At 52.5% G+C, this 69571-nt stretch overlaps 1 protein-coding gene and 2 long non-coding RNA genes across 27 annotated transcripts; 1 reads left to right on the top strand and 2 right to left on the bottom strand.

Annotated features, from left to right (window-relative positions):
- The first annotated feature begins 12288 nt into the window (after nt 1–12288).
- LOC147376693 (uncharacterized) lies at nt 12289–36166 on the top strand. Of its 24 annotated transcripts, XR_015161139.1 has the most exons (8): nt 12289–12487; nt 14933–15006; nt 26388–26495; nt 31965–32075; nt 33397–33514; nt 35054–35116; nt 35310–35517; nt 35837–36166. It is a non-coding gene; the product is annotated as an uncharacterized LOC147376693 (long non-coding RNA). The 24 variants fall into 24 exon arrangements; XR_015161140.1 differs by lacking the exon at nt 26388–26495 and having other exon boundaries at nt 14933–14980; XR_015161150.1 differs by lacking the exon at nt 26388–26495 and having other exon boundaries at nt 35390–35517.
- Nucleotides 36167–42491: 6325 nt separating this feature from the next.
- On the bottom strand, nt 42492–45884 carry LOC147376692 (uncharacterized). The gene is made up of 2 exons (XR_015161136.1): nt 44294–45884; nt 42492–43000 (listed from the first exon to the last, which is right to left on the bottom strand). It is a non-coding gene; the product is annotated as an uncharacterized LOC147376692 (long non-coding RNA).
- Nucleotides 45885–52277: 6393 nt separating this feature from the next.
- On the bottom strand, nt 52278–64935 carry RHBG (Rh family B glycoprotein). Of its 2 annotated transcripts, XM_086393332.1 has the most exons (10): nt 64716–64935; nt 58876–59062; nt 58271–58421; nt 58008–58155; nt 55409–55575; nt 54979–55116; nt 54731–54864; nt 53998–54119; nt 52889–52962; nt 52278–52694 (listed from the first exon to the last, which is right to left on the bottom strand). In XM_086393332.1, the coding sequence occupies exons 1-10, from the start codon at nt 64900–64902 to the stop codon at nt 52635–52637; spliced, it is 1368 nt and encodes a 455-aa protein (XP_086249458.1). In that variant the 5' UTR covers nt 64903–64935; the 3' UTR covers nt 52278–52634. The 2 variants fall into 2 exon arrangements, with proteins under 2 accessions (XP_086249458.1, XP_086249459.1); XM_086393333.1 differs by lacking the exon at nt 53998–54119.
- Nucleotides 64936–69571: the final 4636 nt, after the last annotated feature.

The raw sequence follows: 69571 nt of genomic DNA, 5'->3' as shown, positions 1-69571 counted from the left end.
TATTAAATAAAGACATATTAAGTCTTATATTTTCCATGTGTCAGGCACGTTAGTAGGTGTTTTCATATAATTTCACTGAACCCTCACTTTCTGTGTAGTAAATGTCATTCTCACCTTACTTAATAAGAACGAAACTGAAGATGAGACAGGTGAAGGAAGCTGCCCAGAGTCACACCCCTTACATATTACAAAGCCCCCTCACTGTTCTTGGCTTATCCTCTTTTCAGTGCTATCTTATACGTGAGTATCTCACTCCAGATGAAGCCAGTTCAAAGAATAGTAGCATTCTCCATCTTTCCTGATCTGGATGTGATTCTTCCCCTCATAAAGACAAAGACCATAACGTGCTCATGATTACCTAAATGTTCAAATCTTACTGATAACGTATTATCTATTGATATACATTATCATCAAGCATGGTCTCTCCCATTCTCTCCTTTTCCCTACATTCTGCATGTTCAGGTCCTATTAATCCTTCAAGGCCTGCCCAGCTCATGCCATACCCCTTAAGGAAACCTTCCTGATTCCACCTTACCCCGACTGGATTTTCTCTCTCACTCTCCCCTTCAAATTTCTATTTCATTTCCTGAGTGCATATCATGTCCTGCAATGTATGCCAATAATATTTGTCCTTCTCAGTCTTTAACCAAGGTATGTGCATCATTCCGTTTTGTAGCGCTTTGTATGTAGAAATATCCAGCCACATTTGCCAAATGAACCAGTCTTATAACTGAGAAATCAGCATTGTGTCCCTAACTACGCAAATGACTTACACACTGCTGTTAAAACTCTTGAGCCAGCACTTTCTAACTTCTCTGTGGGGTGGGGGCACAGTCCCTGCTCTGTCCTGCACAGTGTTTTGAACAGAGCACCCACCAGGAACTGTGTATTAGCTCACTGATTTTTCACAGCAGTCCTGCGATGTAGGCAGGATCTGTTTTACAAATGAGGAAAACGGAGAGTCAGAGCTGAGGAGCCAGACCCAAGATCCCCTGGCTGGGAAGCAGCAGAGCTGGGATGATTCGAGCTGAGAGCATCCTGACTCCAATGCCTGTGTTGTTCCTGTTACTACGCTGCCTTTCTAAAGTAAGACGTGTGCCCCTTCTGGAAAACAAGTACCTTTGGGCAGTTGCTCCAGACAGGTGGTGAGTTATTTGGCAGAGTTGGGGAGACCTGCCTCTGTAGATTGTCCTGTGGATGACAAGACAGTCTGCTGGGAGGCCCTTTAGGTTCTTGAGCAGGTTAGAAGACAGCTAGAAATAATGACTGAGGGACAGAATGGGTTAGAAGTGGCCACGACACAGGAAACTGTGGGAAGAGACCAGTGATTCTCCGTATGCAGGACTCTCCTGATTTCTTCCTGAATAGTTCTCTCACCACCTGTAAATCTTTGTTCAAACGCCACCTTCTCAGTGAAGCCCCACCCCCTCACTCCCTCACCGTTTTATATTTCATTTATTTTCTATGGCAGTTATCACCTTTTAATATATAACTTGCCTGATCTAATTCCTAGAGCTGATTTGCACATACATATTCTTCCTGGTTCAGCCATAAACTTCCCATGCGGCTCCTCCGGAGCCTCTCCCTCTGCCATTTATGAAGCCTTTTGGCCACAGAGGAATAACACATAAGAGAATAAATGTGAAAAGCCTATAGAAGAAATGATTTTAGGTGGAATCAAATTAGTGTCTATGTGGATTTTCATGTCCGCTTCCCCGGCCATAGTTCTGCCAAGGGTGGGATGCAAGTTCAATTCAATCATTATTTCCCAACAGTCACAGGTGGGAGAAACTTGAAGAGACTAGAGAGAAAGAGAGACCAAAAATGGGCTGGGGGAAGGCGGCCTCAGAGCTGAGACAGCAGGCCAATGGGGCACCGAACAGGCCGTCCCACAGCTCTGCAGGGGGTTGATCCCCAGAGACCCCCAGAGCCCCGGGCCCGCCCCGCTCCCCGATTCCCATCGTCGCAGGCTCCCGAGAAGAATGCAGGTCAGGAGCATAAGTGACCTTTCGCACCTCAGACAAGCTAAGTTTGTTTTCTCCCTTTCTGTCCGGCCCACAGCGGGAGGGAGGGGGAAATGGGATGGGCCTTGTCGAACTTTCTCCCGCTACAATACCCCAGAGGAGCTGAAGTGGAGAGAGTAAAGGGTCTATTTATTTTAGCTCAGGAGGGACAATGTAAGCAGATGGTCTTTGATGGGATTAGCGGCGTAATCTCTAAGACCCTGGTAAATTGGAAAATGATCCATTATATTCCAGGAACCTTTGGAGGCTTCAGCTCCTGGGGAGGGAGGGGCAGGGCCCGGGGGCACCTTGTTAGAAAGGACCCCCCTCTGGGAGCAGCCAAATCTCGCACAGAGAATTTGGGAAGAAGTTCGTTAGCTGAGCGACGGAAGCCCCTCTCCTCCTGAGAGAGCGCAGAAATACGAATACTCCCAGTGTCCTCTCAGAGCCTCTTTTTTCCTTCTTTGCCCTCCTCCCTCTCCTGGACGTGCTGGGGTGCCTCCAACCCTTTCCATTCCCAAGAACTCTTCTTTGGGGAGAGACTGATAAGGGGTGTCCAGCCTTGGGAGAAAATTCTTAGAATCCAAATGCTGTCCCTCCCAGTGTAATCTCAGTCCACTTCCCACTCCAACGCTAACAGCCTGGGAGGACTCCCTCCACTCTCCATAGACTTGAAAGCCAGGCAAATGAAGAGCCAAGAGGAGGGGGATGGGCAAACTGCAACTGGGGGCAGGGACTGGGGAGAAGGGAGAAACGTGAGTGGGGAGGTAAGGTGATAATGAACCACTCTGCCCAATGAACCACCCTTTTAACTCACCTCAATCCCCCTAGAGCCCAGGTGCCTCCAGGCTTAGGATCCCCTCCATCTGGAGAATCTGGGTTGCTGAGTTGGAGGCATATGGGAGACCCATTCAGTACCAGGTGTGGTGCAGTAGGTCGGGTCATATATATTATTTGCGGTATGGTGTGATATCTTGCATTCATATAACACTTTGCAGTTCATAAAGAAATTTTGATGTGCAGAATGTCAGTTGGATTTCATAACAACCAAGTGAGGGAACTTGAAATAGAAAAATTGGAAAGCAAGGGGGTCAGTGACTAGTCTAAGGTCACCCACTTCAGTTACGTGACAGAGCTAAGACTGAAACGTCATTTCATCATACTAAGACATCTACTCATGTTGATAAATATACGTAAATTTGTATTTTAACTGTACAACATGTTGTTTATTTATTTCAGCATTTTATCACTTCTCGGCCTTTCTGCTATGATCAAGTGTAGTATTAATTTCAACGTTTAAGTAATTTCCAAAGCTTTATTGTTACAACCATTCTTGAACAGATATCTGCCTGAAATTGTAACAAAATTTATAGATTAAACTTGGGGGATTAAAGAACAAAAATACAAATAGTCAAATGTGTATTTTTTCCATACATAGAATCTCCACAATTCTTTGAAAATAAATATGTAAGTAAGAAAAGGGGGGGCAGGGCATATAGAAAGGCAGCACAAATTATTCAGTCACAAAGAGAAATTCCAACACTTTTGAGTATATTAAATTGTAAGGGATGTAGCACTTAACTGGTGGAGGTTCCAGGATGAACTCCACTTGCACAGCATTTTATTTCAGGCTACTTCAATGCATTGAGTGTGTTTTATTTTACTATCATTTTTTTAAAAACGGACACTTTGTTATGTGTGTATTTGTTTGAGATAATTTGAGGCTGACACAAGGATTTGTAGACTGAGTAAAACAAGAAGGCAGAGTAAGAAGCAGCAAGCTACAGCCATTCCCCACTTTCCAAGACCCCCCCTTCCCTCAGAAAATATGAAAGTCAAAAAATTGACATAACAATCCTGGATTGGAAGAAAGTACTATTTCTTGAGTGTCTATGAGGAGCCAAACAGATACACATTGCGTGCATTAATTAATTCACTGAGTTCACAACCAGGGAAGTATGTTTCCTCTCCTCCATGTGACCTGTTCAGGACAGAGGCTCAGAGAGTTCAAGTAACTGGCTTAGAGTCGCACAGCCAGTTAAGTGGCTGGGCTGCCATTGCAGACTGTGCTCTTCCCAACACCTTGCACCCTCCATCAAGCTGTCCTGCCTTTATGTCATCCTCTGCTCAGAGCGCCCAGCCTTGTTATTCACCCTCCTGAGAGGTCCTCTTGCTCTCTGTTCTCCTGGGTTTCTTCCATAGAAGTAGCCTACTCCTCACCTCCCACCCTCACAGCTGGAGGCTTTCTCTCAAGTTGGCCCACGCATTACTGAAAATTAATACACAGTATGTTTACTGATGAAGTCCAAAATGTTCTAGAGTGAGATTGTTTGACCCCCAAACCTGGGTTGGTCACATTTCTTCCTAGCTGTGATCATCTTTCCAGTGGAAGGACTGGTGACTCCCAGCCCCAGACTCTTCTTTTATAAAGGAGGAAATGACTTGGTCAAGGCCACAGAGTTGGTCCTAGCAGCAGGCTCCCCACCAGTCCACAGATGTGGGGCCTGGGGGAGAGACTAGTGTACCTATGTATTCAGGTGTTCTGAGAGTGAAATGGCCTCTGAGTCTGATGACGCTGAAGTCAGCTGGCACTTATGGGTGGGCTGTGAATTCGGCCACCCTCTTGGTGGCTGAAATTCCAGAAATGGCTCTGCACCTTGATCTGGGGGACTTGAGCTTGCCAGCTGCATCTCTTAGGCACTTTCTCTGTGTGCTAAGATATTACAGTTTCCCCACAACCTCACAGCCTCTCTGTCACCTTTCTCTGCTTTTGAGAGCCACAAACATCTTGAACATAGTCTACACGTTCCTAATTCTCTGGAGCCCGTTTCAGGCTACCATGTTATGGCCTCCCCATCAGCTGCGCAAACCCAGGGTCTAAGGGTAGAATTTGGCAGCTTTGGAAGATAAGGGAAACAGCCCCCAGCCATTGGGGAAAAGGGGCTATCAGGGTCTCCCGCCAAACTCCTTGAGCGGCTCGGCTGCCCTTCCACCACCATTCTCCGTCTTCTTTTTCCCTTTATTTATCTCTGTGTTTCCTTCTCTCCCGCATCGCTTGCTTCCTCTTTTACCCGCCCAATTTTTGGCCCCCTCTTTTCTCATCTTCCCTCTCCTTGTCTTGCTAGGCTCCCCTTACACCCTAGCTTCTCCTGGTTATTCATTACCCAGCCCCTCGCCCTGCACCACAGTCCAGGACTTCCCGCCTGGAACTGGGCCCCGAAGTTTCGGGCAGGGAGTGGGCGCGGGCAAGGATCCTCAAGCCCTCAAGCCCCCACGCTCTCAACAGACCTGTTTTCCCCAGGCTCCGCTTGTCGCCACGAACCCAGAGGGACATCTACAAGGGCCTCGCGGCCAAAAACACGAACCTTAGGAAGAACTGACCCTGCCAGTTGGGGGATGGGGGAGAATCGGAGGATCTTTCTTGGTTTTATTTCTCGCGGGGGTGGGTTCAGTAGTGGAGATGGGGGGCAGAGGCGGTCCTCCGTGCCACCGCTGCTGGCGGCGGGCAGTGGTGACCAACAGACTTTCGAGCGGGGCTTTTCGCCGGACCCGGGTCCGGGGAGCGGGCGGGAGAGGCCAGGAGGCCCCGCGGGTTCGGCTCCGGCGGGCTCAGCCGTCTGGATCCCCGAAACTCTCAAATGCCACGTCGCCCCGTCTAGGCCCCCATTCCCCTCGGGGGCCTTGGAGTCTCTTCTTTTCCATTTTGTTTCCCTGCCTTTCTATTATTTAGTTTAATATTTTAAATGCCTTGGGTATGTTTCCTTTTTAAAAAACAAATCATTTAGTGTTATTTTATCTCTTTTAACGTTCTGTTTCTTTTCAGATAGATTTTGTTTTTCCCTTCTATTTCCGATGCTCTATTTTCTCGCGCTCACTTCTGGCCTCGGCTCTTCCCGGGCTTTCGTTTCCTCTCCCGGGCGCCCGCGGCCGTGCGGCTCTCGCGTCGGGAGGCGTCCGCGGTCCCGCCCCGGGGAAGGAGCGAGGGTCCCGCACGTCTCGCCCTTCCCACCCGGAGCCCCCTCCACACCGCCTGGCGAGTCCGCGTCCCGAGCGGCTGCGGAGCTCGGACTTTGTCGGAAGCGGGAGCCGGAACTGCAGCTGCCCGCGAAAGCGCAGAGGAGAGGCAGGGACGCCGGTTGGGGCCGCACCGGCGTGCTCCCGCCGGACTTCTGCCCGGCCCAAGGACCCGCAACTCACACACAGAAGCCACAGGTTCACGCACACTGGGATTCAGGGGCTTGCAGACCATGGTCCGCAAGCCATACGCACGCCGAGCCACAGCCAACTCAAAGGCGTGCGCTGCACATACCAACAAACCCCCAGATCACAAATGTCACACATACAGCCCCGAACTACACACAGCGCTCACAGAGCGTAGTCATATGGACGTATGTGTGATTCCAGTATACATACAGCAACCAGCACCCTGCGAACACACACACAAACCTACTTGTGCACACAAGGCGGCTCAGGGGGATTTCAGTGCTGACTCAACCCATCGCAGTGGCGACCCTGAGGGGAGCACCAGGCAGTCGGGAGGGAGCCTGCCTGGCCTCACCAGCGGGCACAGCCATAGCCGTACACACAGCCACCCGGAGTTCAGTAGCTCTGCCAGGACTAACGTTATCGGGGCTCCTAAGGTGGGGAATACGGGCTGCTTGTTTGGCTGAGGGATCCAGCCCAAACCCAAGAGCCTGAGCCCCAGAAATGAGCATCAGACCTAAAGAACCCTCTGTGAAGCAGACAGAAACGGGCACTGCACCAAGAAAATGGCACCGTGTTAGAGTATAAAGCAGGCATGCAATATGGGTGCCAGGATGTATTCTGTGCCACACATATCCCACACAGAGCGGGTGTTTGGCCAGGTGCCCACATGGAGACCATTATTTTTGTGAAAATGAGCAGAGGAGATGTATACCGTTCTAAGAATAAAAGTAACACATGTATACAGATATAGGTACCAACAGACAACCAGGGAGATGTCAAGGAGAAAATCTCTCTCCAGCTCCTGGGCATTGTTATCAAGCTGGCATGCGAGACCAAGTCTCTGTGGTGAGGTCTGTCTCCTTTCCAGGGCAGCTGTGACTGTTTGGTGCCGTGGGAGTTCTGTGGTGAAAGACTGGTTTGTGAGACAACCAGATGTATCTGACATATTATCAGCCCATCAAAAGGGGAGATTTTGGCAGCTTTAGTGGGGATCTTTGGGGGTAGAAAACGATCTGATTTGTACCTCAGAAGTGCTGGGTTTGGAGGATGCCCTGGGCTGTAGCAGTGGTGGCCAGACATGCCTGGCCGCTGGATGGTGGAGCCTGAGAGCTGGCAGGTGATGGTACGCATAGACTGTGCTGGATACAAACATAAACCTTTTCATGCCATACACAAATCCACTCCACACACAGCTCCTAACAACCACACCGGGTAATGTGCAAGTATGGATGTCCAATGGGGTTGCCAGAGAGATTAAATTTGTAAAAGAGAAGATAAAAGATATTTAGGTGCACACACAGAGCTCCATAGGTTTGGAGCTCAGTTACTGTACAGGAGAACCAGAGAAGCAGGAAGGTGCCTCTCGTTCAAAAGAGAAACACTGGCAGGCGAGTCCCCGTGGCAGGCAAGTCCCCATCCAAGTCCCCATCGTAGAAATGCCAGGCTGCCAGGAGATGGGCGTCTAAGCGGGCAGCCCTGGGAAGGATTTGATCCGTTGTCCAAACAACTTCAGGAGCATGACAAAGGATGTGCCTGAAGAAGCTACAAATCTACTCACCAATTTTGGGCTGAGCCTGGGGAAGAAACAGGCAGAACTGAGGACCACATCCCCAGATCCCCAGTCTCTAATGGGGGATAGAGAATGGAAAGTGCAGCTCCTGGGCTGGCCAACTGTCACTCTCTGGTCTTCCCTGTTCTTGACTGGCTTTCTGGTGCCTCTTAGCACCTATCTCTTTCCCTCTCGAAGGCTTCTGTCTCTGAGGTGGTCTCTGCCCCTCAGCGCTCTCTCAGTTTCTCTCTCTGCTCCATTTGTCTCGCTTTCTCTCACTGCCTCTTTAGTTCTTTTACTGTTCTGAATCATATGGCCACAGAGAAATGCAGCCAGATCCAGGAGCAGATACAAAAATAAATGCATAGTGTAGATGCAGAGGTCACTGGAGATAAAGCCTATCCATCTTGCGGGTCTAGATATATCTATGTAACAACACATTTTCATTTTGGGGTAAGAATCTAAGTGCAACATTGAGATTTTGTTTCCTTGCAGTCTTTTGGCAGCTGTCTCTCTGGGCGTCTGTCTCTGTGTCTCTCAGAGACCCCTCCTCTTCTTCGTTGTACCACTGGAGAGCAGGTGTTTTGGCTAGTGGACTCTGCCACAGGTTTGGTAATACCCCCTCCCCCACATTGCCTCATTTTAAGTTTTCCTCACCTGGGCAAAGGTTTTTTTTTTTAAAAAAAAAACAGGGACAGCTAGATTGCCACATTGCAAGTGGTACCTGGAGAAAGGCATTTAAAACATGATGGAGATACAGGAATATCTAGGGCTTTGGGACCAAAGATACTCCTCCCTTAATGCACCTGGGGGCTGGAGGCTCCTTCTGAGTGGAGTGGAGGGAAGGATATAGGTGAGGCTCTGAAATCCCAGCCGCTGATCCATTGGCAGCCATGTGCTAGCAGAATCCCATCCAGCAAGGCAGAGGAAGAGGTACCCAGCTCAGCAGGTCAAGCCATGGAGCAATATGAAGGAAAAGCAATGACAACTGTGAAGGTCCCACTTCCCAAGTGTGGATCTGGTAAAAATAGTGTCTTAGTAAAAGAGGTATAGAATGTGAAAAGGGAGGCAGTGGTATGACTGACTCCCTAGAGACCTAGGCAGCCTGTGGAGATCTAGCGGAGAGGGGGGTGGGGGGACCAGAGACTGAACGGGCTGATGGCTGCCCAACCCGGGAGAGGAGAGGAGACAGGAGATGGAGGGCTCCCGGCTCAGCACTGGTGTGAGAAAGGAAGGTGGAGAAGGAAGGAAGGATGTAAGTGAGGCTCTGAAATCCCAGCCGCTCGCTGGTCCGTGGCAGCCATGCACCAGCAGAATCCCACCTAGCAAGGCAGAGGAAGAGGTACCCAGCTCATCAGGGCAAGCCACGGGAACAATATGAAGGAAAAGCAACGACAAAGTTAAGACTGTCGTTGCTTTCTTCATGCCATTTATGCTTACCCCGTGGTGGTTGGAGTAAACGATGCTTCTGCTCAGATCCCTTGCCATTTACTGAGTGATGGAAAGAGGGCAGAGGACTTGGTACTGTCCTTGGGTTGGGCTCTGGAGCCCGCAGACCACTGGGGAAGGCCTGAGCCCTCAGGCTGCCCCAAGCCCAAGCCTGAGTGAACCTAGAGAACTCATCCCTCTAGCTTTCAGATCCTTGTTTTCTCTGAGATCCATATTCTTGGTGACTCTGAGTTCACCCCTCTGTTCCTGGCTTCTTCACTCTCTGGAACTGTGGATCTGCCTCTCTCCATCTCTGTCATTGCTTCATAGCTTTTCTGGCTTCATCTGTCTCTGTTCTCAGGTCTCTGTCTCTCCGTATCCCCTCCCTTTGTTAATTCAAAGTATTCTCAATGAGCCCCTCCCTAGGCTTCACAGAATAACGTTGAGTAAAATGAGATAAAACCCGCCTGCAGGTTTTTTTTTTTCTTGTCCTATTCCCCTCAGCCCCCTCCTCTGGGGCTACAACCCCCTCTTATAATGTCAGATAATTGCTGGTGTGCAGCTCTGAGAAGCCAGAGCTGATACCAGAGAAGGAGAGAGGGGGAGAGAAATAAATAATAATCTGCTTCCATTCAGCGTATATAGGTTACCTGATTTGCATATATGCTAATATTGCTATAATTACCCTGCTGTTCTGGCCTATGATCAAGTTCTATAAATACATAGGATAGCAGAGCTAGGCCTAGCAACACCACCCTGAAAATTATCCAGTATACATACATATGCATCTGTGTGCCTTTCTGTGTACTTTAAATCTATGAGCCTCTCTTAGACACAACACACTCCCTGACAGATCCCCCTAGCTCTTCCAGCTTTTCGTTACCCCTCTCATGTTTAAAGGCCCCTCCAAGGAAGGAGGAAAGAGAAGCCTGAATGAGAAGATATTCTAGGCTATATTTAAATTCTTAGTATCATTATGAATAAGTTATAACTATTTTATTAGGAAAATCAAAGGTTTCCCCAAATTATTGAATTAGTTATTATTACCTGAATGCCCCCACCTCCTACAGGCCCATGCTTTGGGGTACAGGTTGGGGGATAGGAAGAGGATATCTCCACATTCCTAGGCCTCTCACAATATCTGAGAAAGTGCTGTCTATGGGAGAGGAAGTAGAGCCCCCTTCCCCAAATCTGCACCCCCAGCCTCACTCTCTTAGCAAACTCCCCACACTCAGGAAACCAGGGGGAAGATGCTCAGGGAGTTGTGCAGATTTTTGGGTGCTAGTGGCAGAAGTGGGGAGGAAGCTTGGAAGAACATAAAAGACGCAATCCACAGCTGTCTGCTTTTAATTATAATTATCCCCTTTCGCTTCCTTTCTGGCTAATGAGGGGGGGATTACATTTTTTTTTCCTCTCTCTCCCCCTCCCTCTTTTCTCGGGAATTGAGGGGTGGAGTGAGTTCAGGGTCCTCCTCCCCTTCCTCCCCAATCCCCTGGTTACTGGGAGAAAGGCAGACTCCAGAGGGTGGTGACAGTATGAAGAGATTTGTAGGAACAAAGGAAGGACAGGTTTGGATTGCTGGACACGTCCCAGAGTTGGAGAGACCCCCCCCCCCCATTCCACTAGCACCCCCTCCCTTCAACCCCCAGCTCCCTAGACAAGGAACTCAATGTCTTCCAGGCGGTGAGAAAGGAGCTAAAGGGAGCCCTGGTCTAGAGAGAAGGAGGAGGGAAGGGGTGGGGAGCTGGGGGTGGGGGGTGCAAAATTAGTCTCAAAGGATCTTTATTTCTGAGCTAGTGAAGCAGATGTAATCAAGGGGAGAGCAAAATAATCATAATGGGAGGAATGAGGGGCGGGGGAAGCTGAGGCTGGAATGGGGGGACTGGGCCAGGACAGGGCTGAGAACCGGGGCGAGGAGCCTTGAGTGGGGGCTGTCTGGTATCTTCTCCCGCCTCCCCAAAGTCTCCCTACCTTGGAGGGGAAAGGAGGACCGGGTCTATAGACTCTGACCTTTGCCCTCAGAATCCCTCTTTCAGAGCTTAGGGATGGCCGGGCCAGAAGGTGGCTGGGAAGGCACCAGGGAGAAGGGAGCCCCCCGCCCCAGCTGAGGGAGGTGGTGAGGAGAGGGGAGACTGAAAGCAGTGGGGGAGGGTGAGAGAGGGGAGCCAGCAAGACTCAAGTGGCCTCCAGGTCTGTGGGACAAAAGTTGGAGGGAGATTTGTGTATGAGAGAAGAGGGGAGGGGGCCTTGGGGAAGGGGGGGCTTTGACAATGAACTTGAGACAAACTTCATTAGCATGCAGGCCTGCTGTCTGTCACGTCGAGCTCAGACTGAGTTCCCATGCAGGCCAGGAAGAGTGGGAGGGAGGGAAAGGGAGGGGCTGAAGGTGGGGGTGAGAGAGAGAAAAGAGACCCGACCATTGTACCATTCTGGGCCCCAGCTTCCACCAAGTATCGGGACCCCAGCCCTGGAAACCAACCCCCAAATCGCTCTCCTCTTCTTAGAATAAGATAATTTATCTCCCACTTTGAATCTGTGGTCCCACCCCTCCTCTTCTCTTGTCTAGACTTCCAAGTGCTGGCTTTCACCACACTGCCCCACCTTGTTCCCCCCTCAAGCTCTCAGCCTTCATCTTCGGATTGCCACTTTCTCCTTCACAGCTAAGGTCTGGATTTGTGATTCGTTGAGCTGACAAGGACAGGGAGCTGGGGGAGGTTTGGGAAAGGGAGACTGGAATACTTTGACCCTCCAAATGACAAACTGTGTCCTCTTTCTATCACTTCTTATCAACTCCACTCCCCACCCTAGACACACATCATTGATCACGCTCTCAAGTTCGAAGGTAAATTAGAACTGGAAGGAGGCTGGGAATGGGGTATCCCGTCACACCCTTTCTCTTGCTTCCTTTGGGAATGAGGGGTCCTGGAGGAACAATAGCTTTCCTTAGTCCCTTCTTCCTGCCTCAGGTTAGAAAAGACAGGAGGAGGAGATGGGAAAGAGTGGAGACGACAAAGACCCCTTCCCTGACAGGCATGAGATGGGAGAAGGAGGGGCTTAATCAGAGTGGGTTGTTATCCTGAGGGGGGGGTGTCTCCAGACAGGGGCAGCACCCCCTGTTTGCTGCCTTTCCAGGGAGGGCAGCACGAGAAAGAAAGAGGGAGGCAAGCGAAATTCCTGAATGGATAGACAGATGCTACGTCATCGGAGCCGCATCCTCCACTCCACAAGAGGCTAGGAGCCGGAGAAAGAGGCAGGCCAGCGGCAGGGGCCACCGAGCCAGCGCGCCTCCTCCCAGAAGCCGGTAAGTGGCCATTCATCTGGAAGGGTCCTAGCCCCTCAGACATCTGGGCTGGGGGTGGGAAGGGATCCTTTAAAATCAGTTAGGGCGTCCTACCCTCCCACTTTGCCCACTGGCTAATGGAGGCGGGTGCAGGAATCACAGGAAGGCTGGGGAAAGATTGAGGGGGTGGCCAAAAGGGAAGAGGCATGTGTGTGTGTGTGTGTGTGTGTGTGTGTGTGTGTGTGTATAGGAGCAGCTAGCAGAGTGGGATTTCATCTCCCGCTTCCCCATCTATCTATCGAGGTGAGCTGAGGCTGGGCCCTGCCCAGCTGCCCCAGAGCGCCTCTCCGTCTCCCTCCTCCCTGCCAGCCCTGGCCAACCCGGAGACAGCTCACTAAGTTTGTCAATGGGATTCAGGGGGGCTTTAGGGTCACGGTGCTACTGATCCTATTAATCCGCCCCTCCCTTCTCCCCACCAGACAGGGCCAACATCTTAATGCTTGCACAAGAGGAGAGGCAGGAAGGAAGATTGTAGTGGAGATGTGAGGGAAGAGAAAAAACGGTTCTGTATTCAGACTCCTGACCTTCTTTCCTTGCTCTGGCTCTTACTCTTCTCTGCCCCAGAGACTTCAGGTTTTAGGTGCAAAGTCTGAGGGACTGGGGTCACTGGGGGTTGGGGAAGGAGCCATATCTCTAAAAGGGAGGAGACCAGAATTAGGGGAAAAAAAAAAAACACTTGTAGAATTTAGAGTAATTTTATTTCCCCCTCTCCTTGTTTTTCTCATGAGCTGGGAGGTGGGAAAGGGGCTGAGGGGAGCTTAAAGGTAAGTGACGTGTTGGGGCAGATGCTTAGGTTCAAAAAGGGGAGAGAATCCTGCCCCAGCCCTCAGGAGACCCATCTGATGGTGGCTTTTTAATTTCTTGTTTTTTAAGAAGGGTCAGAGGAGACAGAAAAGAGACACTATTCTTATCTCGAGTCCCCACCCGCACGGGGCTTGCTGGGAGGCAGGCTGGGACCCTCGTGGGGTGGCAGAGGCTGGAGGCCAGCAAGTTATTTCTGGTTCCCCAGAGGCCAGCTGTCTGGGAGAGGCTGAGGCTACCAGCCACAGAACAAGCACACATATCCCATGCCTCCAGGGGTGTGGTCCTTGTCACCAGGTCCCCCTGTGCATTGTGTGTGTGTGAGGCAGTAGAGTGGGGTGTGGGGCACAGGTCAGCAAGAAAAGGCACAAGCGTTCCAGGGACCCCATGACTCTTTGTGAATAGGGTGAGGGGAGGAGCCAGAGGCTCCTCAATTGCCCTTGTGCTTAATGTCTAGCAATAAGACAAAGTTGGGGTTGGCCCTCACTTTGGCTTGAAGATAATTTCAGACTGAGATGTCCCTTTATGAAATGGATGGGCTGGCAGAGCTGAAGCTGGGCATTAAGTGGGTATTCATGGATGTTAGAAGAGGGGAGAGAGGTATATTCAAAACACGCCCCCCTAGAAATCAAGATTGGATTTAAGTCCTAAACCTGCCCCCCAGCCTTCCTTTTTTTCTGATTTCCTCTGCATTTAGGTATGTTATCTTCCTGACTTTAAAAAAAAAGAAGAAGAAGAATTAATTGTAAAATTGAGTTTGAGGTAGAAGGATTCACTAATTTATCACAACACACACACACAATACACTTCTCTTAGTATTTTAGGACCTGGGTTACCTATAGTATATGTGTCTAACTTCAAAATCATAATTTAGTCTGAAAGCAAAATACTGAGAAAGTAAGACTATAAAATATTGAGACGGGGTTTCATACCCAACATTAAATTTAAAAAAAACAACTGCTTTGTGTTCACACCTTTTGTATATGTGAGAGAGAGAAGGAGAAGGGAGAAAATTGGTAGCTACAGGATATGTCTTTATGGATCTTTAGTGATATGCATGGATAGATGATAGATAGGTAATGATGAGAAGAGAGAAGAAAGCTGGAGACATAATGTGATTGACAGTGTCTTAAGTACCTAGAACTTTAGAGTTTCCAGTACAGTTACACTTAGATAGACAAAAATATATGCCTGACCCCAGATCCTTCCTTCCATCCTGAGCATGCTTTGTCATGGTATATCGTGAGCAGCGGGAATCTGGGAGGAGATGGTAGCCACTGGGCAGGGGATTATTCCTGTAGGTTCAATCAGAAGGGCCACAACATCTTCACAGGCTCAGTGCAAATCCCTGGTCCCAGTGATTTCGGAGGGAGCTAGAGGGAGGTTGTGAGGATGGGCCCGGCTTAGAGGTATCCAGGCAAGATGGAGCCAGAGAGCTCAGGCAGGGGTCCTGCCTTCCTTGCCTATCCAGGCTTTTCTCTTCCAGCTGCCTCCCTGTGCAGCCCAGAGCCCTGTTGGTGAAAGAGTGTCAGGGAGACAGGGGTGTTAGGGAGAGGATTGGAGCCACAAAAAAGACTTTAACCTTTGCATTCTCCTCCTCGACAGGAGCAGAGCATCGGAGAAGCAGCAGCCTCATTTGCTTCTGGTGTCATCGTAGGTGTCCACCTTTGGCTTTGGGGGTACTTATTTTCTTATTTGTTTGTTTCTGATGGTGGTGTTGCGGGGTGGGGTGGAGAAAGAAGCTGGTTCTGCAGTCACCTGGGTTTTCCCCCGTTCCTTATACCTCTCAACCCCCTGCCTGCTCTCTCCTAGCTTTCAGGCCCTGATTTGGGTCTATTCTAATTGTAGTAAGACCTGGATAGTCATTGATAATGGGAATGGAACACGGTGACTTGAGAATGAAGGCCACCCTGTGAGCCCAGTTCCATGAGAGAGAGGAGAGGCCCTGAGGATTCTGGGGACCCTTTGCCCTTCTCTCAGAGGCTCCTGAGGGCAGAGATGGAGGCCCATCGACCCAGGGCGGGTGGGGGTGGGAGGCAGTTAGTTGTAGAGGAGCAGAGTTATGGATGGAACATGGATGATAGAGGTGAGAAAGGAGAGGGGTGTGGGTGGTGGTGAAGGGGGACTGGAGAGCTTAAACAGCTGTGCGTGGGTGTGTGTGCAGGGTGTGTAAGGACTGGGAGGTGGCGCTGCTGCACATATCTGTAGATATGTCACTGTATTTGTCTTAGTTGATAGGCTTGCGTGTATGCGCGTGCATGTGTGCATACACAGACCCTTACACATTCATGCTTTGCCCCTCGAGGAGACCATTTGCTTATGGCTGACCACCTCTGTCACCTTCCTGGCTCCATAAGGCTCTCAAGCAAGTGAGCAATGTGTTGAGTTGAAGGAGAGAACTGAGAGCCATCGGGGAAGGCAGTGCTTAGACAAACCTGAGGAATTCTCAGGCTGGCCTCGAACAGGAGGAAACACACTTTGTGGGAAGAGAAGGGTGGTATCTCTGGGGAGAAATCATCCAGATTATATCTCCATTCCCTTTAAACTCATCTGCCTATATAGAGGTTGATTTTGTGTTGTTTTTTTTTTGCAGCTTCCCAATTTTTTTTTTTACTGCCAATTCTTGCTTTTATCTGGTGCAATCCCATAGAAAATGCAAATATTCTGTCGCAAAAGAATAATGTATGATAATGTTCACAATAATGAACCACTAAGACAGAAATAAATATCTGAACCCACCCTCTTCCAAATGCAGCTTTCATCTGTATCTTCAAGGCAAATTAACCTGATAATTGAAACAAAGAACAAATATGCTTTTTATTTAATTATCTGAGTATTTTCAAGAGAGTGGCATGATGCCAAAAAATATTTTGGGACCCAAACTAGAAAGATTCATCCAAAAGCTGCATCCAGAGGGCATAATTCAGGCCATGTTTTTCTATACATGGGCCTCTTCAGGGACACAGACAATGGGTGGGCATCGGGGCTGTAGAGGCGGGGGCGGGGACAGGCACTGGCAAAGCATGTAAGCTCCTTGGATAACTGAGACACTGAGAGACTCAGACCAGCACCAGGGGTTTGGTGTGCTCGCTCCTCAGCCCACCAGAATTTCCCTGGAAGGACTTGGGTGGGGTCTGTAGACCATTGCTCTAAAAACACTGCAGCAGAATGTGCTGTCTGCTGGAAGCAGAGAGCTCTGCTCCAACTGAGGCCTTCCTAGAGGGACTGAGGCTGGTGGGCCAAGAGCAAGGGGGACATAATGCGCCCATTCTGCTCCAGCTGTTAGCTTCTCCCAGGTCTGCTGTATCCAGTTCTTCATAGTAGAAGGGTCTCCTCTGGTCAGAGGAGCTGCCAAATAGTCACTAACATACACCTCCCCCATCCCCTCTCAGACCCATACACAGATCCCATAGGACACACATTTTGTCAATACCTTCCTTCTCCACCCACGATGGGCTCAGTCCACAGGAAGGCAAACTCAGACTTGCAGCCTCACCCACAGGGACGCACATTCTTCTATCAATTCATCAGTTATTCATCAGGCACCCACTATCTTTTAGGCATAGTGTTAGATACCATAGAGTTGAATATGTATGAAACCACCTCTGACCTTGACGGACTGTCTCTTTTGCTACCCTCAAAGTAGTGTATTTTTTTGAAACTGGAGCTGCATGGCTTGGTATACAAACCAATCCCAGTTAACATGATGGTGGAGAGTTCTCTCCTTTCACGGCTTGTAGCTCTGTCTCCATTAGAATAAAGGCAGATGCCCCACTCATCATCATTTCTGAGCAGGCACTGTGGGAGATCAGGTTGTCAAGTCCACCCAGACAAAACTAAACAAAACATTACTTCATCAGAAATCTAGGCAGAGAGGGGGATTCCAAGTAGATAGCACCAGGACAATGTAGAATAATCTCTGTTTTCTTTTGTGCCACCCCCCCTCCTTATATTTGGACACTGTTTAGACTGAGGTACTCTGGAGGAGCCAAAACCACAGTAAGATACAAGGGTGGTTAGCTCTTTATCTAGCTATTTGGAGAAAATTAGATATGTACTAATTTCTTTCCTGAACTTGGTTTTTTAGGAAATTCAGTTGAGTTGAATTTGGGCAATAAGTTGGGGGGGGGTTGGTTTCTGTTGGGCAAAAAAAACCCTTTCTGTCCTCCTCTCTGACAAAAATGTGGCTCCTACTGATCCCAACTATTTCTTGCTAGGCTGTCTGGATGGTCCAGCCCTGGGTAAGGAATTGTGGAGCTAAGCTTGGGCCCCATAGAGGCAAGGGACTTGATTGGAAATTAGGGACAGAGAAGAAAGGGGAGAGTGCTAGCTAGCAACACAGCCTCTTTCCTATTTGCTGGCCCAAGCTTCCAGGCAGTGGGTGAGGGGAAGGTGGAGGGGCAGAAAGGGTTTATTTAAAGTGATTTAAGGGATCTTGTGGGAGGGGGAGTGGGGAAATACTTGTAGGGGAAGTTGGTGGTGTGTTTGAAGAAGTGTAGTCCCTATTTAGGATTGCTAGAATGTCTAGAGGATGTTAGGTATCCTGTAGAGGGTGTGAGGTGGTATACTGGGAAATACTTGCGGAGGTTTGTAGGTACAAAGAGGCCTATTGTTTCTCTGGGGCCTGGCATGGAGGACTCATTTAGGGGATACATTTAGCAGCACATCAGTAGGGTAGGTCAATCTCCGAGAGTGGGGAGGGTTCGCCTTTCTGCAGCTGTACCCCACCATTGACTCGTGTGCTCTCAGTTCTAGGAGGGTGAAGAATTGATACTGTGGCCATTTCTAGAAAGCCTTTCCCTTGGGTAAGGCCCTTGAGACGCTGTGGAGGCAGACAGAGGGGTGAAAGGTGTGCCAAGCACAGCCCCACCGTTAATGTCCTGTAACCTGGGAAATCAGGCCAACACTTCAGCTTCCTACTGTCACTCTGGTGGGGAAACAAAGTCCCTGGCCTTTGTCCTATTCCGAAGTACCCCCCCCCCCTACACACACACACACCCTACCTCACAATCATTCAGCAGTTATTCAGACTTCCCAGTCTTTGAGGGGAGCACCAAATGAAACCCACAACTAACCAAGGCAAATAGCATTCCGGCTGGGCTTTGTCCTAGACTATGCAGAGGCAGGCCCCCCGGCTCGGATAAAACAACCTGGCTGGGTCTGATGGAGAATCCTGGGTCCCCTGGAGGGCACTTCGGTTGTTGTAGGATCCCTGTAGAAAGGAGCCAGCCCAGATTAGGCAGAGGGACTGGCTTCAGGTATCCAAGTATTAGGGTTTGTTGGTTTGTTTTTAGAAAAGGAGCCCAGAGGAGGGTGGTGGAGTGATAGGGTAACTCGCGACCTCTCAGGCGCAGCGGCTCAAAGGGGAGTTCGCAGCTCGATCACAGAGAGCTCCACCGATTTGAGAGAGTCCAGACCCCGCCTGCAGACTGGTGTGTGCCGTTTTCTGATTCTCTCGGCCAGATGGGGATGCAGGTCGGAAAACCTTGTCTGAGAATGATTTTTCTCCCTGTGACTCCGGCTCTCCAGACGCCTGGAGATGGAACCCGGGGTGAGGGTGCCAGGCTCGCGATTGGAGGCGCACAGGATGGGGGGAGGAAGAGAAAGCGCTAGGGAGGGCCTCCAGGGCTGAGTCAAATCTGTGTGTGTTGCCCAGATTAATGTCAGCTATGATTCCCCAGCCTACCCTACCTGGAACTTTGGTGCTGAGAACAAGTTCCTGAGATATTCTCATTTCTGCACGGTGAAAAAGGAGATCGAGGCTCGCCCACACCCTGCATCTCCCAGTAGGAATCCCGAACTTCCAGGATCTTTTCCTCGCTGTTTTGGGTTGAAAACCAATAAGGGAGGTTCCTGTCCATCCTAAAAGATTAAGATTACAGTCTGGAATGGGTCAGAATCTTAGAAGCACAAAGGATATCCTGACGCGAGAAGGCCGGTAGAGGTTGAGTCTCCAGTAATCTGGTTCTTTTTGAGGAGATATCACCTGATCTCTTTTCCCATCTTTGAACCCTGGACCTGGTGCAATATACCTTGGGTCAAAATGGAAAATGTAGAACCTACAGTGAGGTTGGAGATCAAAACCACAAATGGCAATGGATTGGAGATGGCAGGCAGGTCTCGGGAATGTGTGAGGCAGCAAAAGGCTGAGAATCAGCACACAGACATAGTAGTTCCACCCCCTTCACCGTTCTCCGGGGGGAAGGGCGCCCCAATTGCGCTCTCCGGCTCAACCCGGGAAGGGGGAGGGGCGGAGCCGGCGGGAGAACGAGGCGGTGACGTCAGACTCGGCGAAGCCAATCAGAGGCTGGTCTGGGGAGGGAGCACGAAAGGATGAATGAAAAGTCCGGAGCCGGAGCGCGCCCGGGCCAGAGCAGCGGCAGAGGCTGGGGAGGGAGCTAGGGAGGTGAGCTCTGCCCTGCTCGCCTTGGCTCGGCGGAGGCTGAGATCCCGGCGGGCGCCTCCACCCCGGCGCCCGCTGAGCCCTGGCACCTCGAACCCAGGGCCATGGCGTTCCGTGGGCGGGAACGTGCCGGGAGGACCGCGAGGGAGAGCACTGATGGGCACACTGGGCTCGATGTAAGTGGCCTGGCCGGCTTGGGACACGAGGTGGGTTAGCGCCTTGGAATCCGGCGCCTCCGTGCCTGGGCCTCCGCCAACAGGGGTTGGCCGAGCCCCACACCCTCCTCGGGGCTCCCGGAACCTCCTTGATTCCGATTCCTGATCGGAACCCCATCAACCTACGGCACCTCCTCTGGCTTCGGACCCCCGGCCATTTTCACAGCCCTGGGTGATTTCTGGACCTCTTTGTACAAAGCCATTCTCTGGGGGTCCTGTGGGCCCAGGGACTCGGCTCACCTTCCCAGCCCGCCCTCCGTTTTCTTCCTCCTTCCCCATCTCATGGGTGCGCTATCGGATCCCTTCCCCGTGGTGTCTCTCCCTGTCCTTCTCTCCTAGAGACACTCGCTAGGGAGTCTCCGGCTTGCCTCCCCGCCCCCATTTCCCTCTCTCTTTGGGTTGCCGGGATTTCCCTGTTTCCTACTGGGACGCCTCCGGGGTTTTACCCCCAGGATTTCGCTGCCCGTTGCCCTTTTTAGTCGGTGGCTAGAATCCAGCTTTTTCTCCCCCCTCCCCCCCCCCCCCCCGACGCCGCGGCGTGAGCTCCACTTCGCTTCCACCGCCCTCAGGAGTTGGGAGATGTGGTGGAGTCGGCTCCGCTGTTCCCCGATACGACCCCACGCGGAGGCTTGGGCTTCTTTGAAAGCCAAGGCTCAGGCTATCGGATGCGGCTGGATCTTCCAGAGGAGGGGGCAGTGTAGACCCCGTGAGGTTTGCGAGGCCTTTGCCTCGGTCCCTGAAGTCTTCCCGGGTGGCACGAAAAGCCTGAGAGTCCCTCCTCCCAGGGACCAGCGGCACTCTGGCTTCTGGCTCGAATGGGGAGCGGGAAACCAGGCATCGCAAGCTTCTGAGATGCGGGGGCAATTCCCGGACTTCGACGCCATCGGCCGTCGCATCTTTCCACGCCTTTTTCGGTCTCTGTCGTGTCTGTACCGCAGCGTCTCTGAGTCTTTTTCTGTCTTGGACTCTGCTTCTCTCTCTGTCCTCCCCCTCTCCCAGTGTACCCTTTCCCCAACCTCCACCGGCGGGCGACCAGGAGGCTGCGGCGATACAGGCGTGGGCAGCGGCAGCCAGGCGGCTGCGTGGAAGAGGCGGCGACTGCAGCCAGGAGGCGGGGTTGGTTGTTATCTTTGGTTATCTAGCTGTATGAGTGGTGTGGAGTCTTCATAAAGCTAGATAACCGAAAGTAAAAATAACCCCATACACTGCGCAGAGGGGCCCCTGGAAAGCTGGCGGCACGGGCGGGCGGGAGGCCTAAGGGAGGGGCTAAAGCCGTGAGGACCCACGGGCCGTGGGAGGCGAGAAGAGGACCCGGCGGCCCTCGGGCCTCAAGACCGCACCGGCTGGGGCGTCTTTCCACCCTCCAACTTCGGTCCGCGCAGGTAGGAGTCGCAGTCCTGTTTCACTTTCGCCAGGCGCGATGCAATGCCTTCCACCGCCTAGTTGCGGGGTAGCAGAAAGGGCGTAATGGTTACCTCCCGAGACCTGGCCGTTTCTGGCACTCAGCGCCCGGGAACGCTGCTCCAAGGGAGAGATCTCTTGAAATCTCGTTTTGGGGTTATTCCGGGCAGTGCCTGGGGTTCCTGGCCCAGGCCTCTCCCGCGGGCGCTGGGAAACGGCTTCCCGAAGGCTATTCACAGCTATTGCTGGGGCCGAAGAGTTTGGGGGAGGTCACCATAGAATGCTAGTCTTGGCTTTGATCTGCTCCCTAAAGCCCCGTCGGTCTATTCAGCTTGGTCGGGTGCTAAGAGTCGCGGAGCGGGAGATAGGCGGAGGGAGGCTGAAGTACTAGGGGTCCAGGCTGGTTGCTCATGGGGAGCCTTTTTGCCCAGGCAGGATTGTGGGCAACGGAGTGCAAAGTATTTCTCAGCCCCCTTGTTTTCATATTCTTTCCTCCTTCCCACTCAGGACCTGAATTTGATGTTTTGCAAAGCTTCTCATGCCAGCTTTCTCTTCACTGACCAAAGGGGTTGTGATGGGTCTTTCAGGACACACTACCTTCCCACCCCATCCTTACTGTCTTGGAAATCATCTCCAAGAGCAAACGGCCTCAAGGAGCTCAAACACAAAGGAATTTGTAGCTTGGTATTTATGCTGCTGGGAGAAAGCAAAGAATTAGAGAGATTAATCAGGGCCTTTCCTAAAAGAATCCATTTATCTGGCCTGACCTAAATATTTTAAGCAAAAGAGTGTTTAGGTGCAGTTGGGTGGAGGATGGTCTAGTCACTAGGGAGAATAAAAGTAACAGGCAGCAAAACTAGAAGTAGCTCCCTGTGCATTTATTACCTGTTCCCATCCCAACACACCCCCCCCCATGCCCCCCTCCACCCCACCCCCGCATTCCAGAACACAGGGCAGGGTCCTAAGGAGTCTAAAGGGAGCTGGAGAACTGGGCAAACGACCTTGTACTGACTCCTGTTTCCCCTGTAAATTTAAAATTTCCTCCCAGGAGCTGATTTTATAGCTAGAAGATTATGCTTCAATTATATATTATGTGGCAGGAATATTGGGGACTCCAAACTAAAACAATTGGGCTTCAGAGAGTCCAGAGTACATATGTCTTCTTTCTTCCGAGGTTTGGAGGAAAGGGAGATTAGCAGACTTTGTCTATTTCAGCTCTTTTGAAATCTAGCTTTTTTTGGGGGGAGGGGGGCAACTGGAGACAGGATTAGGGAGAAAGGGAGTGGGATTGGGGCAGGCACTAATAATCCCTAACGCCACACCGCCACACCGTATTTCTCCTAAGAGCACTCTGCCTGCAAGCCTTTCTTTGATCCTCCAGCCCTGTGAGGTAGCTGTTATTAACCGCATTTTACAAACAGGAGCCACAGACTCAAATGAATCGCTAATGTCACTCAGTGGTTTCAAACCCAATACTTTTTTTTCTTCTCTACTTCTCTACACTTGCCTGAGGGAAGGACTGAGAGGCGAGGTGGATAGGTTGAGATGGGGGTGAGAGGGGAGGGAATCCATGCACCAGGCAAGAAGGAAAGCCGGCTGAGAGATGCAAGGCCCGGTTGTGAACACAGGTTGACCTTTTTTTTTTTTTTAAGTTTTCTTATAGCTGGCTGGAAATATGTATTCTGGATCTGCTAAGGCTCATAAGGCTCATCCACATGAGACTCAACCTATATTATTAGCCATACAATTTGGATTTATATTATTATTGTCATATTGTATTAGCACATTTGACCACAGAATCTCCAAAGGAGAAGAGAGGGCCTGAGGGAAGTGGTGGGTTGAGGGTTTACATCCGACAAAACAAGCTCCTCAGTGGAAAAGGCAAATAGGGTTTGCATCTGCCTCATGTGTGGGTGTATAGATGGGGTTGTCAAGAGAATGATGGGTGACAATGTTCATGAGCTGTATATGTCTGCTTATGAGGGTGAGAAACGGAGTGATGTGTGAGCTGGTGTGAAATTGGATGTGAGTGATCCCTGATGGGGAGGAAGCTCTAATGTGAGATTAGGAATTCCTGGCTACTTATAGCTATAGATCCAATAGAGAAAGAGACACTCTGGAATATTGAGGGGTTTACCAAATGCTGCCGTCACAGTGACACCACAGAGTCCTCCTTCTGCCTTCCCAACCTTTATACCAAATAGCACCTTCTTCAGCTAAACCCAGTAGGAGAACTGTTGGAATAGGGATGCGTGGAGGCAGGGTTGAAGTTTCTCTTTTGTATCATTACATTTCTGTGTCCAAGAATTTTTAGGTCTGTTCACATCTTGCTATAGCCACCTATTCCTACTGGAAAACAAATTCTAAGCTGGTTTCTTTACCCATTTCTCTCCTCAGTCCTTTATCCCAATACCCTCTCCTATTGAATTCGGAGTCCAGACGTTCAAAGGCAATTTTCTTCTAAATATTTGTCTCAAGTTTTGCATTTTCACTCACACCCTCACCCCGGGGCAAATTTTTCATAGGTCTAGGCATCAAAAGGGTTTTGTTGAAAGATCCTTGCAATAATAGAAATCATCACAGTCAGAAGTCTAGGGAGAGAAAGAGAATGAGCAAATGTGACTGAACACGGTGTAGATTTAGGTGCCATTATTTACCAGCTTCTGATCAGATATTTGTTCAGTGGGGGTAAGAATTTGTATCCTCAGGGTTGTTACATGGAACAAATGAAGAATTCTCTATAAATAAAGATCTTGTACATTATGATACCCACAGGTAATGAGTAATTCTTTGACTGCAGAGGGGGATAAAGGCTACAGTTTGGAACAACTGTTTGAAAGCATATGATTGATCTCAGAATGCAAAAAGGACAGCTTTTTGGCATATTCTAGGCTGAGGATCTCAAAAGATTTAAATTTAAGGAAGTTCCTCTTCCTCTTCTAGCTTTGAAATCAAGGAGGGACTCTTGGGACCTGAGGAAGCAGTGTCTGAAGCTTGGGGGAAGAGGAACAGACTCTGGAAAGTCTGTTAAGGAAAGAGGCTGGAGTCCACGTGGCAGAATGGCCTTTGAATTTTTTTCTCCTTAGTAAATCTTACCATGTATTGGTAAGAGTATTTAGGATTGGTAAACTGACTTATGTAGATAGAGAGATATGGCTTGTATAAATGACAATTCCAAATTTATCCTATTAAGCTTCTAGAGTTACTAAAAAGAGTTTATTAAATTAAAGGACCAGATAGTGGGTGTAATTAAGGAACCAAAGAGCATGCAGACTTTTCTTCATTGCTCAGTGACTCACAGAAGGAATGTTTTCTGTCCTTTGGCCTCCCAGCCCCAGCCCCCACCTTCTCAGCCACCTACTCCTGATTCCCAAGGTTGATACCTCACCAGAGAGCACAGACCCCTCTGCATTCTTCCACATCTGGAAGTCTTTCTTGAGTTCTGGACTTCCCGAGGCTTGGGAGTGGGAATCCTGATATTTATTTTTCCACCTCCTTTCCACTCGGATATTCTGGGGATATTTGACCTTTCTTCCTCCCTTCCTTTGCTACTGAGACCTCAGAGATCTTGAGTAGTTATAGCACTGTCTCATCCAGGGCAGGGTGTGCCAACTTCCCTAGTTGTTAAATGAGTTTCGGTTAATGCTTTAAAATTACTGGGAGGAAAGAATAGGCAAAACTATAAAAAACATTCTTGGAGCTCTGAGGAGAATGAGGAGTAGGGCTATGGAAGGTAAGGTTGGGCTGGAGCGTATTTAGATAGGAGAGAGTTAGAGAGAAGGGGAACCCTTCTTTGCCACCCAGGCTCTCCCAGGGCTCAGAGCGACACCCTCCTCCTCCTGCCCTAATCCCCCCATTAAGGCTGCTCTGAGTTTGTTATGACAGCGGCTGAAGGCAGCTGAATTGCTGTTTGCTGTGTCTGCTAATTGGACTGAAGGGTTGGAATCTGGACACTGAAAGAGACCATTGTTGCTGTTTACCTTCCACAACTGCCTCCCTGGGGACCTTCTGGGTGAAGGGGAACAGCATGCCCTTGGGGTCATTGCACCCATTCCCTGTCTCTGTGCAAGGGACCAGGGTGGGGGGAAGTGTATCTCATTGCCTTGGGGTGGTGTAAGCTCTCACAGCAGGGAAGGGACAGGCCCAACACCTGAGTCAGTCTCCAGGTCAGGCTTGGGGCCACTGAGAACTCCTAGGCAAGGGGAGGTTACACGGGCTTGTCCTTCTCCTCCCTCTTCATTCCCTTCTTCAGGGGCCCTAGCCTTGCCCTCTTCCTCCAGCTGATCAGGCTTAACCCCTGAAAATTTTTGCATTTGCTTTCTTCCAGACCAGTGATTCTCAACTTGGTTATGCACTAAAATCATCTAGGAAGCTTTTTAAAAGTTACTGATATTTGGGTCCAGCACATCCCAGAGTGCCTGAGAATAAGGCCTAGGCATCAGTATCATTTAAAAGCTCCCTTGGTATTTCTAAATGTGCAGTTAGGGTTAAGAACCACTGATATAGTCTTATCACTCTGCCTGGCAAACACACACTCACACACATACACACACATGTACACATGCAAGCAGGTACACATGCAAGCAGGCACACATGCCCTTTCCTATCTTTCCTACCTTTCTACCCACCCCCTCAGGCTCCTAATAGCTATAATACTATCAGGCAGATTGTATATCTTCTTCATCTTTATTACTGAATTCCTTGTAGGAGCCTTAGAATTTAGGATGGAATTTAGAGGTCTGTAATCCATCAACTGCTTCAACCTGAACTATACCCTAAGGGCAGGAACTATGACTCCATATCCCTGTGGATTTCTGAGTAGGATCCAGATGAGGACTGAGCTAATCCGGGACACTTACATCATTAGGGATGAAGGAGTGTGAGGATTAGAGTTTCATTGACTCTTAATCTCTTCCTTCCCCAAAGTAGTATTGGCTATTTGGAGATCTTCAGAGAGGAGATACAGATGTATTTCTTCAGAAATACATCTGCCCCTCTCCTTACTGTTTCCAAATGTTTCTGCTTCCTCTCTTCCCTTTAGTTTTCACCTGGGGTGAATGGGTGTTCCACCACTCTCCTGCCCTCTTTCCGCCACAAGAGCACCAGAACCGTATCCAGCACCACGGACAGCTCCCAGGCGACGAATGAGGTGGCTGTGCTGACCCCCTTTGCAGGGGTTAGGAGGGGCTCCTGTCTGCACGGTTATATATCAAAGACTAGAATTTTAATCTTTGGGAGTTGTTTGCAGGCAATTGATAAGTCTCAGGGAGAGGAGGAGGCTGATGGCAGTTGTCATTCCATCTCCAGGAAATTGGGTTTGTCTACTTTGGAGAGTCTGAATGAGAGGGCTCCAGCAGCAGGAAGGTTGAGGGTTAAATTTCTGGAAGAATTTAAGCTAAGGTCATATAGGATTCAGGCTCCCCTGGTGGCTCAGAGGTAAATAACCCACCTGCCAATCCAGGAGACACTGGAGACCCTGGTTGGATCCCTGGGTCAGGAAGATCCTCTGGAGGAGGAAATGGCAATGCACCCCAGTATTCTTGCCTGGGAAATCCCATGGACAGAGGAGCCTGGTGAGCTATAGTCCATGGGGTTGCAAAAGAGTCAGATACAACTGAACAATGAAACAATAACAACACGTAAGAAACAGAGTGTGTGGATCAGGTAGAGCCTTAGATGGCATCAATTCTATATCCCTCATTTTACAGATTCCCAAGAGAGTGGAAGAGATATGACCAAGGTCACTCAGCTGGTTAGTGGAAAGGCCAAAATCCTGGTTTTGGATTTGGCTTTGGAAAGGCCAGGCTCCTGGTTTCCATCCTGGCCCTGTTTATTGTATCTGATACCTCTTTAAGGACTCTCCCTGCTTGAGTTGGGTAGAGCAGGCCTATTGCAGGTAGGTAGAGTTCACCGATTGTCCCCATACAAAAAAGGACAGGATGTATGTCCGGGCATATGAGGTGTCCACACAAGCCAGGAAGAGCTGGAATTGACTGTTCTGTCTGAGAAGGCTTGAAAGGGAGGCCTCAGGGAGAAGCACAGGGGAAGGCATACCTAGCAGTAGCTGATAAGCCCATGGGACGAAAAGCAAGGAGGCAACCATCTGCCAGGGCAGAGAGGGCAGTGGGTGGCCGCAAGGAGTCTCCAGAGGCCAGCAAGAGCCACACAGACTGGAACGCAGCCTGGGAAAGGCCCTTCTGTGTGCCCAGTCCTGCCCCCCCAACACCGAAAGCCTAGAAACAAAGGGGCCATTCTCTCTAGGATTTGATGCCGCCATCTCCGGCTGGCAGTGCCAGGTGGTGGGGGCATCAGGGGGTGTCAATCCATTATCCCCCCGAACTCTCTAGGTCCTCTGGGGCTGGATGTTGGGAAGGTGGGTGTTCCATGCTATGTTGCCATGGCAACCACCCCAACCCCCACCTTCCAAAGCACAAAGAGAGACAGCTTGTACCCCCCACTCCCAGGAAGAACCTGGGTCTGGTTGGGAATCTTCCCTTGGGAATCCTCCTTTCTGATGCACAAGCCATGGTGTGCATAAGCATCACCCTCTTTTCAGCTGAAGGTTCAGCCATCAGCGGACCATATAGGCAGGGAGGCTGGTATATCCAGAGTCTCTGGGCAAAGTTGTGTAAGAGAGTCCCTTGTACTTGATCCTCTCTCCCTCCAAGCTCTCCCGTCCCTCACCTATAGCCAAGGCCATCCTAGGCCTTCTCAGCTGAAGTGACAGGGCCTTGACCTTCTTCTCTTTCCCAGAAGTGAAGGACACCTCACTATTCCCAGCAAGCCCCCAGGTTGTGGGAACTGAGAAGAGGGGGTCACTCCTGCCACCTTCCATCTGCACCCTCCGCCATTACTCATTAGGCATTCTGCCCCTCCTTCCGCTCGTTAAGCCTGGTTTGCATATATTTGCATAATACAACTCATTTGCATTCCAGGAGGCTCTTGGTAGGAGCCAGGAGAAAAGGGGAGGGGGGCCAGAGAAGAGAGAAAAGGGGAGAGATTTTGTTTTCATCAAAGTATGTGTGTTGGGGAGGGGGAGGTGACAGGAAGAAGACCGAAATAAAAACTCACACTACTTTCTTTCTTCCTTTCTGCTCTCCCTCCCTGAGCTGGACTCAAATGCCAAAAAGAGATGCCAAGGGGCCGGCTTTTCTGTCCTTTTTTTGTCTTGCTTCCTCCGGCCTTGGCTCCCCAGCCTGGCCCCCCACCTTGTTGGGCTCAGGCTTCAGAAAGAAAGGGGCAGGGGTAGGAAGCAAGGCTGTGGGAACGGAAAAAGGAGGCCACCATCTTAGGTAGCCGGAACCAATAAAATGGCCGCCTCTGACAGGTGTGGGCTGAGAGCCAGCCCTGGCTGGAGGGCATGCAGGGAGGTGAGACCACAAGAAGGACTTTCTGGCTGACCAGGAACACTGTTCCGTCTTCCTCCTAGTGGAATTGGGAAAAGAGGATGGGGAGAGAAGGAAGGAAGGAGAGATGAGAGACGGCAGCCCAGAGCAGACGTGAGCCTCACACAGGAGCAGGGCTTGTAGAGAGGTCTCTGTGCTGAGTTTAGTTCCAGACAACTAATGAGTGTCAGTGGACTTGGAGGACTATGAATAGTTTAAAAAAAAAAAAAAAACTGGAGGAATCAGAACTGGGAGTATCAGCAGGAGAGGGAAGGGGCAAAGATGTGGGCAGGCAGGATAATCTGTCAGTTTGAGGGGTCTGTGAAGGGCTGCTATGTACTTGAGATGAAGTTCCCAGTCTTCTCTCCTCAGCCCATCAGTCTGGCTTCCACCTTCGTGACTGGTCATACCTGTACCTTCTCCAGCCACTCACATAGACTCTTCAGCCAGACCCAGTGGCCCTTGTTTAAGCCTGGTGACCTCTGGGGAACATTTCATACTGATGTCTTCTCCTTTTGCCTTTGGTTCTTCTGTTGTATCCCTGACATGTGTTCTAGTCATTCAGTCCTCTGGGTAGATCAAGTCTCCAGCCAGAAGTATTTCCCAAGGTTTTGCTCAGTTTATTTTTCCTTTCCATTCACATCCTTTTACTTTTTATCATTTCAACCGTCATTTGGAATTATTAACACTCATTTCTTTAAACTCAAGACTTGTACCCTAACTACCACCTGTGGTCCTGCCACTAGGCTCCTAGATCAGACTGGAGTGGTGCATCTGATTGGCTAACCCTGGATCACATGACCAGGCCCTGGTTGCAAGGAAACCTGGGAAAGTTGTTCTTTGTGACCCCATGGACTGCAGCACACCAGGCTTCCCTATCCTTCACTAACTCCTGGAGTTTGCTCAAACTCATGTCCATTGAGTCGATGATGCCATACAACCATCTCATCCTTTGGTTTCTGCAGTAGCATATAAGTACAGTCTCCCTCCAAAACTCCTGAGATGGCCATTCCTCAGACATAAGGAAGGCATTCAGATGTTTATTCACTCAGTATTGTGCTTCAAGACTTGCCCCACGTTCCTGCTTCCCTACCTCTATCAACAGCATCGTTAAATTTCTAGGTCCTCTACAAATCCTGAGCATTATCCTGGGATTTGCCCTCTTCCTTCCCCTTCACCCAGATCATTCACATCAGAACCCATCCCTTCGTCCTTTGTAGTCTTCTCATGTCCATGCCTTCTTTTGCCTTACCTGTCAGCTCGTTCATTCAACAGGCATTTATTGGGTGCCTACTGTGTGCCAAGTGCTATGCTGAAGAGGAAGGTGGAATACAAAGCTGCTTTGAGGGCCTAGATACCTAGTGGGGAGGCAGACACAAGTGATTACAAGATAGTATGAAGGCTGCGGTCCGGAAGACCTTTGCGTGGGGACAGCATGGGGGCTGAAGCCCTGGGATACCTTAGAGGAGTTGAGGAAGGCTTCCTGGAGGGCCGCCAAAAGATAAGTAATCAAATAAAAGGGATAAACGTGATCAAAGGTAAGTAGGGGGCTGATAGTCTAAGGAGTTGGAGTAAGTGCCTAGTGGGGAGTGGATAGCATATGTGAAGGCAAGACAGTATGGAAGAGCAGGTCATATAAGGCGACCATAGTGTCCACCAGAGAGAGGCTGGATTGGGAGGAGTTGGGAAATGGAGTCAGAAATCCAGTTATTAGGAGACTTACGTGTTTCACCAGGGCAATTGGATTTGATAGGGGTACTGGGAAGTTAGCTGACAGCCTCAGAGATGCTGGGTGTGGAGTATGGCTCAGGGGCAGCACATAACCACCCGCAGCATGCAGGGGGATACCCGAATCTAGCTGCCCACTGAGCCCGGCACCAACCAGATATTTAACTGCCTCTTGGCTGGTACTGAACAAAAGGAGGATCATGAAAGGACAGTGTCACCTGAAGAAGGGTCTCTGCCTCTCCCCCATCTAGAATCCCCCTCGCTCCTCTCAGCCACACACACCTGCAGGCTCAGGAAGCTCCCCGGGAGGAGATGCAGAGAAGCCAATGTTGGTCCCCAGCACCGTGAGTGCCCTGAGGTCAGGGCAGGGGATGGGCCTCTGGGGACTGGAGTGTAGAACGGTTTCGGTCTTGGAAACTTCCTGGAGGAGAGAGTGATGGAGAGTGCAAGGGAGGATCTGGGGTGGGCCAAGGCTCTGAGGAGATTCTTTCCAGAGAAGGGGTGAGAGGCTGGAGAGACAACTGAGGAAAGGATGAGGCCACTGCAGGCCACTCGGGTGGAATGGGCATGGCGGGGGATGCTGCCTACCGCCCCTCCCCCAGGCCCAGCCTCTGCACAAAGGCCTCTCTGTGAGTGGCTGTGGAAGTGGCCCTGTCAGGTGAGGGGGCTTAGCTCTCAGTGCCCATTGGGGGTGGGCTGGAATGGGGTTGGAGGAGCGGGAGGAATAGGGGTGGCTTCAAGCTTTAATCGAGTCCTAGAAGAAATAGAAGCCAAGACTTGGCCAGGGAGGCCATTCCCAGGACAGGCTCCTCTCCACACCAAGACCCTGCCCCGCTCCCTTTCCATGTCTTTTCAGGTGTGACTGCAAGGCCTGTCCAGCCTGCCTTCCCCAACTGTACATGCCCTCCCACAGTGCCTCTGAGGCTGGCCCCACACAGACCCTCTTTCTTCTTCTTGGCAGAGAGTCCCCTCCAGCTCTCTACGGAGCTACCCCTCCAGAGACGGCTGTGTTGGGAGGGTGGAAATTCAAGTCTGACCAGAGCTCAAAAGGAGTCTAAGGTCCCTTCAGTCTCCAAATCCAGGGGGTTTTCTCTCCTTGCCTGGCCTCAGCATCACACTGACTAATTAGCAGTGCGGGTCTGACCTCCCCTACCTCCAATCCCCATTGTGTATGCTCTCCTAGCTAATAAAAGTTTGGACTGGGCACTGGAAGTGGTAGAATGATAGAAGACACCTCAGTTTATAGGTTGCTCACAGATTTGCTGGAGGGGCTCCATCCACAAGAAGAACAGCAAAAGAAGGAGGTTTGGGATTTTGACTCTGGAGACAGGCTGGTCAAAAGACAAATTCTGTCTTCCCTCCCTTACTAGCTGTGTGCGTGCATGCTCAGTTACTCAGTGGTGTCCAACTCTTTGCAATCCCACGGACTGTAGCCTTCCAGGTTCCTCTGTCTGTGGAATTCTCCAGGCAAGAATACTGAAGGAGGTTGCCATTCCCTTCTCCAGGAACCTTCCTGACCCAGGGATTGAACTTGCCTCTCCTGCTTCTCCTGTATCGGCAGGCAGATTCTTTACCACTAAGCCACCTGGGAAGCCCTACTAGCTGCGTGGCCTTAGGCAAGTAACTTAAGGTCTTGGATCCTAGCTTCCTTCCACAGTTATCCTGAGGATCAAATGGATCAGTGTGGATGAAAGTGTTTTACGAGACTGTGTGCAGATGTCCAGTGCCCCTTCTAAATGACACAGAGGAACTGAGGGACGCAGAGTTAAAGGGGCCATTATAGACAGGTGGGGACAATCAAGGAAGGCCTCCAAAGTTTGGAAATGAGGGAGTGGATTGCCGGGGAGACGAGCAAAGGGACTCTGGCCTGTCTGGGAGGCATGGCCAGGTTCTGTGGACTGGCTGGTTCTCTCTGGTCTCAGGCGGGCCAGCATCTTGCTGAGACTGGCTTGGGAGGCATTTGTTTCTAACTAAGTGGCCAAATGGACTCCATGGCCACAGCTTCTTTCATCCTTCTCAGGAAGAATTTCCCGCTGGCCCTGTGGGGACACTGTCCAGCACTTCTGGGAAGAGAGGGAGGGCGGAGTGAAGCCCGATTTCCCCACGTTGCCCCGACCTGCTCTGCTCCCTCATCTCAGAGTTCACCAGAGGGAACATTAGCCAGACACTGTGACCCGCCCTCCCCGCCAACACACACACTGAATGTGTACAAAATGGTACCTCCAAGCCCCACCACTTTGGACCCTCCCAAGTCCCTGATTTTATGGTTCCTTATCAATGTCAGGAATGTGCTAAATTCAGACCAATTTAGATCTCTTGGCCTGTGGGCCAGGGAGACTGAACAGGAGGGTCTTTTGTCTCTGAGCAGTCATCCCTTGTTGTACACAAGCGAGAGTCAGGAGAGGGAATGATTTTGGCATCGTCCCCCGCAAATAGCACTGGAGTCTTTCAGCCTGGAGGGAAAGGCCAGGCTGAGGCTGGCATATGGAGGGAGAGCCCTGGGCACAGGGGGCATAAGCGTCACCCAGCTGGGGCTACCTTCTGCCGGGTTTGTCCATCCGGCACCAGCTGGCTTCCCGGCACTGCCCCCGCAACCAACTAAACTCCTTCTTCTGCTGTTACCATGGCAATTGGCTGCCATCTTGTACTTGGGGCACGATCTCATATCCGGATTTTCCCATGGGGTTCCTGGAGGATGGGAGATAGTTCTCAGGGGATTTAGCCTTCCTCCTGATATCCACCCAATAAAAATTCCTATTAATGTATGATTTTTTTTAATTAAAAAAAAAAACCGGAGGCTTACTATATGTCAGGCTCTGCTAGATGTTCCCTATGTGTTATTTAATATGTGAGGTAAATGAGGTTAATGAGGTAAAATTTAAGAGAGTACCACTCAGGTTCCTGTTTCTGTGACAGACTTCTCCTCTCTCCAACCAGGAAATTTCATGATCTTGCTTATTCCTGTCTTGGAAAATCCTTTCCAACGTCTAACCAAGATCTGTACTGCTGAAGTACCAGTTCTTTGACCTATGGCTTGACATGGCTGATTTGAGAGGTAAGGAAGGAAGCACCCCCCAGTTTCAGCCACATTATTGAGCTTCCCGGGCTCCAGCTGTTGGGATAGGAGAGCTGAGACTTGGGTAGATTGGGGAGAGGCTCAGGTGCCCCTTAAAGACTTGGAGGTCCCAAGTCTAAAACTTTTGTTTAAAGAGGTAGAGTCAGTGTCACAAAATGCTTTGTAATCTCCCTTCCTTGTCCCCCTCCCCACCCAAGAAAGAGGCAGGAGCAGGAGGCCATTGGAAAGTAGTAGTCTCCCAGGCTCCTCCATCCAGTCATAGGGGAGCTTCCATCCAACAGGGTCCCCAAGAGATCCTGGAATGGTGAGACTTCTCTCCCTCTGGAGCTCAAGCAGAGGCCGAGAATGGTCACCTTGAGTTAGAGGGGCACCTCTAAGGGGCATCGAACAGGGGCCAGCTTTGCAGGGGAATCGTGAATGAGGAGCAGGTGGAGAGAGAAAGGAGGCCATTCTCAACTGAAGAAGGGTGGGCTGATGGGGAAGGCCTAGGGATAATTTATGATATCATTGTTCCCCGCCCCACTTTCCCAGCCCCCACCCTCTTCCCAGCCCCCTACTGTACGGTTGCTAGGAGATGCTCCCTCTGTCTGGAGCTGGGAGGGTGTAACAGGCGGAGACTGTTCCGTCTGGACCCCTCCCCCCCCCATCCAGGGGATGGCCCCACACTGAGCTTCTTCTACCACCCCTTCCCAGGCCACAACAGACACCAGTCTCTTCTGTTGTTCCCCCAAATCCAGCCAGTCTGGGGCTAGCAGTGTTCTCAGACAGGCTGAGGATCTGGAGCAAGGAAGGGCAAAGGGAGCTGAGGAGGGACTTAGTGGGGACACTGAGGAGCAGCTGGCTTACCTCAGGGCCCCTGGGAGCCAGCCCAGGCTGGGCAGAGGACCAAGAGGGGTCAGGGACACAGGCCTCAAGGAGCCCAGGTTTGAGGGAGACTGAGTGTTTACCTTTAGGGAGCTTCCAGTATGATGGGTGAGGCAGCCCTCCCATCCCCACCCCTCTGACATATCGAGGTTGGGGGCCTGGCAAAGGTGGGCAGGGCAGGGGAAGGGGGAGGTGGGGTATGGAGGCAAGAATTGCAAGTCTAGGTGGGAGGAAGGTGACGCTGATCTGAGCAGAGCTGGGCAATGCAGGGGTGTGGCCCAGATACCCTCCTCTTTCCAAAATTCTCTTCTCAGACTTTAAAGCCCTTTGAGAAGTCACGTGAGGTGAATTCTGGGGGGCTCCCAATTCCAGGTGGGGCAGGAAAGGAATGCTGTGCCCACAACTGTGCTTCTGATGCTTGATTTCTCAGTTCAGCTGCTTAGTTGTGTCCGATACTTTGCGACTTCATGGACTGTGTAGCTCGCCAGGCTTACCTGTCCTTCACCAGCTACCGGAGCTTGCTCAAACTCATCTCCATCGAGTTAGTGATGCCATTCAACCATCTCGTCTTCCGTCATCCCTTTCTCCTCCTGCCCTCAATCCTTCCCAGCACCAGCTTTCTGTGTAACCCATCTTGATTTTATTCTTTCCTAGGTACAGCTTCCCACCACCCAGGAAGGAAGGAACTGGCCTGGATTTTGGCAACCTCTTGCTTGTGTAAGCCCTTTCTTAGCCATTGTCTCGGTTGATCACCCAATGGTCCTGAAAAATTGGTGATACTGTCCCTACTTTACAAAGGCATAATCGGAGCCCCAAGTCAGAGGACTAGGAAGCTGGGTTGGGCATCAAATGGGGCTTGGTGGATTCCAGAGCATATGCTGTCTCCCTCCTCTGTGCCGACTTCCTGCAGAACATGTTCCAAACACAAGCAGAGGGACTGAAAGGAGAAGAGGACCAAATGGGCAAGGGGGCCTCTCTGCATATTCTCAGGGGAGGAAGGCCACGCCTTCTCAGGTGCAGGGGTGAAGTCTGAGGAATGCTAAAACAGACCTTGCAGGTTGAAGATGTGGCTGGGGAAGAAGCCACAGGAGCTGTAGAAGTCAACAAAATCTTTTCAGGTTAGTCCCTGACCAAGGAAATATGCTTCCCTGAAGCAAGTGCCCTGGGCTACCACCTAGCCCCTCCCCTGCTGGGGATCAGAATTCCTGCCCTGGGCATCCCCTCCCACTCCCCTACCATGGCCCTGGATACAGCACCTAGAAGAGATGCCTAGACTCAGCCACTGTCATGGTGGCCCCCTTTTTCATGGAGCCCTCCCTGGACTTTCACCTTTCCCGGCCACTGGACAATTGCCCTCTGTCTCCCGCTAAGGTTTCCTTCCATCCAAAGAGAACCTTTTTCAATCTTGGCTTTTTTTTTTTTTTTTTTTCTTTTCAGACCAAAAAGAAGAACCTACTTCATCCAGTTGGCTTCAGTGCCCTGTGAGAAGCCTTCCTGATTGATGGAAAGATGAGGCTAAATTCTAGCAAGTTGAGTGGCTCCTTCAAGAAGCCTGTGTGCAGGATAGAAGTGGAGAGGCCATAGCCTCCAGCCTGGGCAGCCCATTGGCACCTGGAGCCACCTCAACTTTGCCTCCCCTTTGCTCCTGTGTCTATAAGCTGCCCAGCCCAGCCCATCCTGGTTTCTCCTGTGTGTTCTGAGCTGAGATTTCTCTGAGATGGAAGCCCCATCCCATGTCTAATAAAGACTCTTGAATACTGAACAACATTACTGGTGGTAGTGGGTGTGCCTGGGCAGGGGAGGGGCTGGATGAGAGGAGAGTAGTTACCAGGCTCCCTCTGAGACACGGGTCCCCTACCTCTGGGATCTAAGGCCTGATGGTCTGAGGTGGAGCTGATGTAATCATAATAGAAATAAAGCACACAAAAATAAATGTAACACTCTTGAATCATCTCAAAACCATCCACCCACTCAGGTCCATGGAAAAATTGTCTTTCATAAAACCGGTCCCTGGTGTTAAAAAGGTTGGAATCACTGCTCTGAGAGACCTGTGCTGTAGAAGCCACCATGGCAACAAAATGGGGAAGCCTCACTAAGAGAGAACCTCCACCTGTGCAGGGTGGGCGGGGCGCAGGTGGGCTCCTTCCACCTCTCTGAGCCGCTCCAGGCTTCCGGGAACACCGTCCATGATCTGGTTAGTTCCAGCTCCAAGCAGTGGGCTGATGCTCCCAGCCAAGGAGGCCCCTAGGTGCCATCCCAAGAACCAAGAGAATGAGAGAGGACGGGGATGCTCCCCTGGAGTGCCTGGGTGGAAGGTCACCGGGTGGCCCTCTATCTTGGCCGCGATGGGACACATCCTTAGAAATGTTCCCCAGGGTTTGAACAGACCAGAGAGAAAGAGCACCCCTGCTTCACAGGGTCACCCACTCCTGCTTCCTCTCTGTCCACCCTGAGTGGAGACAGAATGGGATGAATGTGCCCAACAAGAAGGATTCAGGTTAGACAGCAGGTAGGACTTCCCAGCAATCCCTGGGAGGGAACCTGAGGGAGTGGGGAAACATGGCAAGAAGGACCTGTGCTCTTGGTCTCATTTCCCCCATGACACACCTGTATAAAACATGCTCCCCCAGAGATAGGCCCCCTGGAAAGTGTTGGCAGAGTCCAGAGTGCCAACTCCTTTTAAGCATTCTGCTGCTGCTGCTAAGTCGCTTCAGTCGTGTCCGACTACCACTCCCTAAAAAGTCCTTCCTCCCATCTAACAATCCCTTCATGGAACTATAGCTTGAATCCTAGAATTTTTCTAAATAAAAAGACTTAAGATAACACACATGGTACAATTTCAACAGCACAAAGGGAAAGTATGCCTCTTTCCCCCCGGCTGTTCACAGCCACCCACCTCCTCTCCCAAAAGGCAACCGCTGGTGCCTGCGTCCTCCCTGAGACACTCTGTGTGTTCAAGCACATACGTCTACACATCCTCCTCTTCCATTTAAGCCCTGATCACAGCATTTTTAGCTCCTCTAGACCAGGGCTCCTAGCCTGAGGTCAAGATGAAACTCAGGGGATCCTTGCATCTGCTGAAACTGCACACACAATGCTGGCTAGGCTCCTGGGTATGGTTTCCAGGAAGATATAATGCATTAAGAGGCACCCGGTCTAGCCCAGTTCCTCAACTTACAGAGGAAACTGAGGCCAGAGAGAGGAATGGTGGTGTCCAGGGTCCTCAGCATGGTGGAGGCCCGTCAGGAGAATTCCAGGCTCCTCTAGCCTGCATTCCAAGGAGCCCCACAGTCCCCACAAGGACAGGGTCAAGGAGGGCTGCAGCTCCGAAAGGCAGTTCCACTTGTATCACATGTGGCAAATATAAGGGGCAGAGCCTGGGCTCATCAGGCCGGGCAAAGTGTTTCTGAGGTTCCCAGATCTTTTGGGATCCTTCTGACTGCCCACCCTTGCAAGGACCCACTGCAGCCCTGGTGGTCAGTCCCACGAGGAGGGGTGAAGGGAGACAAGGTCTGGCCTGGGATTAGCACGAAGTCTGGCCTCCCCGTCTTCCTGCATTTGTTTGGACCCTGGAGCCTAAGCATCAACATTCTAGGGCTGGGCTTTCTTAACCTCCAGGTGTTGAGGGCCCTGGGGAGGGCGAGGCAGCCAGTGCCTGACTGGGGCCAGCCCTCTGCTTCCAATAGTGGCCTGGCTCCTGGCTTAGAAGGGAGGCTCCTGGTGAAGGAGCCGGGGCAGGCACGAGGAGTTGGGAGGAAAGACTAGCCTGAGCACAGGAAGGGGAAGCAGGCATTGGTGACAGCAGGTGGGAGAGGAGCCACAGAGGGTAGGATGCCTTTTGGAAACAGAAAGACCCAGACACAGACAGGGGCAGGAAGGGTGGGGAGGGGTCCCTCCCTCAACAGGGATGCCAAGACCGGGGTGGGAGGGTCTAGGCGGACACTGAGGAATGTGCTCTCAGAGTCCCACTGAGCATATGCAGATGAGGCCTGTCTGTATGCAAATGAGACCGTCTATATGCAGATGAGGAAAGAGGGCATTCTCTTCTCAGGGTTACCATAGAGCCCATCCCTACCGCCTTCCCCCAGGCCCCCAGCTGCCAGGCAGCCTGGGAAGAAGCCAGGCCAAGGGATGGAGGGGAGCAACCTGCAATAGAAGGTTAGACTTCAGGAAGAACTTACCAGTGGAAAGTGGCCAGCCCTGGGCAGGGAACTGAAGAGGAAATGGTGGATATAGAGGGGCTGCTGAGAGAGCCAGGCAAAAAAAAAAAAAAGATGGTGGTGGACTGTGAAAGAACATCTCAGTCACCCAGAAACATAGGCAGATGGAAGGAAATTCTGAGAGGGAGGCAGGAGAAAAAAGAACTTCGACTGAGCCTCCACTTTGTGCCAGATCCCCAGGGAGCGTCTTCCACTCACAGTCTCACTGCTCCTGGTGATAACCCTGTGAGGCCGCTCACAGATGTGGCCCAGACAGACCGACACCTCTGGGCCACACAGTTTGCAAGAGGCAGGGCCCTGGGCTGTTCGACTCCACAGCAGACAGCCGCAGCCTTTAGGATCCTCCCAGTCCTTTCTGGCCAGCACTCCTCCTAACCTGAGGGAAACTGAAGGGCCCTGGGGCCTGGGAGCCTGCGCCTGAGTGAAGGGGAGGTCTGGCTGGGTCTCAGGCCCACAGAGGGGCTGCAGAGGGCTGGGAACTTCAGTAGAAGGTAGGGTGGAGCTGTGGAGGGTAACTGAGTGGGCATATAGCAGGAGAGGGACAGCGGAGCAGGGAAGGACGCCAGGTATAACACCGTGGGGGAAACCGAGGCCCACAGAGATTGGGAGGGTCGCCCTCCTCACTCAGCAGATTGAAGTCCAAGCTGGGCCTGAACCCAAGGCACTGGGCCCCCAGCCCAGGGCCCCCTTCCTGGGAATGCAGAGGCTGGGCATGGGGGTGTCTTTGAGAATAGCCTCTCCTCTTCCTCCAGTGGCCCCTGGCCCCCCACATCCAATGGTGTAGCCAAGGCCTTTGTGGGGAAGCTGTGGGGAAGAGAGGCCCCTTGTTGGCCCATTCATCGTGCTGGAGGCTTGGCCAATGCCAGCCCAGGCACCGGCTGGTCTCTCCTTCCTGGGGGTGCCAGCCGGCCCCCACCTACTGCCCCTGCCCGCTCCCCAGCTCTGCCGTTTCCTGGAGCCTCAGGGCTTTGGCCCCGGTCCCGGCTGAAAGATGGCGGGGAGCCCCGGCCCCCGCGCCCCCCGCACCTCGCTTTTCACACGCTGGCACCAGAGCCGTGGGAACGCTGGACGGCAGCTGGGCACCGGTGCCCGGCTCTACCCACCCCCAGCCCGGCCGACCTCAGAGAGGGGAGAGGAACAGGCTGCCCCCAAAAAAAGATCCCTCCAGGATGGGGCCCTAGAAATCCTTAGCACTAATTATGAATCTGGGGACAAACAAGGCATTTGCAAGTCAATTAGTGACAGAACTTTCCCAGGAAAGCGCTTCATCCAGGCTCAACTTCAGACAGGGACACATGCTGGGTCATCTTGTCCCTCCCCCTGCCTCTGCCCTGCTCGAAGCTCAGGGACAGAAGCTGCCCAATGTTCTGCCAGCCCCTGTGTGGCAGAGGGTCCCAGAGCCCCGATGGGCAGGAGAGGCAGGAGGGCAAGGCTGTACTTGCTGAGGTCAGTGAGAGGTCACTAGAGGTCTGACACCAGGAGACACTGTTAGGCCCCTGGCCTCAGTTCCCCCGGGATAGAACCTGGTGGCTCCTGGACAGAATTGCCAAGGAGACAGCTGGCCCGGACAGGGTGGCATGGATGGTGGGTGGAAAAACAGACGTCACTGTAAAAGGGCCAGGGAGAGGTGCTACCCGGAGGACACAAAGAAACCAGGTCAAGAGGAGACCAAGGGAGAGGCAAGTGGTCCTAGGCACCTCAGCGCGTGCCCAGGAAGGAGGGAGGCCCACAACCGAGGGAGGGGGTTCAGCTACACCCACGGGAACTTCAGGCGGACTGGCCGGCCAGCTGGGGCCCCTTCCCATACAGAGGGCGACAGAGCCCATGGGGTGGCTGCTCCCAGGCATGGAGGCCTTTAGCTGGGAGAGGGGCTCTCTGCTGAGAGGACCCCTTAATTGGGGGAAGAGAGTGAGGGAAGGGGCTGTTTGGGCCTCGCCATCTGAGGGAGATTAAGGGATTATAATTAAAATGTGTTTGAGGGACTCCAAGCAGGTGGGTTGGGGCTGGTGCTAACGATCTAATTGCTGCCTTTAGCCGGGGCTTTAGCCAGGGCCTGGCTGCGAGGCTTGGTAATGAGTGGGGGTGTTTTTTCTTCAAGGAGAGTGAGTGAGAAGAGGCGGAGCTGAGGGTCCAGGAGGGGAAGTCTTTCTCTCCACTTTGAACACCTCAGCTCCCAGGGTCGCGTGCCTGGAGAGGCTCCCCCTACTGCTCTCCCTGAGAAACCAAGGGGAAGGCTGCGGCTCAGTGGCGTTCCTGGTAGCCTGGAGAATTTGGGAGCCAGGAGTGAGTGGAGAAGATACTTAGGCCACTACAGAGAGGGGACATTGAGACAGGGGATGGTTAGGGTGTCCTTGGAACAGTTAAACAACATGAACATGAACGGCAGACGTGCTGTGTCAAGCATTGTACAGAACACTCTGTGAATGGACTCACCCTGGTGAGGTCGGTCAGCCCCGCTCGGCTGGAGCAGGGCTCAGCCCCCTAGCTAAGCAGAAGTCAGGGGTCCCACTGGCCAGGGGGGGCTCCTTTCTGGGAAGGGACAGAGGGATAACCTCTCTCTAGACTCTGAGACTTCAGGCTGAGGGGCAAGAGCATGCAGAGTGCAGCCCAAAGACCCCTGACTCTGGGAGTCCAGCCTGCCTGAGGTGGTGCAGACCCCCTCCTGCCTCTTCTGAGGAAAGCCTGTTAGGACACACCAGGTGTCACAGAGCCAAGCTTTCACATATGACGTTCCCTCTACTTGGAAAGCCATTCCTGCTGCTCCATCTCCGCCCTTCTGAGAGATCCTCCTCTCCCCTGCAAACCCTGGATCCCCCGAGAGTTCACCCTCTCCGGCCTCTAAAGTTTTGTGCCTTTAAAATAAAGAAATGGCTTATTCAGAAATAAACCCAATTTAAAATAATAATTATTCCCTCTTTTTTTAAAGGCTTGGGAAGGACAGTGCCTGTGTACATGTTTTAGTCACTCAGTTGTGTCCAGTACTTTGTGACCCCATGGACTGTAGCCCACCAGGCTCCTCTGTTCATGGAATTCTCCAGGCAAGAATACTAGAGTGGGTTGCCATTCCCTTCTCCAAGGGATTTTCCCAACCGAGGGATCGATGGGTCAATCACAACGCAGGTATCCTGCATTGCAGGCAGATTCTTTACGGTCTGAGCCAACAGGGAAGCCTGGGAAGGACAGTGTTTAACCCCAAAGGCCAGAGCATAAGAGAACCCCTGAGACTCCTCCCTGGAGAGGAAAGAGTGGAGCTTCAGTTCCTTTTCTCATCCTCCCTTTCCTCCCACCAGGTTCCTGCCTCCTCCCAGAGCCTGGTCACTCTGCCCTACACACCCCCTGGCCCTCTAAGAGCATTTCAGTGTTGGCCCAGAGAGCGAAAGTGCTCCTCACTGCCGGATGGGCCTCATGGGCAGAGCCCCTGGAGTCTTACTAGCTCTGCACAGGCCAAGTCCCGGAGCCAGCAGCTGCCCCTGTGAACACAGTGAAGGCCTGGCTGCTCTGGCCTGGAGCGCTCTGGGGACTGCTGCTCGCCCTCCTCTGTGCCCGAGGGACTCCTAGCTGTGGTCCCCAATACTCTGCCGTGTGCTCTCTCCCAGGCCACCTTCCCTCTCTGCGCCTCCATGTTCCACCTGGGACATGGATGTATCCCTGCCCTTCCTCCCCCTGTATGGCTGAGCTAAGGATAACGGGGCTCTGGGCACCGGTCTTGGCGTTCTTATCTGAAAAATGGGGATACAAATAGTAGCTGATTGCCAGAGCTGTTGGAGGAATTAAATGAGATAATGTATGTAAAGTGCTTGGTGCGCAGCGGGGCATGAAGCAGGGGCTCATAAATGGTGGCTGTTATTATAGTTATTAAATGGGAGGGACCCTACAGATTGTGCTAGCCTGGGGAAGGGACTCCTCATTATTGCTCTGGCTGGGAATAATGAGGCCTCGTGGTAATAGCCCCTTGCACTCCCAGGCCCCTCTGACAAAAGGACGCAGCGGCTGCGGACGGGCTCGACAAAGTGAGAAGTGAATGGTGCATAATGGGACACTTAGGGGCTTAGCCCGGGCTGGGGGGCACTGGGAAGGACCCTCCGGCTGTGGCTCCAGGTGCTGAAGGACCCCACCGGCCAGAAACCCACACCAATAGTCTGCCGTTTCTCTGCTTCAGTGTGGCTTGGTCAAGAGCCTTCAGCTGCAAACCCAGGTCATCTGGGCTTTTCCTAATATGGACTGAGCGCCTCTAAGTGCCAAGGGCTGCTCTGCATGCCAGGGCACCAGCCTGCACCAACAGACCCCAGGACCTCTGGCTTCATGAGGCTAGTGCGCGAGAACAATATGAATCCAAAAAATAAATAAATAAGCAAAATCCATAGAGACGGTGATGAATGCTCTGGAGAAAAACAGAAAGAGAAAGGGGACATAAGGACTGGAGTCAAGGTGGAGAATTCAACTTAAATAAGGTGCTTCTAGAAGGCCAGATTTTGTTCAGCCTTTTCTTGCGGAAAATGTTAAATAGACGCAAAACTCAACAGACTAGTCTAATGGACCCCCACCTGCCCTTCATTCAGCTTCCACAACTGCCAATCTTGTTTCATCTGCACCTCCGTCTACTCTCTCCCGCCTTCCATGTCACTCTGAAGCAAATGCCAGCCTTCTCCTGTCACGGAGGATGTGATTTGAGCAAAGACCAAAGGAGATGAGGAAGACAGCCACGTGGCCATTTGGGAGGTGAGCATTCTAGGCAGAGTGCTGTGCCTGGGATTCGAAGCTCAGCCCTGCCTCTCCTGGCTGTGTAACCTACAGGAGTCCCCTAACTGCTCTGAACCTCGGTTTTGTCATCTGTGAAATGAAGCTTGTGCCCTCACCCCACAAGGACCTTGTAGGGATGGGATGAGAATCTCCACGAGTGTTTTAAAAAACAGAACAATGCAAGACTTCCCTGGTGGTCCAGCGGCGAAGACTCTAGGCTCCCAGCACAAGGAGCCCAGGCTCAGTCTCTGCCCAGTCATGTCTGACTCTTTGAGACCCCATGGACTGTGGCCCACCAGGCTCCTCTGTCTACGGGATTTTTCAGGCAAGAATACTGGAGTGGGTTGCCAATCTTCCCCACCCAGAGACTGAACCTGTCTCCTGCATTGGTAGGCAGATTCTTCACACTGAGCCACCTGGGAAGCCCAGGTTGGGAGGAGCTCTGGGGGTGATTTCCTGCAGAAGGTTACCCCTGAACTTAGTCTAGCAGGTCACAGTGATGGAGAGGGAGCTTGGACCCAGAGCTGGGCCGTATTTGCTGGCCTACCCCTCACCCCTACCCCCATGGATGGGCCACAGGACCCCAGGCTGCTGGAAACAAGAAAAGGGCCAAAGGCCCGGATGGCCAACTGTTCTCTGAGAGGCTTGGCCCCCTTTAAAGAAACTTACCATCACCTCCACCTCTCTCCCAGGGTGATTATCACCCAAAGTGGCCTTTCCTGGGAGGAACACAAAGAGACCCCCCTATTCCCATCCTCTAGGCAGGATAATGGGCCATTCACACTGAGGGGACCCCAGCCCCACACCTGGCCTCTCAGGCAGCCCCCGACAGCCCCTTTGTCCCAGGCCTGCCCTGCACACGGGTGTCGGTTGTGGTTGTCGGTGGCAGGGATGCCCTAGTCCCCAGCTGGAGCACTCCTGGCCCTTCCCCCACCTCTCCAGCCGCCTGGACTCTGGGCTCCGTTTGGGGGGAACTGGGCTCACCATTCACCCCACACCGCTCACTAGGAATTTCACTCCTCTCGAGAGTCCTTACAGAGCTATGGGAAAATGGGAGGGAATAATTAGGAAAATCATTAGCGTCTCAAGGCCCATCTGAGAGGGATTAAGGGATTAAAAGCCTTCCAACCAATCTCTCCTACTTTAAGGTTGTTGTAGCGGTTTTGTTTTCAGGACCTTTTTTTTCCCTCTCTCTCTCTTCTTTTTTCCTGGGTCGGGGGGAGACTAAAGTCTTGGTGGATTCTTCCTTCAAAAGCTGCAGGAAAAAGTCAAGACATTGAAGTCTGAGGGGAGAAGAATGGGGAAGGGCAGGTGTGTGGGGGAGGGTCCCTTCCCAAGCTCTCCTGGGCCGCTTTGGGTCACTTCTCTGGACATGAGTGGATAGGGGGTGGGGTGGCAGGGGCAGCAGCCAGGCTGGGCTGGAGGGGAAGCCCAGACATGCCTGCTGAGAGCTGACGGGCTCCCTTGGAAGGCCCCTGAGGGGCCTAGCCCTGCCTGCTGGGCCACCTACCTCCTTCTCCAAGTCATGGCTGATGGGGTCCAGTGGAGTCCAAATGGGCCAAGGGTTCCATGTGACGCAGCCTGCTCTGGAAGCCCACGGCTGGAGGCCCAAGAGGAGGCAGAGAGGCAGAAAGGCTGCGTCAACAAAGTTTTTTTACTGTTTGCAGGGAGCAACATATACCGCTGTCTTTGAGCAGCGCAGGGTCCAGTGGGGTGCTTGCGAGCGTGCTAAGTCCCTTCAGCCTTCAGTTGTGTCTGGCTCTGCAACGCTGTGGACTATAGCCCACCAAGCACCTCTACCCATGGGATTCTCCAGGAAAGAATACCGGAGTGGTTTGCCAGGCCCTACTCCAGGGGATTTGTCCAGTCCAGGGATTGAACCTGTGTCTCTTATGTCTCCTGCATTGGCAGGCAAGTTTTTTTTTTGTTTTTTTTGTTTTTTTTGTTTTGTTTTGTTTTGTTTTTTACCGCTAGTACTACCCGGGGAGCCCCTAGTGAGAGTGAGCAGGTAAAAATGAATAGCTTGTTACAACACATTGTGAGGCTGGCTGAAATGTGAAAGGGGTGAGGGGGTCTACAGAGGCAGACCTCATCCAGCCTGGAGGGATTTGGGACAGTTCCCTGGAATGGGTTATTTATTTCTGAGCAGATCCCTAAGGCCTGGCACCTGGTAGTACTCAGCAGCTATGAGGTAAACGTTCCATTAAGATGCGCCATCCCCTTTTATAGGGAGTGTCTCACTGAAGTGGTCCCCCAACCACAGGAGGAGAAATTAAATCCTATATCACTTGGCTTAAGGCAAAGCTGGTATTTGGGTTGCAGGAGGGCAGAGGTGCACATCAGAGGGGCGCATCCCAGCTGTCCCTAGAGTCCTCATGAACTCCATCCTGACCCAGCCCCAAACATTCTGGGGAAGGATACTAGCTAGCATCCTGTGACTCACAAAGTGCACCTCCCCCTCCACCCCCACCACACATGCACAGCTCCATTTCTCTGGAAGGCTCAGCTGACCCCCTCTGAACCCTCTGTACCCACTGACCCTTGCTTTGAAGGCCTGAAGCCCGGTGGGGTAGCTGGTGAAAGGGAGCAGTCCTTCCCAAGATGGAGTCAAGCAGGAGCAATCCCAGAGCCCGCACCTCGCCAATGGTGCGGGTGAGAGATGTTGGTGGCTGCAGCCTGCTACGGTATTAATAGTCGCGTTTATAAATGATCTTAATTAGCAACTGCCAACAAGAAGCCCGGTTCTAATTCCACCAATAATCGAGGCTTGCAGGGCGTGGACAGGAATGCGAGTGAGGGGATGGATGGGATGGATGGCTGGCAGACCCTGTGTGTAGCTTGCAGATGCCTTGCATCTGTGGAGTGCAGCTACCACAGGGGCCAGCCAGTGGCTGGAGAGATGGGAAGGAGGGGGACCCTGCCCCCCACCGGCTTCCACACCAGGGTTCCTTGACCCCCCACAGTGCAGCCTCCTCAGATGGTGTTGGGACAAAATGAAGCGTGAGGAATTGCGGGGAGGAGGGGAGTCCTCTGTCTGTGCCTTCAGAGCCAGATCCAGACAGCAGACTGTGGGATGGAGGCGAGCCTGTAAAGGCCCGAGTGAAATGAGCTAGAAGGGGATTGGGAACAAGCCCCACAGTGTCCGGGAGCCACATTCCTTGCTCTGGGGAGATGGATGGTGCTAAGCTGAGAAGGAGGGGACACTGGGGTGGGGGTGGTGGGGGCAGCTTCTCTAGCTGAGGGCTCTCTTACTGAGAAGAGCAGGGGAGGAAAAGCTAATTTAAGAATCCAGCCTATGTCCTGGCACAACAAAGCCCACTTCCTCTCTCAGCCTCAGAGCCAAGCGGGGTCTGCTTGGATCCTGCCCAGGGACCTATCCGAAGACCATCCAGAACAGTCCCAGGGAGCCCTGGAAATCCAGGCTGAAGAGAGAGAGCGCCACCTTCAGGGCAGAGAGTGTCTGGGCAAGCCTCTCTGGGGACCACCTGCAAAGGGAAAAGAGGGAGGGTCAAGGGGGGAAGGATGTGTTCTGGGGTCCGGCAAGGGGAGGCTCTAGCCGGGTGTGGAGACAAGTGAGGGCTTGGTTTGGCTTCTTTCAGAGGTGGCATCTGGGGGTCCTCAGAGTCTGGGCAGCCCCAAGTCAGAATGCTTTAAAGGGTTCCAGGTTGGAGCAGAGACCCAGTGAAGAGTTGCAAGGGAGCCTACTTCCAAGGGCTTCCCTGGTGGTTCAGTCAGTAAGGAGTCTGCCTGCTGTGCAGGAGACTGCCTGCAATGTAGGAGGCCTAGGTTCAATCCCTGAATCAGGGACAATCCCCTCGAGAAGGAAATGGCAACCCATTGCTGTATTCTTTCTTGCCTGGAAATCCCAAAGACAGAGGAGCCTGGTGGGCTACACCCCCTGGGGTCACAAAAGAGCCAGACACAATTTAGCGACTAAATCACCACCACTTTCAAAGGCAGAGAGCAGAGGTGGACAGAACTCTTGACTGCTTCCCTAGCACAGTGAAATGCCCCAGCTCCCAGCCCACATCCCTTAACCCTGCCTCAAACTCCCCTCTTATCTAATATTCTCTCAAATGCTCTCCCAGGAGGCCAGGCTCCACTGCCTGCACCCCACTTCTGCCTCCCCAGAAAGGAGTTGCCATGCATGTTGTACCTGGATCCTCACAGAGGCCAGGAAGACAGAAGAGCCCCAGGACAAACCAGGAATGAACAGGCCTCTGAGGCAGCCCTATAACCCCTGCTTCCCACAAGACCCCCTGCCCTACCATCATCTTCTTCCTCTTCCTCTCTCAATTTTCTCCTGCCTTGTGTGCATGTGTTAGTCGCTCAGTCATGTCTGACTCTTTGTGACCCCGTGGACTGCAGCCCACTAGGCTCCTCTGTTCATGGACTTCTCCAGGCAAGTATACTGGAGTGGGTTACCATTTCCTTCTCCAGGATCTTCTTTGACCTGGGCATCAAACCCGGGTCTCCGGCATCGCATCATGAGCAGATTCTTCACCGTTTGAGCCACCAGGGAAACCTGCCTTACTGGGACTGAAAACCTGAACTTCCCCGGTCAGTTCTCATTTTGCTGTTGCTCCAGTTGATTTTGCCACCTCAAACCTTATGAGTCCCAGAAACATCACTGCTTGAAGGGCCCAGGCACCATTTCTGAAATAGCTCTCACCCTAGGGGCATCAGTTGTCGACCCTGAGCCTGTTCGGGAATTTAGGAAAGGTGAAATCAGGTCCTGCACCTTGCAGAGTTGAAAGTCCATTTACTGGAGCTCAGCCTGCAAACACCCAAGAGCCAGGGCCAAGTTCCCAGCTAAAATGGACTCTGCTCCAAGCACAGAGTCTCTTGCTCACTGTCCAGATATTTTCCTCCAGTGCCGAACAGTGCAGTGTGTTAGGTGGACGCAGTCTCCTGGGCTGCAGGGAGAGGAACACACTCTTTCACCTGTGGGAGGGAATTTTGTGTGGCACCACCGTCGCTGAACCTCTAGTCACTGGAGAAGTTTCAGGCCTGCATGGCTGGCATTTCTCCCATAAAAGGTGGGCCTTCTTAACTGGTAGCAGCAGAAGGAAGCAGGAAAGCAGCCTGGACTCAGCCTGGGGCTCACCTTGTCCAATAACCTGTTTTGGGGAAACCATGAGTATTTCTCTCAAGGTTCTAGAAGGAAACTGGCTCCAGAGACAACCCAGATCAATGTCATGTGAAAAAATGATGGAGATGGGGAGGGCAGTTAACAGGTAAGGAGAATGGGAAGAGCAGAAACTCTAGGTTAGGTTTAGCCTTCAGGATACAGGGGCTCAGAGAAATGAACTGGTTTGTGCAGGCCATCAAGCTAGTGAGCAGGGGAGCCAAGTTGGGGGCCCACCACAGTCTGACCCTAGAGTTAAGGCTCTTTGGAGAGAGGAGTAGGAGTGGAGGGACAGGTGACCACCCCTTCCTTGCGCCAAGGCCTGATTTTGCTCGTCTTCTGCCTTCCTCCTGGAGCTGGCGGGCTCCGATGGGCGATCAGACAGCCGCACCGAGACAATGGCACTCTGTCCCGGGCGGGCGCTCCGGGACGATAGCTCATCCCTATGCAGGGGCCGCCTCCCCCACCCGGGCCTGGCCGCCAGCCCCTTTCAGGCGGTGGAAGACGCGGCGGCGGCAGAGGGGGATTCTCACAGGCCGTTGGACATTTGCATAGCCCGCTCGCCCGCCCGGAGACATTGGCCCGCATTGTTCCCGGGAGGCGGCGGCGGCGGGCGCACGGGCCGCGGCGCGCGGGGCGGCGCGGCGGACCCGGCTGGGAGTGGGCGGGAGGGCCAGACAAAGGAGACGGGGCGCGCAGAGCCGGGCGGCGGCGGGTGGGGGACATCCTGACGGTGGGAGAGAAATATCGGGGTGAGGTAGGGGGAGCACGGCTGCCGAGTTAGTCTGTCCCGGGACCACCACCACCCCCCACTTCGGACACCCACGCCGTGTCTAATTCCTCCTCGAGCTGGGGCCACCGTGCGCCGTGATTTGAATCCCAATAGCGGGGCATCTCAGGCCTTTCCCAGGCTGCGCAGGTTCGGAGGGCGGGGTCCTCCAGGGGTCACAGGAGCAGCTCGGAGCTCCTGGCCTGGGGGTGGTGAAGGGACGGGTCTGGCCACACAGGCACAGAAGCACCCTGAGGTCCATGGGGAACCTTGGGCCTCTCCCCCAGATGTCTGGCCCGGAAGCCCTGTTATCGGCCACACATACTCCAAAACAGTGACCACCTCCAGAAACCCTTCCCTAAGGGTTCTGACCTTGCTGGCTTGACACTGACCCCCAGCTCAGCCGGTCTTCCCCATCAGTGGGGCCCTGGGAGGCAAGCAGGGGCTCAGGGTCCTCGTCCATCATTGTCCCCAGAACTCGGGCACTGGGGCTGGACAGACAAGAGTTCATGAGTGGGCAAGTGTCTGATTGTCCTGCATTGAGAGTAATAATGGTGGTGATCAGAGGGGCTGTCCCTGAGGGGCAGAGGCCTCATTGTCCTGAAGGGGTAAGGAAGGAGCCCCCTTGGCCCCTGTCCCCGCCATCTCCTTGACCTGCTCATTGTCACCCTGTTGACCCAGCCTGAATGGATGGGCCACCGAGTGCGGGGGACCGATGGTGCTGAGCTAGGGGCTACAGGAAAGATGGGGGAGGGGCTCAGTTGCAGGGCAGCAGAGAGGCTGCTAGGATACCCTAGGGGCTAGGACATTTCTTGCCCTCTGAGCTATCTGCCTGAAAGCAGTGATGGAGGAGCACTCCATACCCAAACTGCAAATGATGATGGTTCAGTCCTTCACTCGGACTGAATGATCTATGGACTGCCCACCGGGGTGCTGGGCACCAGAGGAAGAGCTATGGGAGGGAGAGGAGGAAATGTAGAGTGAAAAAACAAGGGCCTGGTTTCGCAGAGTTCAGCCCTGGACAGAGTCCCTTGAGCCATGAAGCCAGGGTGCTGGATCTTGTAGATCTCAGCAGTGTCTTGGGCTGTGAGCAGCTTCCAGGGAGTAACGGAGCCTCAACTGTTTGGTTACAGGATTTTCAGGGCCATCTCTTGTTGGGCAGCTACCACGCTGTCCCTCCTTTCCCAAGGACCTCTTGGCGGGCCACCCTGGGACCTGCAGCCTTTCCTCCCTTAGAAGCTGGTAACTGTCCTCTCCCAGGGAGGGTTCAATTGTCACTTCTTCAGGAAGCCTCCCTGGATGGAGCTGGGAGCAGTGACCAGCCTGGGCTGGAGCAGCCCCATTTAGTCAAGCCTGGAGGAGATTTGGTTATGGTCAGAAAAGAACCAGAGTGATCAGGAAAAGATCAGGTGGGGAAATGCCAGTGGTATGTGTAAATGAATACTCATAAATCAGAGCTTTACCCACCCAGACCAAGCAAGGGCAGGGAGGGTCTTATCCTCAACTCTCTCCTTTCCTATAAGTCTTTCAGATCTCAGAGGACTGCTCGGGGAGCTTGGGGGCAGAACAGGTGAGCTGACTGTACCTGGATCTTTCCAGGGCTAGAGCGAAGGCTCTGCAGGATGGAATGGGGGATGGGCCTCTGCTTGTCCAGACTCCCACCCTCCTGGGGCTCACAGGACAGGATACCTTTCTCCAATCTCAGCAGTCATCCTTCTGCCTCAGCACAAGGATCTCCCTCCAACATACTGATCCCAGCCAGCAACGGGGCAGGGGAGGCTGTGGAGGAAGGAGGGGAACTCAAGGGGAGGGATACACCAAGTCTGTTTGAGCCACAAAGAGGGGGGTGGTCCCATGGAGCACTTGTCCCTCAACAGCCCTCCTTGTTCCTCAGCTCTGTGCTGTCCTCTTTCTCTAGCCCAGCTCAGTCCCTTTAACTACAGTGAGGATGGAGCCTCGTGGGAACACCTTTTGCCCCTATCCCAGGACTGCTGCTACTGCTGCTAAGTCGCCTCAGTCGTGTCCGACTCTGTGCGACCCCCCATAGATGGCAGCCCACTAGGTTCCTCTGTCCCTGGGATTCTCCAGGCAAGAATACTGGAGTGGGTTGCCATTTCCTAGGTCTAGGCCCCAGAAATCCCTCCTGGGGTTTGGTCCAGAGGAAGAGGTCTGTAGTCTTGTTCACTCCTGTCAGAAGCCTGGGGAGCGGCAGGAGAGGGCAGAGGGGCTCCCAGCACTTCAGGTTTGGGAAAAGAGCTCTGGTCTTCTGGAAGGATGGATTCCTAGTCAAATGAAAGATCTGGAAGCCCTAGCACCACCTGACATGTGATGGGGAGTGGGCGCTCAGAAAAGTCTTGTGGCAGCAATAGTGAGGACCAGAGCTGAAGCAGGCAGGAAGGCCATTAGGCTGCAGGAAGGACTTCCATTCTTGGTAGAGGATGCTGGAGCATGAAGGCCCCATCATCCTCTGCTGGGACTGGAGCGCCCTCTGGTGGTCCGATGGTATCAGGCCGATGGAAGCCCTGGGCCTGCCTGCCCCATTCCCTACAGCAACTCTGAATTGCCCTTCCTAGTCCCCACTCCTCAGACTCCGGACAGGGACCTAAATTGGTGCCTGGAGGCTGGCTGCTTCCAGCTTCTGAGGAGTTAGTGGCAAAAGAATTCCTTATGCTACTCTTAAGCCTCCCAGGGCTCTCTTCCTACTGTGTTCAGAGGTCACCCAAGTTGAGGGTAAGAGTGGCATTCATTCTAGAATAGGAAGAGCTCTCTAGCAGACTGAGCTGTCTTGTAACAAACACACACTTGCTGGAGGGGAATGAGCTCCCTGTCTCTGGAAGCAAGGAAGTGCAGTCTGGGCATTGCCCTCATAGAAGACAGCATCCTAGGGGGAGTTCCTTAGTCTCAAGGAGGCAGGATGTTGTCACCAGTCAGGTCTTTTTTCACCTGAGGTTCTAATATTGTGAGTTAGATGGTGCGAGAAACTCCCCAAATTCTCAATGCACAAAAATAAAGGACTCAGAGTCCTTGGTGACCATGGTATTTATCACCCTCAGAGAGCCAGGCCCTGGCTCAGGCTTCACAGTAACTGAGTGATGCTGGTCCAGTGAATCAGCAGTCCCTCGAGTGCCTCACTTGCAGGGCGTGGGGTGGTGGGGTGGGGGTGTGTGAGGCTCTCTCCTCACCATGACCAGTTATAGCCACCTGGCTCCACCATCTCCCCAGCCTTCCACCACCCCTCCCCCAAGGCTCCCTATGGAAAGGAGCTCCTGTCTTCTTTCCTGCAGCAGCAGTGATGGGAGCTAATAATGAGGAGCTTCCCCACAGTAGACTGTCATCCTCTTCTAAAAGGAGAGCATCCTTCCAAGGGCTGGAAGCAAGTTAGGCCTGAGTCTCTGTCTCCTCTGATCCCTGGGCTAAATGCTCATGTTCTCCAGGCACCTGAAGGGCAGGGACGGAGGAGCAGGTGAAGGGTCAGCTCTAGAGGACGGAGACCACAGCTGAAGGGTGAACCCCAGAGGAGCAGGAGCGGGGGAGGAGGGAAAGAGGCAGGTTGGACCCGAGGAGGCGAGGCAGGGAAGGGGGCGTTTGAGGGTGAGAGGGCCCTAAGGGCCTGAGGGGTGGGCACATCTCACCTCCCAGTAAATCTGGTCCTCGTAGCACTGGGAGTCTGGCGGGGAGTCCAGGATGGGCAGCCTCAGCAGGAGCCCTGGTGGCAGTAGGGGACAGTGTGTGAGGCTTTTTGCTGCCCCCACAGGGGAGGTTGCTACCCAGTACCACAGGGCACAGAGGAGCTGGGAGTCATGAGGTCAATGGGATGCCTGGCACAGGCAAATCACAGCAGTGTTTATCAAGCGCCACTTCTGCTAGGCCCTGTGCAAAATGCGTGACAAAGCACTGCCTCCCTGAGTAATCACAGCAACCCTGCAAGGTGAATAGGATCCCTGTATTACAGAAAAGGGGACCAAGGTTCAGAGAAGTAACATACTAAAGTGTGCACGGAAGGAACAGATCAAATAGTGTCTGTCATGAGCCACAGCTCATCAGCTTTCTGTGGGCTCCTCTCCAAGAGGGATGCAGGAAGTGTTTCTTGGGTAAATAAGTAATTAAATGAATGAATGAACTCTTATTTAAGAATAAGATCTCAAGGAATCTTGAGATCAGGAAGTTGGGGATCTGAGAGCAGGAAGATGGGGATACCGAAGCATACGTTTAATTTTGAAGGCCAGACATCAGGAGGGACTGCCTGGCCTGGCATCAGTGAGCAGGCTGCCTCTGTGGAAGGTTTTTGTGCCCCAGTCTGTTGATGAGCCAGCCAGGCCTCTTCCTTCCCGGCCCCTACCCCAGCCCTAGCCCCAGCCCCAGAGAGATGGTGCCACAGGCCTCAGCCTGAGGCTGGGCTGCCCTCTAGTGGGAAGAGGGAGCAGCGCGCCAAGCCGCAGAGGAGAGGGATTGGTCAGCAGGCTTCCCACCTTCCTTTGCGACCAGAAGGGAGAAAGTACCTGCTTGGTCCTCCTTACCTGGAGGAAGTTACCCCTGAACACCATAACCCCACGCTGCTCCTGGCACGATGTAGGTGTTCAATAGAGTAAACGAATGTCAGGGGAATGGGATCGATCCAATGGCCCTTCCTCCAGAGAACCCCACCCCCCCACCACCCCCGCCCCGCCCAGCCGCCGCCGCCGTCTTCTGCTCTCCCTGGGGCTCCTCCTGCCAACTCCCGACCCCAGCCAAGGTCACTCACCTCCAAGGCCCCCACCCACAGAGGCAAATGTCAGTGTGACAAACAGCCCGAAGAGCTGGTGCATGGCCTGAGACGTGGCACTGCGCTGGCCCTCGGCTATGAGTGGAAACACACTCTCCAGGCTGCAGGGAGAGGATGGTGTGGGGAGACAGATGGAGCACGAAGCCAGAGCTGGTGAGCGCATCAGTGCCCTGCCCCGCTTTCTGCAGCAGCCGAAAGGGCCCTGGGGAGCCTGCCAGGCTGAATCACCTCCAGGCCTTTGCTCCAACTGAGCCCATTGGAGGGGAACACCCTCCCTTCCCCAGTGTGCCTGCAACACCCTCATACCTTTCAAGGCTCAGTTTGAGGGTCACTTTTGCTTCCCATCTCCCCTGAGCCCTGATGTGCAAAAATCTATCCTAAGGGTCAGTGTCTCTCCCTTGACCCTTTAATAATGACACTGTTGAAATCATTTATTCAACGACCTTCTGCTGCACTCGACCGAGGACCAAGAAGGCAGTCCCCAGGCTTGTTCACCCCAGTTTCTTCAGCTTCCAGGGTATGGATGAATGAATGAAAGAGAATAGACAGCTTTTTTTTGGTCAGGAGCAGGAGCAGGGGAGGAGGGAAAGAAGCAGGTTGGACCAGAGGAGGTGGTTGTGGCCCACAAAAGGAGGAATAGACTGAGGGAGTTAGTTCAGGGGGATAATGATTCCATTGGATTGGGGGTGGGGTGAGGGTGGGGAGAACTCACCCATCTCCATAAGCTTCACGGGTGGCCAGCCCAGCCACAAGGCCACCCAGGAGGGCTCCCAGGACCCCCGGCATCCCATGGAGGTTGTGCACACCACATGTGTCTTGGACTTTGAGTTTGGACTCAAGGATGGGCTGGAGACAGGACACCAATCATGAGTCTCGTGTGTCCCCCTCAGCCAGGCCTGCTGGAGAGGAGGAAGGGTGTGAAGACGCCCTGCCCTGCTCAGGGCCCAGGGGCTTATGTACCGTGACGAACTTGTACCCCAGTGTGGAGATGGCCCCAGCCAGGAAGCCAGCCGCCAGAGCCCCAAAGGGTGTCAGCATCATTTCAGCTGATGTCCCCACTACAACCCCTCCGGCCAGCGCTGCGTTCTGCACGTGGACCTAAGGGAGCACAGAAGAGCAAGGCTCTGGAGGCCCTTTCTGATGGTCACAGCCACACCCACCCCAAGCCCGCCCACCAGTGCCACCGCTGCTTCTCCACCGTCTAATCCTCTACCTCACACGTGGTCCTAGCCTCACTGCCTGCTCTGGCCCCAACGCCTCCAGTGCATCTGCAGTCCCCTGAGCCTCTGCCCTTACCTGTCCCCCTGGAGGATCAACCTTGCAGGGTTTCAGACCTCTCCCTGGTCTCCCGGCCCACCCCTCTGCCTCTCCCCACGCCTCTTCCCCATACCATGTCCAGCCGCCCATCCCCCCCAACAAGGGCTGACAAGGCGAAGGTGCTGAGGGTGCTGGCGGTCAAGGAGTAGTATGTGTTGAGAGCGGTCCGATGCTGCCCGTCCCCCAGGGCAGTGGGTGCAGAGTTGAAACTAGGCCAGAAGATCCACAGGAAGATGGTCCCTAAACGGTGGGCAGAAAGGCGGAATGAGAGGAAGTAAGTGACTCCCTCGCAAGGTACAAGTTGTGTAACTGCAGTCAAGTCACCTACTCTCATCATCCTCAGTTTCCTCATCTGTAAAATGGGGATAGTGACGCATACCTCAGGAAGTGAGGACTAAATGAGATGATGCATACCAAGTACCTAACCACAGCTTGTTACTTTAGTGTCAGTCCCTCAGTCATGTCCGACTCTGCGACCACGTGGACTGTAGCCCGCCAGGCTCCTCTGTCCAAGGGATTCTTCAGGCAAGAGTACTAGAGTGGATAGCTATTCCTTTCTCCAGGAGATCTTCCAGCCATCAAACACAGGTCTCCTGCATTGCAGCTGGATTCTTTACCAGCTGAGCCACCAGGGAAATCCAACCATGGCCTCGTTGTTGTTCAGTAGCTCAGTTGGGTCCGACTCTTTGCGACCCCATGGACTGCAGCACACCAGGCTTCCCTGTCCTTCACCATCTCCCGAAGCTTGCTCAAACTCATGTCCATTGAGTCGATGATGCCATCCAACTATCTCATCCTCTGTCATCCCCTTCTCTTCCCACTTTCAATCTTTCCCAACATCAGGGTCTTTTCCAATGAGTCAGTTCTTCACTTCAGGTGGCCAAAGCATTGCAGCTTCAGCTTCAGTCCTTCCAATGAATATTCAGGGTTGATTTCCTTTAGGATTGACTAGTTTGGTCTCCTTGTTGTCCAAGGGACTCTCAAGTGTCTTCCATGGCCTAGCTGGTACTAAATGTCTAACAACTGGTACCACTGAAGGGTACTGGCATGAGAGGGTGTTAGTTACTTGATTGAAAACCATGGGGGGTGGGGAGGGGTTGAGTTTGTTTTAAGTATCAGAAAAGGAAAGAAAAAAAAGGCAAAGGGCACCACATGTCAGGCACGAATCTGGTACTTGATATCCATAACAGGAAAATCATTTGTTTTATAACCTCAACTGCCATCTGGAGAGGGTGGGCCCTGGCCTGAGCACTGATGGGCTGGGCCTGGGCGTCTCGGGCAGGAACTGGGAGCTCCATAGGCCTTGCTGCCCTGTGAGGTTCCCAGGTCAGTCCTGGAGGGAGAGGTGGGGGGCAATGGAGGAGGGGGGCTGGGGGCCCTGTGGGGAGGGCCAGCGTGGAAGAGAGGCTTGAGGGAGTGTCCCTTAGTTCTGAGTGCTCCTTGGGTTGTGATGTAGCTTCTGCACCTCCATAGTCTGCAGTAAAATCTACCACACATACACATGTATGTTCTGAGAAGAGTTTTGGGAGGAATCAAGGAAGAGACCCATTTTCCTGTCCAGCAGGAGCTGGGAGGCAGAGGAAATATGAGAATGTAAGCCTCCCAGGAAAGCACAGAAATCTCCGGGAGGCCTCTGGACTTCAAACCAAACTTATCAAAGGGCAAGGAGGCCTCCCCTGACCTAGGGTTCCATAAGCTCTGTTTCACAACACACCCAGATGTGAGCAAGAAACACAAGGCTAGTCTCTTCTTTATGTAAGAATGGGCACTTCAGTAACTACTCAGTACTATCTCCAAAAAGGTAAAATATCAATTTCCTTTCCTGACTCATCAGTGAATGGACAGGAGCAGAGGTGCAGGCTTAGAAGAAGTAGGTGGTGATGAGGTGCTTGCAGGCCAGACCCTACTCCTCCCAGGGGTGACCTGTGACCTCTCCTTCTCTCCTGAGAGTGCTGGGGCTTCCAGGAAATCTCCTGGGAGGAAGTGTCCTCAGGAGGTGGGAGGCAGCACCAAGGGAACAGGCCTAGAGGTTACAGATGGGGAGAAGCTGAGTCTGGCTGGAGACAGAGGGGGAGAAAGAGGTAGGGAGTGGGGAGGGGAAGGGGAGCAAATTACTGCACGGGCCAGTATGCCTGACTGAGGAGTCCGGTATTTAACTGTGGGTAGGGGGGCCCTGAAGGCCTTTAAACAGAGATAGATACCATCAGACTTGGATTTAGAAAGGCCCCTGGGATGGATCTCGGGCTTCCCTGGTGACTCAGACAGTAAAGAATCCGCCTGCAATGCAGGAGACCTGGGTTCGATCCCTGGGTCAGGAAGATCCCCTGGAAGAGGGTAGGGCAACCCACTCTAGTATTCTTGCCTGAAGAATCCCATGGACAAAGGAGCCTGGCGGGCTACAGTCCACAGGTCACAAAGAGTTGGACAAGACTGAGTGACTAACACCTTCATGAACATTTTCTGGGATGGAGCCCTGAGACCCATGAGCTCTGAGGTCTAAAAACCTGTCATAGAACTACCAAAAATGATAAGCAAGAGTCCCCAGGCTCTGATGGAAGAGTCCGAGTTGGAAGGGAGTTCCCTGCCAGAACCCCAAGACTTATAGGTGGCACCCCGAGACCAGGCCTGGATATGAACTGGCCCCTCACCCACCACACCTCGGGAGGCCTCACCAATCATGGCAAAGAGGTCCGAATGGTAGACGGAGCCCTGGCGATGCTTGCTCTTCTCCAGTTGGGGCCTATAGAGGACCCGGGAGAGGATCAGCCCGAAGTAAGCACCAAAAGTGTGGATAGTCATGGAGCCTCCTGCGTCCTTCACCTGGGGAGGTGGGGCTGAGGTGGAGGGGCAGCCCCTTGCCCCACTCCTGCCCCATGCCTTCCCTGCTCAGGGCCTGGCCATGCCCACTCCGCACCCCATCCCCATCCAAACTCACCTCCAGGAGGCTAAGCAGGACAAACTCGTTGAGGCCAAACAGCACCACCTCCAGCAGGGCCATGAGCAGCAGCTGAACCGGCCCAGTCTTGCCCAGTACGGCCCCAAAGGAGATAAGCACGGCCCCAGCACAGAAGTCAGCATTGATCATGCTGGGGGGTTCGGATGGAGAGGGTGAGGGGGGCTGGAAACAAGGGCAGCCCAGGGGGATGGGGAGGGAGCAATGAATGCACCAGGCTAAATTCTTCCCTGGGAGGTGGGACAGGATCACCTCCCTTTTTTGTGGAGATTCTGGGGTTTGGCAAACAAAGCCCAGGACAAGTGGGAGAACCAGATTTTGAATCAACAGCGAGCACTGCCCTTTTCCATGACGCTGTCTATCCTCCCAACAGTTCATGAGTAATGAGGGGCCTAAAGGGAGGTGTGGGTCAAGGATGGGAGAAGAAACCAGACAACAAGAACAGGCAGGGTGCCTAAAAGAAATTGACTGACGGGTCAAAAACCTAGGTCAGGGAGCAGACTTGAAAGACCAGGCTGGAGCTGGGTCCCTTGGGCAGGGGCCTCCCAGGTAGACCCAGGGGAGCCAGGGAGGCCACTGCTGCCCACCTCTCCATGCCTACAAGGATGTAGCCACCACGGAAGGAGTGGAAGAAGCCCTGGATGAGCGTGGACCACTGCAGGGCAAAGGCGGCCAGGAGGAAGGTGAAGCCCACGCTGCCGAAGCCGTAGCGCTGCAGGAAGACCATAAGGAAGCCGAAACCCACGAAGATCATGGCATGCACATCCTGGAAGCCTGCGGGGGGGCATTTGGGACTACTCAGGCCACCACCCATGGACCAATCAGCAATCCTGCTGCACCCCCCAGCTCTCACCAGCCAGTGCCGCCTTGAGGCTAGAGCCAAGCCTATAAAATTCCCCAAGGCATGGCCCGGCCTCCCAGCCTGGCTCACCGGTGCAGAGCTGCCCAGCTTGGAGCAGTGGGACCCCCACCATCCCTGTTGTCCCCAGGTCAGAGCAAGAGAGTAGAGCCTTCTGCTCTCTTCTCTACCCCACTCAACTGCCCAATCCCTGGATCATTACGACCGGGGAAAAGGCCCACTTTTCCTGTGTGGTTTCCTGCAGCAGCCCCTGCCCTCCATGATGGAAATTCTCTTCCCGTTCTGGCCTTTGTGCTGGAAGTTCATCTTGATGTCTAACCTCCATTCCTCATGCTTCAGAATCTATGCCTCTCCACTTTTAGGGTTTTACATTTTACAAATTAATTGATAAAATAACTGTTAGCTTTGTAGAACTGTATAAAATAACTTTAATAACTTTGTTAAGAGGTTATCTCAGGGAAAAAAGGAATTGAAGGCAGGGGGAGGGCTGCTGAGCCATATAATTCTGGTGCAAATAACGCCCCCTGGAGATTTGCAATATGGCCACTTATGAAAAAGAAGATTTATGGGAAAGATTTTACCCTGCAGTTTGCTTCTTTCTATATTTTGGATATCTTAATTTTATAGATGAATCACTTGACTTTTTTAAGTGTCAGTGGGGTTTCTGGGGAGGGACACTTGGGGTCTTTTCTGTTTGCTTTCCAGTCTGTGTACAAAAATCTAAAATAATAAGCAGCCATATTGAAAATGAGATACATACAATTTGCTTTGTATTATTTTGTTCTGTACCCTGCCCACCATCTACTCATAAACAGGGCTAGAAACACAACCTCGGGTGATGTTCGGCCAGTACATCTCGTCCTGTTTCCTTTGTCTTGGGTCTATGTATCAGTAATGCTGTGCTATCCTCCGCTTTAATTGAGAAACACTAGAGGAACATTTGAGTGCATTATTGCATCTGTTGTAAATAACTTATTGAGAAACAGGGTCGACCAACCATGACCTTAAACTCTCCTTTCATAGCTCCAGGTGGGAAATTTCTCCTGGAACTTAGTCCTAGGACATGTCATCTCCCCTAAGGAACAAGGAACTGATCTGCTTTCCTTCACTCATGTGTTAGATGTTTACTAAGAAGTCATAGAACTAAAAATAAATAAACAAAAAAACCTAAGCAGTCATGCATCAGACTCTGGAAATGTAGCTATTGCTGGAAGACAGACATCAAAGGAATCAAAGAATCACGTATGTGAGGCTTCCTTTATTCTGATGAGAACATGTAACTGTCCATATTTCCCCCTTTTCTTGGCTGCCTATAGCCCAAAGCTACATGGGAATTTCAACTATATCAGCTATAGGCCTTCACAGTGTTCATTATTTGTGTTCTTCTCTGCTTTTCTTATAACTGAAATTCACATGTTTTTGTTGTAAATGAATTCAAGTAGAAAGAGGCAGATCACAAAGAAAAAAAATCACAATCACCTTTTTTGTTTAAAGGTAAAGAAGCAACAACAAGGGATTTCCCTAATGGTCCAGTGGCTAAGACTCTCTGCTCCCAATGCAGAGGGCCTGGGTTCAATCCCTGGTTGGGGAACTAGATCCCACGTGCGGCTACTAAAGACCCCGAGGGCCACATCTAAGACCCAGCACGGCCAAACAAATAAGAACCATCAACAAGCCAAATATGTACTACTGAACTTCAGAATGCAATCAATAACTTTGAGAGAAGCAAATTTGTGTGTGTGTGCTGAGTGTGGGCTGATAGGAAAGGAGTTTGCAAGCCCCTGCAGAGGGCTGGGTACACGCAGCCCCCGGGCCAAGGGGGTGAAGGTCCAGTGGCCTCATTAGATGTCCCCACCACTGTGCCCCTTCTCCAGCCCTGCCCACTCCTCAAGTCGCCCAGATCGCTCTTCCCTTTCAGATCTTAAAACCCAACAGAAAAGGAGAGGTGTTGTTTAGATCTCAGTATGCAGCCTTAGCTCTTTCAGCCTCCCCATCTGACTTGCTTTCTCCTTGTGCAAACTGTAAAGGGGAAGCCATGTCTGTTCTTTTGCCCAAGGACAGCAAGACAACAAACGGGGCTGGGTCACAGGGCTCTGTGCCCAAACCGCTCCAGAACTTGTCTTAAATAGCAATAACATTTACATCTCCCACCTGGGGGTTGTTTGGAATCAAAACTCAATCCAGTGGCTTTTCACCTGGAATCTAAACACCAAGAAATCTCCTTTATTCGTTCCATTCCATGGAATGTTCCACACAGACATTCTCTGTGGGCTGTGGAGGGTAAGGGGGTATTCCAGCTGGAGGCAGGGGGATAGATATGATGACCCCTCAACATTCCCTTCAGGGGATCCCTGGGTCAAGCAGCATGGAGCCTGTTTCCCATCACATCCCCAACGCCTCCAAACTCATGCACCTTTGGCTGGAGAGAAGATAAAAGCCCTCCAGGGCCACCTATTACCCTCCCTCCTTCCCTTACTGCCTCTCCCCAACCCCACCAGATGATTCCTGAACAAGGTCAGACTGTAGGACAAGGGAACAGTGACAGCTGGGGCTTTAGCATCTCACAGAGCTGGCTTTAAATTCCAACACACGCATGCACACACACACACACACACACACACACACACACATCCCTACACTTCTCACTGCGTGACCTTGGACAAGTCACTTAACCTCTCTAAGCCTCAGTTTCCTTGTCTGTAAAGAGGGGATATAAAATATGAGTAGCAGGAAAAAGGGAGTGGTGAGCTGGGGAGGCCATCTCTCCCCACCACTCTACCTCCACCTGCCTTTAAGAGGGCAGATCAGGCTGTATTCTCCTAGAAGAGTTACAAACCACTCTGGTCCCAGTCACACACACTGCTACCCCCACCTCAGGAAGATCCTGTTTCCATCTGTCCTAAATCCCTCTTCTTGCAAGTAAGGTCTCAGAGACAGACAAAAAAGAACCTGTCCATATTTTTTCTTAGAACCCTTTCTCATCTTTGCTTCTGAGTCCCCTGCACACTTAGACTTTCCCCCTAGTCTTTTCCCCCTCTTATTTTCCATGACTTATCTCATGGAATAAGAGGTTTGTAATGTGGGGGAAATGCTGAAGATGGGGAGTCAAGAGGCCGGGTTCTAGGTGGGCTGACTTGCTGTGTCATCTTGCGCAGTGGCATTACCTCTCCGGTTCTCTCTCCAACCCGGAGAGGAGTGAACCAGCTGGGCTCTGAAGGCCCTTCCTGTAGAGATAACAGGCAGACACTCAGAGCAGCCATGCCCTTGGCGTTGGCTAGTCCCACTGCCTAACAACAGCGGCAAAACTCCCTTTCATCTCCCAAATCAAAGGGCAGTGGCCACACCACCCTCTGGCCCTGACCACTTCTCCTGGACACAGGGACGGTGAAGACTCGGCGCATCAAAGCCCCAGGCTCCAGGGACCTCACACCTCCCTCCTTTCCAACCCATCCCCAGGGTCCCAAGTCCACAGGGACAAAAACCTTGTGCAGAAAGAGGTAGGATTCCCACTGCTGTTCCTCCTACTGCAATCCAGGGACAGAAAGCTGTGCATTCAGGAGAGTTTATCATGCAACGGAGGGGCAAGGAAGGTCAGGGAGGCCTTTGAAGCAAGCAGGGCTTGGAGGCCTTGATTGAGGCCCATGGGAGAAGCAAATAGGGGGTCATGACAGGCAGCCAGGTCAGACTCTAGAGCAAGAGCTTACAACTCTCAGTCCATGGACTGTTCTCCCTCCAACTCCCCATCTCTCTGGACAAATGCATGACCCCAAGAGCCTCCCATCCCAGCTCTGTGGCTTTGATTTCAGCATCCATGGCTCACTCATGCAGCCAAAATTGGGGTGAAATGTGGGAAAGGAGGAGCTGTAGCCCCCTCTGCCTAGGACCAAGCCTCCACCAATACTTTGGCCACCTGATGCAAAGAGCTAACTCACTGGAAAACACCCTGATGCTGGGAAAAACAGGGCAGCAGGAAAAGGGGCCGACAGAGGATGAGATGGTTAGATGGCATCACCGACTCAAAGGACATGAATTTGAGCAAACTCCGGGAGATGGTGAAGGACAGGGGAGCCTGGTGTGCTGCATTCCATGGGGTCATAAACAGTTGGACACGATGGAGCGACTGAACAAAATCAAGCCTCTGCTTCACCCTCTCAGTTCTCAGCACTGTGAGCTTCATGGTGTTGGGGTTGGGGCTGGAAGACAGTCAGGTGAGGACAGCTGCCACCAGCTCTGCACACAGAAAGTAAGGTAATAAAAGCTGGGGTTTTAAAGGAGACACCCACATTCTGGGCCTTGTTTGAATATATATCTTTCAAATGGAGGCACCTTTCTTCTCATTGCTCTGATGGGGAAAACTGAGGCTTAGAGACCTGCTCAAACATTTGTAACAAACCCTGGGAGATTTGGTGCCCCTGGTCCTAGCTGAGTCACAAGGCTGGTCCCCCAACCTTGAGGGAGAGGCTCTGTCCTCAACATGAAGCAGGGGCTTAAACTTCTCCTTCCTGGGCCTTGTCAGCAGGCAGGTGAGCTGCGGTGCCTAAGAGCTTAGGATGCTGCTGCTGCTGCTAAGTCGCTTCAGTCGTGTCCGACTCTGCGACCCCATAAACGGGCAGCCCACCAGGCTCCCCCGTCCCTGGGATTCTCCAGGCAAGAACACTGGAGTGGGTTGCCATTTCCTTCTCCAATGCATGAAAGTGAAAAGTGAAAGTGAAGTCGCTCAGTCGTGTCTGACTCTTAGCGACCCTGTGGACTGCAGCCTACCAGGCTCCTCCGTCCATGGTCCATGGGATTTTCCAGGCGAGAGTACTGGAGTGGGTTGCCATTGCCTTTTCCGAAGAGCTTAGGATGACCAAGTCCTAGTTCCAGCTCTGTCACTCACATACTAGGTGATCCTGAATAAATCACAGCCCCTTTGAGCCTCAGCTTCCTTCTCTGTGAAATGGGTTAATGACCCTGCCTTGCCTCCTCCTCAGGGCTGTGGGGCGGCTACTCTGTGATTGGCTGGTGGCTCCTTACATTATTTTTTCTCTGACTCTGGAAGAATCAGCTTTGGGGGACTGGGGAAGAAATGTCTGAGCCCACTGGCCTTGGCTGCCTTCACAGCTATTACCTGCATCACTGTCTCCCCCACCCCACCCACTACCTCCCCTGCCCAGAGGATTTCTTTTTCTCCTTGTGTTCAGGGTGGAGGCCTGAGAAAGACAAAGTCTCTAGGCAAAGCCCAGCTAGGCCAACAAGACAGTAGGTAAAGCTGGAGCTTCAGGTTTGGGTTCAAATCTCAGCTCACTCACTCTAACAGCAGGACCCTGAACCAGCCAACTAACCTCTCTTTTAGCTCAGTTTCCCCATCTTTGTCTACTTCACAGACTAAAGGAGAAAATGCATGTGCCGCCCTTGGCATAATACCTGGAACGTGGCAGACACTAGTGAAAGCATATAATTATAAATCTGGGGCACCTTCATCTTAAAGCAAGAGGGTAGCCCACCTAGGGGTAGATCTGGACTCCCTGCCAAGACACCAGGGAAACTTAGGGTCTTAGCTCCCCGCGCGCCCTCACCCGCACTCACTTGGGTAGCGAAAGTAAAATTCATTGTCCGCGTTACTGTGGTTGCCCCAGTGCCAGAGGGCAGCGTCGGTTTCACGGTTGTAGCGGACAAAGACCGCAAAGAGGATGGCGGTGGCGCCCTGGAGGAGGAGGCACAGCAGGGGCAGCTGCAATCGCCGGCCCGCGGAGTGGCGGGGAGACCAGGCCATGGGACAGAAGCTGCGAGTCTCCAACTCGGTTGTGGCTCCAGGCGCGTGGCGCGAGCAGACAGTCCAGGGGCGGGCGGGGCGAGCCAGGCCCCGCCCACCACGAGGAGGCTTGCCAGGGCCGTCTTAACCGCGCTCAAGTTACCCATCCCAGTTCCAGGAAGCAGGGTGTCGCGGGAAAGGCGAGGGCCTGGGCCCCGGACGTGAGGCGGGGCGAGGAGTGGGAGAGGATGGGGCGTTCGTAGCCCCAGGTCCTCTTTCCTTTGGCCCAGCTGACCCTGATGCCGTTCCTGTTGGGACAGATTCTTGGAAATAACCCTGGAAAGGCTCCCCGTGTCCTGCCCTGCTCCGGCACAGCTGCCGGACCGGTGGTGGTGGAGGGAGAAAGAAGGGAGGGCACCCGCCCCCTCAAACATGATGTTAGTTTAGAGAGTGTTTCCCAAAGAATAATCGACCTCGATGGGCTCAGGCTTCTCCCACCGGACCCCTCCAGGGTTGATACAAGAGAGAGTTGAAGTGTTACTCAATCTTTTCCCCAACTGAAAAACCAGTGGAGATCGGAGATAAAGAACCGGCTCTGTAGGTACTGATGATTAACGTGGCCAGGGAGGTCTGAGTCTCGACAGTTGAGTTCTTTACCCCACTCCCAAGCCTCCTCGCATTTACACCCCACCACACTTCTAGGACAGAAGGCTGAACCTGGGAGCAGGCTGGGCAGGGGCCCACTGAAACCTGGGTTCCCTGAACACCCAGTGTGATATGAGAGGTTCTGGGCTGCCCCCAGCAGCCTGAAAGACAGGAAGATAGGTGGTAGGAAGGTCTTCTCAGTTGAGAGTCAAGAGCCCCTTGTTACACAAGCAGGATTTGTATCCACTGGGGTCCTGGTAGACAAACAACGAGGGGATAGCTGTTAGCCAGGCTTTGGAGATGAGCCAGATCAGCCCTCCCTCCTGGAGCCACTGTCCAGTTAGGAGAGAGACATTTAGGAGGGAATTGAATTGCCATTGGGGTAAATGTGTGACCCAGGAATCACAGAGATTGTGGAGCCCAGAGGAGAAGCTGCAGAGCCTACAGAAGTGGCGATAAGGAAGGGGACTGGGCTGGAGAATTGCCTCCTGGCAAGTGGTGCCTGAAGGCAGCCTGGAAGGACAACCTGGAAATTGAGTAAGTGAAGAAAGGAGAGGAGACATCGCAAGAAGGGACCCACATAAACAGAAACCGTGGGCATGTTCAGGGTGCTCAGAAACTGAGGTTGGGGGTGGGTATCAGCAGGCAGAGAAACGTGGCCTCTGTCTAGTGGGTGCTGGGCCCCTGGAGACCTCTGAACAGGTGGAGGACCTTTGTGTTATTGGTTCTGACACCCAGCCCACAAAGGGCTTCAAAGAAGAAAACCTGAAGCCCAGTAGGGCTGGTGGTGGGAGAAGTCCTGTGTCTCCACTACCCACAGCCTAGCCGCACCTATCTGAGGGGGCTGTTATACAGGGGTAGGGGGGCGGGGGCGCGGGCTTGTGGGAGTTTGCAAAGATGTCCCAGACCCTGGCCTGAAAGAAGAGCTGCCGTTCCCATGGGCTGTAGCCTAAGGCCATAGGGACCAGTCACTGCCCAGAGCTGATGCCAAGTAGGGCTCAACCTTGCTTCTCCTCTGCCACCTCCCAGTTCACCTCCTCCCCCACTTCCCCTCAAGGCCTAAGCCTCTGGTCCAGCATGGACTCTGCAGGACAGTTGGATTCTAGGTGCCCAACCGGGCAGGTGTGGGAGGGTGGTAGCTGCCTCTGATAGCACTGCTCTAGCAGGTGGAGCAGCCTCTCTGGCCCTTGGTGGCCCCTGGCCCCGAGGCTCTGTGTCACTACTTGGTCAGCAAGATGGCTGTTTTCTTGCTAGTCTGCAGGTGGTGGGGCAGGGGAAGAGGGCGGGGGAGGAGAAGATGTCTGATCAGCTGCCTTTGGATAACAACTCTCAGATCATTCATCATCTGGGGTTTCCTGCCACATCCAGCCTTCTGCCCCAAAGATGCAGTCTGCTTCCTGAGCCCTGTTTGGAAGAGGGGGTTGCCCTGGGTTGCACAGGCAAGGACTGGATAGGCCCTTAAAAGGAGAGGTTTTCAAAAGCACCAGAATTCGAAAGAGAAAGGAGTAGGGTCTGTGTCTTCTCAGCATCTTCTGGGAGCTTCCACCGTAATTCCAGCCTCCTCCATCTCTGTCCCACCTGTTGTCTCTCTTAGTCTCTGAATCCCTCTGAATCTCTGATTTTTCCTTTCCTCTGTTGCTCATTCATTCATTCACAATATTCACTTAGTGTCAACCCTGAGCCAGCTTTGGGGGCTGTGACCTGAGGTTCTAGTCACATGTATAACACGGTTGGGTCCTGGGTGCCTCCAGCCCTGACAGGTGTTCACCTTTTATGTGTTGGATTGTGGGAGGTCTAGAGGGAGCCCTTTGGGAGGCCCAGGATAGCTGGGCCAGTATCTCGAAGGCACACTTGGAGACCTTTGGGCAATTGCTATTCACCAGCCTTTATAGGAGGATCCTGGTATTCTCACAACTAGTGGGTACCAGATGGTATCACCCCTGGTCTAACAGAGAACAGGGTCCTGACAGTCCTCCCCTTCTGAGGGTCCCCCTGGCCCACCTGTCCCCTCTGTGGGCTCTCCTGGCAGGCCTACATCTGGGGGCTCTCCTGGCCCACCAACCACTATGGAGAATCTCAGTCTATGGTTTTCTTTGGGATTGCCGAGTGCTGTCAGAACCCTTGGCCCTCCCTCCTGCCTTCTCCAGCCCTGGAAATTCTGATGGAATTGGGGGGAAGGCTTCATCTCTCACCCGTCTCTCCACCCTTGACCGCCTCTGAGGGGCCCCAGCTCCGTCACCAGCGCCCATCCTGCCTGGCCTGGTGGTTTGCCCAATCTTTGACCTTCCATCTCCAGTTTCCAGCTATGGTCAGCTGGGCACTTGAGGGTGGCCAAAGGGAACTGGTGTGTGCTGCTTGCCCTGGCCCAGCCTGGCCAGGCTGTTCATGGGGACCAGGGCTTGGGTTACTGAGTAACTCGGGGTTGCTTGGAGCTGTTCTCTACTGGGGTCACCTTCTGCCTATTCACTGCTCTCTTGGCTCAGGAATCCTCAAAACCAGTGGGCTTCTTTTCTCCATCGAGCTTTCCCAGTGTTTATGGGGAACAAAAGAGAAAAGTACTAAAGCACCAGAATCAGTAAGACTCCTGTTTGTTCATTCTTTCATTCACTCAACACATCTTTGCTGTATCACCTTGGCAAATTGTGGAGCCCTCTCTGAGTTTCAGTTTCCTTATCTATAGGAGAAATGATATTCCCTTTGTGGAAATGTTATGAGAATTACAAATAATTGCTGAGGAGTGCTGGCATTTTCGTAGGCAGTCAACAGATACTGTTATTATTGTTCCGATTGGCTGAGCAGAGAGGGTAAATGGGTTGCTGACTCCAACAGACAATGGGCACATGTGCCTCTGGTGACAGGAAAGGATGGAGGGGACAGCCACCTTGATGCGTTCTCCTGTTGTTGGCTGGAGTGAGTGACCAGCAGGTCTGGGGGCTAGGAAAAGCACATTCAGGAAGGGCCTTTGGACCAGCAGGCCCCGTGACATAACAACTCTTGAGTAGAGGAGATTTTGGGAGGCTTCCTTCATTCAACAAATATATATTAAGCACCTGCTGTGTGCCAGACATGGTGCTAATTGTTGGCAATCCAATGAAATGAGATATATCCCCGGGTGGGGGCGGGAGGTCTATCTGTGTGTGTGGAGGTGCAGATGAATCAGCAGGCAGTAGTATTGCCAAGGGTAGGGGAGACAGGTCATACCGGGACCCAGGCCTTGCTGGGGGTGATCAGGGAAGGCTTCCCAGAGGAAGTGATTCTTACATTGAGATCTGGCCTAATTTCACAGCTAAGGTGGAGCAGAAAGATTCCTTTTTGTCTAACAGTCTGATATGGAAATAGAAAAAGAAGCTATACTGGGGAACTCCTAGGCACCTATTTTCTGGGGGCAGACAAACCCCAGAGCTCAGTTTTTCCCAAAAACTACAGCCACAGTGGCACCATAAAAATATTATTGTGTTTACATAAAGCCGTTTGTAAAAATCAAATATGGCCTTTTGTCCCCAGAGGCTCACCAAAATAGCTTCCGCATAAAAGATTGCCAGAATTAGATTACTTGTGTTTGTTAAGGTTTCTTCATCTATAAAATGAAAATGGCAATACCTTGGGAAAGAAGTTGGTCAGAAGGCAGTGACCTCACAGTGATCTCATTTCAAAGCTTCTCATTCATGTAACGCATTTTGCTTGCCTTCCTGCTACGGGCTAGATTCTAGAGGACTGCCTCCATGTTCTGCCACCACCAGAGAGAGGGGAGTCATGCTCTGTCCTCAGGACACCACGGCAGATGAGATGTAGTCTCGATTCCCCAGTCCTGACAGCAGCTCTGCCTCAGTGGTACAATTCTCATGATCCTACGGGGGGGTTCTGTGGTCAATTCCTGACCAGGAAGTTTTGAAATACAGCAAAGATCAGAAGGTGAGCGTGTCTTCAGATTGAGAGGGACAGAGGACTGAATCCCAGCTCTGCCCAAAAGGGATTTTGGAGAAGTTGCTTACCATGCCTTGAACCCCAGTTTCTTCATCTGTTCCATGGCGACAATAATAGTACT

This window comes from Bos grunniens, chromosome 3, assembly GCF_055505025.1.
Source record: "Bos grunniens cultivar Pamir isolate PY7600 chromosome 3, Bosgru_T2T1.0, whole genome shotgun sequence".
Taxonomy (NCBI): domain Eukaryota; kingdom Metazoa; phylum Chordata; class Mammalia; order Artiodactyla; family Bovidae; genus Bos; species Bos grunniens.
This window is presented reverse-complemented; position numbering and strand designations above follow the sequence as displayed.

What these genes read in the sequence shown, in the direction of transcription:
- RHBG (XM_086393332.1), bottom strand. Translation starts at nt 64,902, where the DNA reads ATGGCCTGGTCTCCCCGCCACTCCGCGGGCCGGCGATTGCAGCTGCCC. An exon ending in ATTTTACTTTCGCTACCCAA is followed by an intron (nt 59,063 to 64,715) that starts GTGAGTGCGGGT and finishes GCCCCCCCGCAG; the next exon opens with GCTTCCAGGATGTGCATGCC. An exon ending in TGTGGGTGGGGGCCTTGGAG is followed by an intron (nt 52,963 to 53,997) that starts GTGAGTGACCTT and finishes TACTGCCACCAG; the next exon opens with GGCTCCTGCTGAGGCTGCCC.